This window comes from Gadus morhua, chromosome 4 (assembly GCF_902167405.1).
Source record: "Gadus morhua chromosome 4, gadMor3.0, whole genome shotgun sequence".
Taxonomy (NCBI): domain Eukaryota; kingdom Metazoa; phylum Chordata; class Actinopteri; order Gadiformes; family Gadidae; genus Gadus; species Gadus morhua.
In genome coordinates, this window is record NC_044051.1 from 17,774,579 (window position 1) to 17,846,667 (window position 72,089).

Consider the following 72,089-nt stretch of genomic DNA (forward strand, 5'->3'; position numbering starts at 1 on the left):
TCTCTTTTAAGGTCTGAAGGTGTTCGGCATATATAGCGCGCTCACTGGCTGCCTGTGGCGCAGCTGATGCCAGCGGGAACATGTTCATGGAGCCCTGTTCCAAAGCCTCGCGCCACAGGGTCAGTTTGCCCATAAAGCCCCGAATCTTGTCTGTGGATGATAAAATGTTTTCATTCCTGCCCTGAAGCTTGGCGTTTAACTTGTTGAGATGCCCAAATATGTCTGCAAGGTAAGCCAGCCTGGCGCACCAGCTCTCATCCGCGAGCCTGTCCTTATGTGGGACAGCGTGTTCACGTGAAAATTCCAAAAGCTCTTCCCGAAGCTCGTAAAAATGGGATAAGACTTTCCCCCGAGACAACTATCGTACCTCTGTGTGGAGGATCAGGCTTTGGTGGTCGGCTCCCATCTCATCGCACAGCTGGGAGAAAAGGCGAGATTTCAGGGGCCTTGATTTGATGTAATTCACCATCTGCACAGCCTGATTCAGCACCTCAGTCAACTCCGGGCGCATGGTTTTGGCAACTAATGCCTCTCGGTGCAAAATGCAGTGGTTGGTCACTATCTGTGGATTTTGTGCTTTTACCTTTGCAATAAAGCCTCTCACTCTTCCCGTCATGCATGCCGCACCATCCGTGCACAGACTGACGCACATACTCCAGCACAGATTGTTTTCTTTTAAGTAGTTATCAGTTACCTTGAATATTTCTTCTCCCTTTGTATGGCTTGCCATTTCTTTACAGAAGAAAAAAGTCTCTTTAATAGAGTCACCGTCAACATACCTGACGTTTGCCAGGAGCTGGGCAGCCCCACTTATGTCGGTCGATTCATCTATTTGAAGAGGAAATCTGCCGCTCGCCTGCAGTTTCTCTGTTAAATGTTGTTCAATGTCTTCTGACATGTCATCTATACTTCTTTTGATTGTGTTATCAGATGCCGGCACCTTGGATAGCTCATTTGTGGCATCTGGACCCAGCATGACACCTGCAATTATTTTGCAAGCAGGGAGGATGAGTGTCTCCGCTATTGTGTGAGGCTTCTTTTGCTTTGCAATAAGCTCCGCTAGCATGTAACTAGCCTCCATTGCCTTTTCAGACACTTTCACACAATCCAACAAACGGTCTTGCTCCCGCGCTCTTTTGAAATAGGCCAGGTTTCTCTCAGCGTGGAAGGGATGTTTGGTTTCGAAGTGCCTCTTCAGCTTGCTTGGAACCATATTAGCATTAGCTAACTTCTCCCGACAGAGGACACACTCCGGCTGAGGAATGTTGACATCCCCGGTCCAACTGAAGCCATAAGACAGGTAACTTTCATGATACTGTCGGATGACAGCTTTTCTCCTCTTTTCTTTCGGTGGGTTGTCGGACTCGGCAGTCTCTGCACTGGTGGTGGTTGGTGGTTTGCTCCGCACGAGAAAGCGCTCCATTTTCCCTCTTGTTTATGTTTTAATGTTGTGTTGACCTACTGCCTTTGATGTGTCACAGTCTAAATTAAATTCCCACCTGCGCAACTGCGCGAACAGCGAAATGTGGGATCTTCTTTGAGGATTTTTTAAATAGTTTTTAGATAAAGAGTTTGCCTCTGTATTATGGAATGAGTGCATTCAAAGTAGTATATAGTAAATTAAAATAATTATTTTTGTATAGTTGTGTACTATATTGCAGTAGGCTATGGTTGTCACAAAATCCCACGGCACACTTGGACTTGCCTCACGGCACACCAGTGTGCCGCGGCACACAGTTTGGGAACCACTGACCTAGACCCTGTGGCTCATAGCCAGTTCCCTCCAAGTTGATCCCACCCAGTAAGAGGGGAACTCAAACCCATAATGTAGTCACTACACCTGCTCCCCCAGTGTTCACCTCAATATTCAAAATCCCCGCGGCGAGGAGTGCGTATGGCCCGGCCTCTACGACTGAAGGCAAAGTCTGGAGGTGCGGGAGGAATTGTGACATCGTCCATCACATCCTCTTGTTGGGCGGGGCGGGGGGCAGCGACGACCGGAGGGCCGCAAGCTGTGGGGGCTTGTAGGGGTTGGAGGAGGGGACGGCCACAGCGTGGCAGGGGGGGTAGGACGGGGGGGCGGCCCCTGCGCGGTGGCAGAGCCAAGTCTGGGGGCAGTTCAAGGTCCAAGTGAGCCGGTTTGAGGAGTTAACCGACACACACTCAGGCTTACCCCCCCCGTCAACCATGAAGCTCTTGGCTCCTGCCTCGATGACACAGAAGGGTCTGTCATAGGGAGGTTGTAGCGAAGCCCTGTGGCTGTCGTGGCAGATGAAAACGTAACACGCTGACTGCAGCTCCGGGCACCATGCCACGTGGTCGGGACCGGGGCGAAGGTCTTGGCGCCGTCCAGCAAGGAGGCGCGCTGAGCGGAGGCGGACCAGGGCTCTGTCGACTTGCAGCGGCTGTCCGAACACCAGCACGGCCGACGATGACCGGAGATCCTCCTTGGGCGCTGTCCTGAGCCCCAGCATGACCCACGGCAGTTTGTCGAGCCAGTTGCTGTCCGCGGGGCTGGCTCGAAGAGCGGCCTTCATGGAGCGATGAAAGCGCTCAACAAGTCCATTAGCCTGCGTATGGTAGGCGGTAGTGCGGTGGAGCTTGACCCCCAGATTCTCCGCCACCGCCGCCCACAGCTCCGAAGTAAACTGCAGTCCACGGTCAGAGGAGAGGTCAGCAGGAGTGCCGTAGCGGGAGACCCACACCGCGATAAACGCCCGGGCCAAGTCAGGGGCTGTCGTTGAGGGGGCTGCCGTCGTCCTGTCCACCATGATAAAGAGGTAGGTGAAGCCGTGCCAGGGGGGCAGGGGTCCCACCAGGTCCACGTTGACATGGTCGAACCTCCGCTCGGGCACCGAGAACTGTTCCAGGGGGGCCTAGATATGGCGATGCACCTTGGCACGTTGACAGGCAGTGCAAGTGTCGACCAAGGCCCTCACATCCCTCTTGAGCCCGTGCCAGACGAACTTCTCTGACACCAGCCATGAGGACGGTTTCCTACCTGGGTGAGACAAGCTGTACCGCCTCGAAGACGGGGCGTCTCGAGTTGGCGGGGACTACAGGCCTTGGCTGACGCGTGGAAACGTTGAACACAGGAGCTTAGCGCCTGTATCACTGAAGAGCACTTCCTCCAGGCGCAGCCCCGTGTTTGATTAATGTGTTGCTAATTAATACGATTTCAAAGACGCAGCAGTATGCAACCGCTATATTATCACGGGGGATTTTATAGGACTGCAGCCGCCTCATTTCCGGGCCCGATATTAAAGTCACTTTATGTCCAAATACCTCAGGGGGAGCTTCACTACATTTTCCATATGAAAAAGCATTTTAGGCAACACTTGTCAAAAAAGCAGTCGCTGGCTCTCAGGAGCGAGACAGCATTTTTTTTTTGTGTTCCAGCACATAGAGCTTGAGGTTCACTGTATGGTTTCAGGAGAAACTCGGTGATGCAGATCCTCTGGTGTATGATATTTGGAAACCACTCCTCCTATGCCTGTATGCTGGCTGCTAGCAGGAGGGCACCATTTACATTGACATTTAGCAACTTACAATAAGTACATCTGTCAGAAGAAGGTGAAACAATATATCGCTCTCAGTACAGTTAGGATATTCATAGAACCAAATGCAAAGCACTAACAATCGCTAGGTCAACCCATTCCCCATATACAACAAAGATAATAAGCTAAGATACAATTCTACACAACTAAGTACTGTAGCTATGTACGACATACAATGAGTGAGTACATTAAGTGCCAGGATGTACAACATACAACAAGCGGGGGGGGGGGTGGGAGATGAAGGCTATGCAGAGTCGAACTCTGATCTTTTGCGGAAGCTGGTGAGCGATTTGACATCAGCTAATGTAGTTGGTCTCGTTCAGGGGCTAACGAAGCTGATGCTCTGTGATGTTCACACCTCCTTCTCATTTGCGCCCTACACCTGCTATTCCACTGACTTGACGCGAGAGCACCTCGATGCCTTCTGCTCACAAGTTCATTGCAACCACTGAGGACACCTTGCATGTTGATTTATTCAAGATCGCTTCGATATAGGATAAACGCGTGGACATAGATTCACTGGGGCAAACTCCCCTTTCTGTCAAGCAATAGACCCAGTGTGTTTATACTGGAGTGGGAGGGTCTGTGATGTGCATGTCTGCTAGAAGACATAACAGGGGTCTCTCCACAACAGCCTTTATTGGACTGTAAATTGCTATTTCAAGCACATCTTAAAGTAGAGCTTGCTGTTGAAGGTGGCACACCCAAAAGAAAACATAGGCCTTGGGCCTTGTGTGTACACACTCACCTTGACAAGACAACACTGTTTTTTCTGCTGATGATGGAGCTGGAGCGGAGTTAAGCCACGGGCACCATGCACAAATGTGACATCTCTGACCCTGGTAGGATAGCCATATGAAGGCTGTTCATATATAAACTAATATCATAATAATGACATTAATATAGAAACTAACAGGTTAGCCATATGAATGATATTAATATAGAATCAAGTAACATATGAATGATATTCATGTCGAAACTAGCTCTGTATGTACAATATTTGTATAGAAACCAGTACCATATGAATTATATTAAAAGACTACAACCATATGAAAGATATTCATGCAGAAACTAGTATGATATGAATGATATTCATATAGAAACTAGTACCATATGAATGCTATTCATACAGCAACTAGAACCATATTAAAGATATTCATAGAGACTAAAACCACATGAAATATATTCATGCAGAAACTAACAGGTGAGCTAAATTAATGATATTCATATAGAAACTGGAACATTACCCATATGCAGAGTTTCGACACAAATGATATTATTAAACTAGAAGGTAATACTTGTAAAGCATGTACTGTATAGTGTCTAAGCAGACAAAGGGAGGTTTGGCATAACTGAAGACTAATCGATGAAACCACTGATCCCGGAGAGCAAAGCGATATTGATCGTCAGAGGTTTATTTGCCGACCATTACCCCTCCCACACACACACACACACACACACACCACACACACACACACACACACACACACACACACACACACACACACACAAATGTTAATAGCCAATTAAACACATGAACTCCGTAGTTGAGTGCTATGCTTATACACACACGATACACCTGTTGACCTATTAAAAACGGACTTAGGTCTTAGGCTGGAGATTAATACGTTTAGGGTGGAAGTGACTCGTGTGTAGAGGAGAGGTGGTTAATGTTAATGACGCCCTATGGATCGTGCAATGGCCGTTAGGGGGGAGAATGCAAATGGTGATGTTGCAGAATGGTCTGTTAGAAGAAGACAAAGCGTGTAATTGGTTCAAGAACAAAGACAAGGTATTCATTCTCTGAGCAAATGACTCTCCAATTAAATGACTTTCAATTTGTGCCAGTGTGTAACACATTGCACGTAACCACACACAAACACACACACATACATACACACACACAGGAGGGAGATAACAGTAAAAATATGAATAATATAGAACACACACACACGCACACACACACGCACACACACACGCACCCCCCTCCCCTTTTAGCCCAGGCCCCCATCGGGGCTCAGCGTGTCAGCTGGACGGTGAAGGCTCTGGGTTTAACTCTGCATCTTTCTCCACCTCCAGCTCCCCCTTGGAGGCCCCTCTAGGCATGGCCCCTGGGGGTCCACACCCCGCTAGTTTAGATCTTCGGGTCCCGCTGCAACAGGCGAAGGGGGATTAAGCGCTTGTCACAATTTGTGCCTTGAGGTAAGAATCCCAAATCAGGGAAGGTGCGGGCCTCCTTTTGGGCACCACTAGCGCGCAGATCCAACGTGTTTATTGGTTGACAATACAGAGAACCCTCTAGAAGCAGAGTGTGGCCTGGGTTTGCCATTCACGCACAGACGAGGGGGGACAAAAATGGTTTTAATAGTTTAATATTGTTTAAGTTTAATATTGCAGAGAAGTGGAGAGGAATGGCATGCCAGTGTTGTCAACTGCTGCGTTTTTTCAAAGGTGAAGCAGACATAATATACAAGACATATTTATGTAACAAAAATGTGCAATAATAATCATCCCTGCAGCAACCTTCCTATTCAATTCCTGAGTTGACCTCACAGACTGTAAACTGAAGTACTGTGACTAATTACAATCAGGAAATGCTCAAAGATCTCTCGGGCAATCATTTTGTCTAATTTTTTAACTCTGGCAAATTCGTCTCCAATGTTGGCGCAACATTGCACAGCTATTTTAAAGTTTGCCTCTGGATGAAATGAATAATTGCAAAACTGGCCACTATGAGGAATGCTACAAACGTGTAACTCCATCCAGCAGATTTAACCCTGTGAAGATGATATTCCTGACACTCTGTCCCAGCCTTTCTGTAACTGGTTGCTCCCCTCTCGCCCCACCATAAGTGAATTGAACTACTCTGTGTAAAGTCCTATGAGCTTCGGTAAGGAGAAGACTACAGCGGGGCTACGGAATGAAACCATTGGCAGCTTGATGCAACAACCTGTTAAGGGATGGGTTGAGTGATCCATCATCTCACCCTGAACCACTCCACAGAGATTGTTCTGCATGCGCCCTTGGTAGTGAAATGTCTCCTATGAGTCAATTGTATAGCCGTGGGTCATTAAAATACTGACTATATGATCAAAACAAGGAGAATTATTGTGAGTTTTCAAAACCTGACAAATGAAAACAAACTTTGCAACCAGTGCTGTGTGCCAATGTGTCGATCTGCTGGTGGGATTCTTCAAATAGATGTAGCCTCCCAAAAACATCTGTCAACATGAATGAATTATTGTATTTCATTATCGTTAGAGCTTTCGATCAAGGTACTCCAAGTAAATATAGAAAAAACATAAACTCCCAACACTGGATCCGATCTCCACAGCCTGTACCTAAAGGCCTGATGCCCACTACCTGCTACTTTATGACATGTTTCACATTCACTTTGGATTCAATACTTAAATATCAAAATTGTACTGACCACTTTTTGAATCTCACCAAAGTATATTTTTATAAAAATGTATTCAAAACCTGTCAAAGTATTCAAACAAACCGCTAATTGTAAACAAACAAGATAATAGTCAACAGAAACTATAACACCATTATTCAAAGCATTGGCAAGGACACATGTGTTTCATTAACACATCGGCAGGTTAATAATTGAAATGATATTCATTAGTAATTGTTTACTCAGAATCATAGAAGCTGTAATGTTTATTGGGGGCGTCAGGTGACAGCGTTAACGTGTGCCAGATGCTATGTCAGACCCTTTCGGATGGCAGAACCGCAACAAGGAAAAAAATAAAGGGAGAGAATAAAACAGATAACTTCATTGAGTGCTTTGGAAGCTCATATTTACCTCAGGGGGCATTTGTGAGCTGAACCCACAAAGTGAAACTTTAAACAAAACATTTCTATAGGATAGGTCAAATGCATTTATAGGTCAAAAGCATCTTCTGATTCCTAACAGTTGAACAATGCATGTGCAAACGGACTAAACAGTTCAAAAGGTCAGATAAATACAGCTAAAGTTGTACCAAATCACGCTTTAACTCCTCTGTTGTTTTAGCTTACCATAACCAGTTTAACTTTGATAATAAAGCAACACTGGCCAAAACAAAGATTGCCTGCAATGGGTTTGAAACCTAAACCAACTACTCTCTTAAACATATAATAAAGCAACACTGGCAACACTGGCATGACTAGCGTCTCCCCCAAAGCATCTGGCATCTGCCCCAAAGCAGCGATGCAGCCCTTGTGATCTCCCTGCTCGCCACAGGAGTCCACACACGTCTCTAGTCGCTTCCATTGTGATCACCTTCAACATCTCCCTCACAGGAGTTTAAAACAGGGGGCCGTTGGTGTGTGTGTGTGTGTGTGTGTGTGTGTACGTGTGCGTGTTTGTTTGTTTCTCTCTCTCTATAGTAACACATCTATGCCTGAACTCTACCTCTCAGAATGAGACGCCTGTTCTTAGATTCCCCACAGCCGTCCCAGCTTAATCTTACACATTTTCTTTATTAATTACCAATTTAGTGGGAAGTAATAAAACTGCCAGCTGAATTATCCGCATGAAGTCCAGTATGCGTTCTAAAGCATTACAGCCTTGGCTTAAATGCCTGTAAGCGTTTTACATACTTATATTTTACACACATATTTTATTTATCTCTTCCATCCTGTTGTGGAAATCCATGCGTCCTTCAAAAGATATATCCTTGATGCTTCTGATGCATTATTTAGTTCTTATTTTCTTGTTATAGCTGTATCACCGGTAGTCAAAAATGTTGCACCGGCCTCAGCGTCCCCCTGCTGTTCGGTCAGGGTCAGGCTGGACATCAAACCCAGCGTGTGGTAAACGCACAACATATACATGTCACAGCCACGACACACACCGTCGGATTAGAACAACCTTGTGTTAACTTTACACGTATTAAAACATTAGCGGGCGGTGCACATTGCACAAGAGAACTCTAATGGCTTCTGCTGTCGCGGTGGCGCCACTAAAAGCATGTCAACACACGTGTCAACCAATCAACATCAGCGCCCTGATTGCACTTCACCTCCCGGGTAAGAATTGAGCACCCGCTGTCAGCTGTTTACAGCCTCTTCCGCACGCTAACACGTCGAGCAGATCATTACCGTTATGTTATGGCAGACCGCTCCGTCTGTTCCAACCTCAAGGGAGGGTTCAGGAAGGCCGCGCGACCTCTTCGGACCCCACTGAGGCCGGCGGCTAAACAGAAACATTAGATGAAAGATACAGGGGCAATCCTTGATGCTAACTGAGCTCGGTGTACCTCTTCCAGACCGACAATGAGGCATCCCGTCTCTCTCGTGATTAGACACAGCGCCTTTGTCGGCCCCACACTGGGGCCCCGAACAGCAGGAGCAGCTGAGAGCACAGACGACTTGGCTCTCCTGGCTTAAAGCTCTCAAACCCTCAACCACTTAGCAAACACACTGAGCGGGGAAATGTGCAATTAATTTGAAAGAGGCGGCCTGCAGGGAACTACAAATACCAGTTTCTTATGCACGCGTTCTCCTCCCCCCGCCTCGCCTGAGCGCTGCAGACTGCGCTGGGACAACACTCGTTATCACGGCTATTTCCTTAGACCAATTACAGGGAGAACAGTGATGACATCAGGGTGCCACGACCACCAGTTATGTGTGTCGCTGGGAGCCCATTATGGTGGCTTACTTTGAACAAGCAGTTGGGGTTGGTGTCGTTAGGGGTATGCTATATTATAATTGGTATGAGGCTTATTGTAAATCATTGGGTTTTCCCCACTTACCGGATTCATGTGGGCCTGGCCTTAGAGAGACGCTGCGGGAGATTTGCTTTGTGATTTGCTCCATGACTGTCAAGCTCATTTTGATTCATGCTTTTCACGTAGTTAAACTAAGAAACGTGGATTGTCGTGCTGTGTCCTGCCCCGTTTCTTTGTTAGGTTTGAGCCGTGTAACAGTGTATTCATACTTCTTGGGCTAAGGTGTGTTTCCTTCCTAAGGTGAACACAGGCGGAGTCTATAGAATATATGGTCAACATTAGAAGGTTAAATTTCTTGCTGGGTTATATTTTGGTGTGAAAAAGTTGATTTTCAAAGTGAATAAAATAATAAAATAAGATCTTTGGGCTGCCATTCAATTCTGTTTCAATTCTATCTCAAACTATTTTAGGATTTACAGCATGTAAAATAGAAAGATGTTGGGGCCCACAAGCTGACTCATGGTTTATTACCACCCATACAGAACATTTGGGATCTGTGTTTGCATGTTTGGAATCCTTATCACTTGTTATCTGTAATTCAAAAGCACCAATCTGCATCCTTCATCACTCATGTGAACATGAGTGTGACCAGGGACCTCCACGGGCTTGTAAGGATATGAATCACCACACAAGCACACGCAAACACGTAAGGATCAAGCCAAAGTAAGAAGGGTCACACAAGAGTGTAAAGTTAAATCCACATCACTTTGTATATTGGCAGCCACAAGTCCCACTGTGAGTTCAAGTACAATAACCACTTCATTCAATAAAGACAGAACCCTTAAATACACCCACACACACCCACTGTGGCGACCCGGCCCCGGGAATGTCTCTCTGAATTACCACACGTCAGGGACCGCTTTTGGCCAAAAGAGGCATTTATTCAATGGTAAACTGAAATGCGTGTGCTCCAGGTGAGTGCTGGGCGAGCGTCCTTTAAGTCCTTCTGTCATCGCAGATGATGCGGGTTCTGGAGTTTCCCTGGTCATGCCGTGCTTCCAGCTCCCTTCTTGGCTGAGAAAGCATAACACAGCCTTTTATTGGTACCTGGCACTTATCTTCCTCCACCGAAGGTGTCCTCCATTGTGCTGATTAGGGTTGCGTAATGGACGCTCTCTAGTGCCAGCTGGTGGATATCGGTTGTAAACGCCAGAACAAACACGTTTCCAAAACTACAACAACATTCCCATCATCTCAGCTCCCTCCCTCCCAACGTTTCTCCACCATTGAGAAGTGCTGCATGTCATGCACCTGTGATAGACAGGTAAGATGGATGCCACAAACAAATCACAATGTTTGAAGTTAAACTTTGACCAAATCAATGACAGACATGGACGTTTCATGGGTTAGTGCTGTCAAGCGATTAAAATATTTAATTGCGATTAATCACATTAATGTCATAGTTAACTCACGATTAATCGCGAGCAATCGCGATTAATCGAAAAGGTTTTTCTATGCAAAATATCCCTTGATTCCTTTGTCCCATTAATTTTTCTCATTTTAATGCTCTTATCAACATGGAGAAGTGCATCGGCTTGCCTTGTGCAAATGGTTTTGTTATTGATAACAACATTGGCATATACTGATCAAAACAGGACGATACAAAAAAAAAGCCTATAGTGCAATTAAACGATGAACATACAAACATACTGCCTTGAACATAGCAGTCAGGCTACTGCTTCTTTGTTTTGAGCCCAAAAAGATATATATATGTATACATATATTTGTAAAAAAAATATGCATATAATTGCGTTAATAGCGCGCTACAAAAATTAATGCCGTTAAAATCGGTTTGCGTTAACGCCGTTAATGACGCATTAAACTGATAGCACTAGTTTTAATGTTTGCTTCACCCCAGATAAAACAACTACCCTGACTGGGCGGCATAAGGACAAACATGTGGATATTTAACGTATCTTCAGAAGCTATATTAAAAAAGATGCTTACCTTTGACAGAAAGGTTTGCATTGGCTGGACTGTTTGACCCACTGTTTGGAGCACAATGGGGCTAACCTGCTCCTAAACAGCACATTGGATTTCCAAGTCAATGTTGAGAACATTGCTGTTTTCTTTCTACAGAGTGGGTGGTCAAAGTGGTCTACACTTTCAACTGAATGGACATGACTTGCCTGTAGGAGCACAAATGAGCTGCAGAAAGGGCAGGATATCAACCATAACAACGTATTATTCAGTAGATTTAGATCAAGCAGGGGCAGAGAATGAGTTCTGAAGGATGCCATTGTGGTTCTTTGATTTCAACTGGACCTGACGCACTGCTTCAGCCAATCAGCTTATAATTTAAAGAAACACATATTGAGAGTGAACGTCTATCATAAATAATGATTTGCTGCTGACGCTCAAACATTGGCCATTAATACATATTCACATTTCTATCTTTGAAAGAAAGAATTGTATGCATGATTTAGGAATGTATATCAAGCAGTTTCAATCATTTTGACAGAGCTGGGGGAGAATCGGAACCCTTTTGCCACACATGACCACCTCTGTGACTGACAGCCATTTCCTTCCAATTAACTGTTTTTGGCACTCAGTCATGGTGTCATGTCGAGAGGCCTACAGCCCTCGTCTCTGAGTCTATGTGCGGCTTCTCGATGTATTTGAATTATATTTAATATTTCCAGTACCTCTAATGGTAATACTAAACAGTAAGGGTACATTATTTAACATTAGTTAATGCAGTTATCAGCATTAAAGGACCAGTGTGTCAAATGTAGTTGATCCAATGATTCAATTAGAATTAAGTGTAGCTAACCAATATCATGGTTTTACCATTTCATCACCTCCATCCATGTGTCTGACCACCGTGCTCTACATGGGGGGTGTATGTGTGTCTCATGGGAGGTTTCAACGCTCTGCCCTCACCCTGATGGCGCTATGTCAGGGTTCATACTGCTAATAAGATCCCGGGGGCCTGCCTCTCTCTCTCTCTCGCGCTCTCACTCTCTCGTCAGGTCTGAAGGACTTACTTTGTTGAACCCCTTTTTTTGCTTCACCGCAACGTGCAGTTGTATTTCGTATTTAACAAACTCATCACGCTTCTAGCAAATGGTCCGATTCTGGACCGTTTAAAACCACAAAAAACTATGGCTGACATAGGTTTGGATTCTTGTTTTTATATTTTCTATTTTTTACGGCATTAGAATAATTAATTTACGTGCTCATTATAAATGTATGTTATGTAATGAAAAAAATTAAGAAAATGCCAAGCAAATAGCACTATAATCTGTAACACGCGAGCTCAATAAAATGTATGGGGATTTCTCCTGGTGCTTTATATCCATAGCTGAGAAATTTAGCAGTGCCAACAAAATTCTAAAGATAAACAGACAAACCAACACATACACACACACACACAAGCGATCATTTACCCTTTGAGGTCCTTTGTTAGGAATATGCCTCATGGATGCGTCGCTATATGCTGTACGGATATTCAGAATGAGGTTTCTACGCAACAGCAGCTCTTCAGACGATTGCTGTGGATGTTATTATTCTGCATTGTGGACTGCAGTGCAAGGATTCAAAACGCTGGTGTAAACAGGACCAATTCTGCAGATGGATGACACTCATTACACACCCAACCCTTGGACTTTTATATCTTTCAGAAGCACGACTTCCACACTGTACAATTCCAATTACAGCAATGTAGCTCTGTTTGGCATTGCAAGAATAAAATTCAAGTGAAAAGATTTCAATTGATAAACATTCCTTTTTTCCACAGAACCGTGTAGTAGAGTCGTGCCAATGCTATGAGGTTTGAAATGTATGACGTGTGCTTTAAAGAAAGCAAAAGGACAAAACAGAACTATGGCAGTAATTAGGAGGATTTGTACAGAATTAATAATAGCAATGTCCTTTTTCAAGTGTGTGTTTTCAACTTTCAATAATTATTGGTGATTCAGATTATTATGTCCTTGAATCCTTACATTATATAAATCCAATCCAATGCTAGATTGTTCGGACCGGGCCATGGCCGCAGTACAACGGATTGGAGGATACCACCCAGATCCAGACGTCTGTCGGCAGTTTCCTGGGCAGACCAACAGAACCGGGCCTGTTAACGCTTTTTCTTCACATTCTATCACCCGGGCACCAGAACCCCTCTTGTGTCTGGTGATGATGACGATGATGACTCATTGAGGATGGGGGGAGGCTGAAGGGGGAGGCTGGAAGGGGAGGGGGTTGGTGGAGGACAGGAGGGGTAGGAGAGTGAGAAGGGGAGGAGGGGGGTTTTGGGGAGAGAGGTGAAGGGGCAGAGGGGGGTGGTGGAGGGGGGAGGAGGAGGAGGGGGCCACGGCTGAACCACGGCCTGCTGCAGACAGTGTGGTGTGGCAGATGTTCTGGAACCGCTGGCTGGGCGGGGGGCCACAGAGCTGATGGTGTCAGGTGGGGCCAGGGGGTCTGGGTGGGTTTCATGGTTTTGCGCCAGAGCGATGGTTTGGGTTTGGTTGCGTGCCTGGGCTGCTCTAGGCTGACCCGGTGTCTTTGTCCCATAGTTGCCCAGGAGGGCTGGTTCTGGAGCACAGTTCTGGGGCCTGGCAGCCCGTGGACGGTGGTTATCTATTTTTGTTGTTTGTTTGATCAAATCACTTATTTTAGAATAACCTTTTTGGCAAACTTAGTTTTTTTTTAATATGCTTCTTTCCGTTCTGCTGTTATTAATCTTTAATGTCTGAGACAAAAGGACTGCTTTTCAGCAAGTGTGCGTCTTTGAGGTGGTAATGAAGGACTGGGATGTGCAGTGAATGCCTTCTTCTCGCTTTTGCTTCTACAAACAAATAAGGAAAACTTCCATAAAACAAGAACTCTGTTTCGTAATCAGTAAACATGATTCTGTTATCATTTCGTGATTAGAGCACATTAGTTTAAATTAGATGAGGTTAGATTAAAATGGATTCATTTATATACAATTACATTTCTAATTTGATTGGCCTCAAAACCAAATTAATTAAATCAAACCGCACCATGCAAGACGGCATCCAGAAATCACAGACTATCAACCCGGCGACGCTAAAGTAAGCTCATGAACATTTAGACATGGTAAGACGAAGGACCAGCCCCTGGGGGCTATAACCACCACAAAAGTACGTTACTTACTGATAACGGGATCCCCTGGAGAGATTTACAACGCTATCTAACCCTAATCCAGCCACTGCCCACCATATTAGTTACTTTCCTTTGTAGCGTCTTTGGTTGCATCAACCTAATCAGATGAAATAGTATTCCACGACACTTTGAGCATATCGTTTATATCGTGTCGTTGTTCAGCATTGCATTTGTAGCACATTTCCTGCTTATTGGAAGAGTTTGTCCTGTTATTGGAAAACTGACATTAAAATGCACACCATTGGAATGTTATGGGCCTATCAGGATAAAGTATTTCAGAATTCTGTGGTGTATATAAATATATATTATCATTCTGTTATTATCGTTATCACCTGCCACTCCTTGGCTCTCCTTCGCCCGCTGCAAGGCCGCCGCCCTCAACTCTCAGAGAGGGCTGCATATTTATTCAGCCCATTCCACTCGTCAACATACCTGAGAGAAAAGCAACGCATAAACATTCGTACAATCTGCGCGTATTTTTACAGTATCACCTGATACATTTACATATTTATTTATTTCTGCATTTCCGCCGTGTTTATGTTCCCTGAGCCCCGTTTAACTCCTCATTGATCGCCCGGCGCCTTATCCTATTGACGGACACTAATGCCCCCTATTGCTTTTGAGTTATTCGTGTGATGGTATATTCCACAACACTGCAATCACTGCGACGAGTAGGCCTAATACTCTGCAATTAGCCGAAGATTTTCATCATGTGCCGCATTAGGGTAATATAACGTAAAGTTGACGCTCAGACGCACCAGAAGCCATATAAAGAGATGTATCTGCTGCTGGTGTGTGGTGGTGGTGTGCGTGTGTGCATCTGTTTGATGTGAGTATTGTGTGAGGAGATTGTAAAAGGCGACGCTTAACAGGACAAAGCAAGCGCAACTCTTTATTTGGTTGATTTTTATTACTGCGCGTACTGAACAAAACATCATTCAGCGATCGTGTCCTGTCTGTCCTGCTGTCTGTCCTGCTCTAGGCCCGCCCCGGCATGACCCTCCCAGGCGTCTGCAAATAGACGCTAATCTTTGGGCATGATGCACTTCTGAATGTTTTCCCGGTAAACGGTGCCACCGCAGACTTCAATCGCTGTCAGGGGAGAGAAGACAGATAGAAGACGTGTTGTGTGTGTGTGTGTGTGTGTGTGTGTGTGTGTGTGTGTGTGTGTGTGTGTGTGTGTGTGTGTGTGTGTGTGTGTGTGTATTTATGTGTATTTGTTGGATTGTGTGTGGAGTAGAGATGCGCGGATGGGCTATTATTTCATCCGCAACCGCATCACAAAACGCTTGATCCGCCCGCCATCCATCCGCAACAATTTTTTTGACCAATTTTCAAAACCGCACCCGCCCGCCATCCGCCTGTTGTTTTTAGGTATATGCGCTGCTGACGCGAGGCTAGAAAGTTCTTGCCTGTTCTTGAAAGGAGACTGATCCAATGCCGCAAAGATATTTAAAGGATAAAGTCCCTAGTATGAAAGCCTATTGGCTATGTTGTAGCCTATCCCCAGAATATTATCAGTGAAGTGACGTCTGTCTCCGATTGATGCACAGGGAGAAACTTTAAAATAGCCAAGCACATCGGCAAACCTGACCTTACCATAGGCTAGTAGGGGCCTACACTTTTTTATCATTGTAATAAAACGCAATTTGGTACACCATTTTAATATGGTAATATAGCCTACTGTGTTGTTTTTTTTGCAAAATGAAAGATAGCCTTTTAAGGAAACGCCGACCCGAGCCTATTAATTCCGAAATTTCACCGCATTGAAAGCTATATAGGCTACTGTAACAAGCCCAACACTTGCCTGCTTGCCTTGCAAATCAAAGTTTTCCGACTATTTTTCTTACCTTCTTTCTTAGGTGTTGATGTTACTGAGCTAGAAGTTTAACTTGTTCTGCACATCTCGCGCTGCCAATGCCTGATGTCACTTCTGAGTCAAATCACTCCATCATCTCTTTGAAATTCCATATTCCACGAGTGGTAGGCTACAATGACTGGCTGTTTTAAAATATAACTTATACGAAACAAAATAACCCAGGCAGTTTCATCTACGAGACGTTAAAGCTTCTTCCAATACTGACAGCTGTCTCATAACTTGCAGGTTTGTGGAGACGCGACATGGGACGGATCGTCACTTAATTTAAACTTTTTTGCTTCCGTTAGTGTGTGTGTGTGTGTGTGTGTGTGTGTGTGTGTGTGTGTGTGTGTGTGTGATAGAGAAAGAGAGGCCAATTTACTGCCTGATGAGAATTGGATTATTTCAAAATGTGCTTGGAAGTAGGTAACGACATTTAACAATGTGTATATATTTTTGAATTTCGTTGGTTAAACCGCCAACCGCCCGAATTTAATTAAAATATTATTTTTTGTCACGTCACCCGCCCGATCCGCGGTTTAACCGCGGAGTCCGCGGTTGCAACCGCCAACCGCGCATCTCTAGTGTGGAGGGGTGTGTGTGTATGGAGGCGTGTGTGTGTGTATGGTTCTGATTTTGACATTTCACATCCAATCCAATGTTGTTGGGAGGCAGATTTGAGAACAGGGGTGGTTGATTGAAACAGGAACAAAACTCATATCTCTCGTTAATGAGCGGTGCTTATGGAAGCACAACGCTCAACACATGTAACTGATCAACCACATTTCAATAGCCGGGGGCCGCTGCTGATCCTACCAGTCTGTAGATGATAGAAATGTATGCACGTTTTTATTGAGAGCCATTTATTTTCCATTGGTATTAGCATGTTAAAACGCAAAAAAAAAAATGTAAGTTATTGTACAGATAATATATTTGAACCATTTCACTGTATCAAGTGAAAGGATTCAGTGGGCTGCGGAGTAAAAGGCAGAGGAGTCTACTTCTTGGATGTATTAAAAACACAGATATGAAGATCAAGGGGAATTGCGGTGTTTGAGGCCGCTCTTCTTAAATAGAAGGAATAAGTACTTGTACAAGTTCCACCACGCACCTACCCCATGACAGCCTTTAACTAAACGTGGAGTTTTCTTCAACACCCCCCCCCCCCCAAACACACACACACTTCACAACCACACGCACACACAAGCATGCGCACAGGCACCCTAACACACACAACTTGGCTTTGATTTTCTTTACGGAGGAAACAAGCCCACTATTCATAGCAGAGCAGGGGAGTTCTTTTCTCCTTCCACAGACTGGGATGGAGGCTTTAGAGTGCTTTGGAAACAAATATATGTTGCCCCTTTTTACTAGTCATGCCTACAAGTCATTGCATAAATACCCAAGCAAATCCTGTATTTTTACAATCCCAAAATAGCTAACAACTTTATTTTTTTCCACTTTTAATAAATCTTGTTTCTGGATAGCTGGATAGCTGGGGACAAGGGCCTTTGCAAGTGGAAGAGATCTCCATAGATTGTAATTTAAATCAGTTGAGTCAACCATCACAAGATCAGGTAACCCAATGCTAATTAAGCTGATGGGCTATTGACTAGAGTGGAAAGCCCTTGCATTTGCAATATTGTGATCACAGAGAGCTCTTCAACGGAGCGCTGAAAAGTCACAAAAACCTCCAGGGCACATCCATGTTCGATCAAAAAGATCATCATCATGCTGTCATCAGAATGTTTAGGGAAACGTCCATTCAAATTGCCAATCATACAGGAATTACTAGAATAAGATACACAATGAGCAATCATTTGAAAGTTGAGTAATAGTAAATGGAGTTCTCATGATAACGTTTGAGCTTTTCTTAGAATAGAGAATCCCTCGTAGGAGAAGAGAAACAAGCAGCAGTCTTTGTGCAAGAAGAACAGAAGACGTTTAGAGACATTGAGGATCCCCTGCTGGTACTATCACACAACATAACCCCCAGGCAAACACACGGGGTGTCATCCCAGACGCAGATTTAAACTAGAGGAATAGGGATCTGCCAGTTGTGGAATACATTCTTGTAGTTAAGGAGCTGATCAACTGAAAACTCACTTTCAGTTTAGCTTTTATTCAGCCATGGTATTCCATCGTCGTTATGGTGCTTATTTATGTCAAATTTTATCATTATTATTTTATAATCTGTTATATAATTCATTTCTCTCTTCCTCTGTATTCTATCAGTCTTTCATTACGTTATTTCACTTCTGTTTGAAAAATGTTAGCTTAGAAGGGCGAGTCAAAACATGGTAGCCTTGTTGTGACTCTCCCTTCTAAGATATAATTTTTCAGTGACAGCTAAACGTCTTATGAATGTTGAACATCGCTCTACCGTGGCAAAATTAAGGAAAGATTAATGATAATATAAACTTCATCTATTGTAACTCCCTAACAAAGCAGTAGAATTAATGTCCCTTTATATTGCCTTAGAAATAATTGTACAATTTGGTTTGTCAAGTATTTTTTACACAATGTTTGGTTTGTAATTCTAAAGGTGAAGCCAAATCGGAGGCATGCTTTCCAGCAGTAAGATTAGGAAGAAACTAACATTAACATAATCAAACATTAAGGAAATCGAAAAAAACGGAACGATTTCCCAAAAAATTCATGCGCTGAAATGCCTTGAGATTATGCGACTTCTACAATTAACAATAAACATCTCAGAACGTTCCACCAAAATGAATATGGTAATATGGTTGTTAATATGGATGTCATTATCCAATGATTAAAAACTGTGTTTACCCTGAATATAAACCAAAACACAGCAATTATCGAAACCAAAGCATGGGTTGGTCGGTTTGGACCTTCCTCTGATGGCTTCTGACAGAGCTGCTCTCCATTGATCAGCTCACCGTAGTTATAGAACAAAAAGCAGGATCCATAGAGGGAGACCATGGTGCTGGCTCCACAGAGCACTCTCTCTCTAGGTCGTTCTCAGACGAGCCCTCCATCGTTGCTTCCAGTCATCCCGATTCTCCATACATCTGGCCAGTTCATTGGTACTTTGCACTCCTGCACTGCCAACATGTTTCTTGTTGTACCGTGAATCAATACATGCGTGTGGCAAACCCAAACGGACTGGAGGGTTGAGTGGGAATGACTATTCATCATGGACACTTTTTTAGGGAGAAACTTTTTCATTTTTTTTAGGATCGCACACGTAAGGAAACCAGAGCAGGCATCCATTACGAGAGTCATGGTAAAACAATGTTTTCACAGATTGTGACAAGGGTACAACCATTTTTAGGTGTGTCTGACTACTTAATGAATGTCAACGGTGTCCTCTACCGACAGCGCCCTATTTCCCTTTTTCAAAAAAAATAAAGATGTACACAGAATCTCTTTCTTACAAGAGTGTGTGTCCCTGTGCGTTGCCTGTGTGTGCCTGATATATATAGAGGGAGAAGGCTCAAATACAGACTGGTTTGGCCATTATAATTGTATTATTATTATAATTGTAATAATTTATTTTTATTCCTCCTTTTGTCATTTCATTTGTTAGCGAAGGAATTGTTTCTCATGGTTCCGGTACTGAGGGGGAATCTATGGTTTAAAAAGGACATGTTTCAGGGAGACGTGTGAGTTGTGGGTGTGTGTATGTACCAATGATGGCTCAGCAAGGACCGTTTGAACCTGTCCAGAAATATCTGAGATACAGTCTGGGAATACCAGACAAGCATCGATGCACACACATACACACGGACCACCTAGTCCCCACACACACACATACACACAACCCACTTCCTACACACAAACACACAACCCACTCCCCATACATACACACACACAAACTGAAACACACATTCATACCATTCCCCAACTGCCCACACGCAAAACCCCCGAACACATAAACACACACACAAACAGAGGGACAACCTACTCCCCAACTGCACACAAACACACACAGGTACAACCCACTTCCCAACTGCCCACGAGCATAACCCCCCCCCCGTGACAGAGAGACACACACACACACACACACACACTTAGCTGTCCATCGTGTCCGATGATGACGCTTGCCCCAGGGATGGGGGATGGGGAGGGGGGGGGGGGGGGGGGGGGGGGGGTCAACGACGTTGCCGCTGGTGCCACTTCTCATGGGCGTAGAGTCCGATCCTTGAGCCACACATTCGTCCGCAGATGGAGCAAGGGAAACCAGATGCCAGAAAGGTACCAGCCGCCCGCTGGTGTCTCTGGATGCGCCTCTCGGAATGTCGGTCTTGGTTAGTTTGGTGAATTTGACAAACTGCAGTAGCACAAGTTACCTGCCATGCTGGTCTGTTGAGTGCCAGAGTTTCAAGCTGTGTGAGGGGGATGTTCGCTTGCTTTTGGAGGTCCCTGGTGTAGTCCTTAAAGCGCCGCTTTTGCCCTCCAGCGGAGCCTTTTGCGCCCATTAGTTGGCTGTAGAGGACTTGGCGGGGTAGGCAGTGTTCAGTCATGCGTATGGTGTGCCCTATCCAGCGCAGATGTTTTTTGGCCACTGCTGCTTCCATACAGATTGAGCCGGTGTTGCTGAGGATGTCTGTACGGGGGATACGATCTTCCCAGGACAGACCGAGGATCTTCTGTAGGCAGCGGATATGGAAGGCCTCTAGGTTGCTGATGTGCTGGCGATATGGGGTCCATGACTCTGCCCAATAAAGCAGAGTGGAGAGACATAGCTCGTTGTAAACAGCGTCCGTGGTACTGACCTTCAGGTTACGGTTTTCAAAAATCCTGCTGCGCAGGCGTCCAAATGATGATGAGGCTTTATTGATCCGGGTGTGTATTTCTGTGTCAAGGGAGCAGCATGAGGACAAAGTGGAGCCAAGGTAAGTGAAGTGATCCACTGTTTAAGTGGAACACCGTGTATGTGGAAACTGGGGGGGGGTGGGGGCGGGGGTGTTGAGATGGGACATGACCTCGGTTTTTTGAATGTTAACCTGTAGGCCAAAGGATTGGTACAGACTGGATATTGTGTTGAGGGCGTGCTGCATGGAGCCCGGGCTGTGAGCTAAGATGGCACAGTCATCAGCATACTGAAGCTCACAGATTTGGCGGGTCTTTGTCTTTGTGTAGGCCTGGAGCCGACGGATGTTGAAAAGGCTTCCATCAAGGCGGTATTCCACATGGACACCGTCTTCATGTCCAATGACACTGTGAAAGAGGCAGGTGATGGCAGGGAGGAGGATGTTAAAGAGCACCGGAGCCAAGATACAGCCTTGCTTCACCCCAACGTTTACCGTGAAAAACTCTGACTGGAGTTCTCCTGTGAGCACTCTGGCTTGCATCCCATCATGCAGCTGCTGTAGGATGCTAAGAAACTTGGGTGGTACCCCAAGTTTGCAGAGGTATTTCCAGAGCAACTCACGGTTGACAGTGTCAAAAGCTGTGCTGAGGTTGATGAAGGCTATGTAAAGGTCTTTGTGATTCTCTCGGCTCTTCTCCAGCAGCTGCCTCAAGACAAAAACCATGTCTGTCGTGGATCTGGTCTTCCGGAAACCACACTGTGTTTCCGGAAGCACACCTTCGGAGATGTGCCCAACCAATCTGCTGAGCATGATGTTGGCCAGGACTTTCCTTGAGATGGAGAGGAGAGATATTCCGCGGCTGTTGCCGCATACTGCTCTGTCTCCTTTCTGTTTATAAATGACCACGATGTTAGCATCCTTCTAGTCCTGTGGGAGGGTCCCATGTTCCCAGATGTTTTGGATCAGGAGGTGCAGGCGACGCGTGAAAACCTCTGCAGGGATTGTTCTTCAGCCCTGCAATGGCTCGCTGGACTTCTGAGTAAAGTGGTGGGGTGCGTGGTTGGCGGCAGGTCTGGGAGATTATCCAGAATATGTGGATCAACAGGGTTGGTGTGGTTGAGGAGACTCTCAAAATGATTTGCCCAACGGGCAAGAATCTCGTGGCGTTCCTTGAAGAGTGTGGACCCATCAGCTGTTCGGACTTGGGCAATCACCCGCTTCCTGGGGCCGTACAATGTTTTTATGCCATCGTAAAAGCCTTGAATGTTGTTGCAATCTGCCAAGTTATGGTCTCTTGCGCCTTTTGCACCCACCCGGTGTCCTCCATATTCCAGAGGGCTCGCTGGGTTGCTGTTCTTGCAGCAGTAAAGGTGGTTTTAAGGGTGGAAGATCCAGGGCAGGACAGGAGAGCTTTGTGGGCCTCATGCTTGGTTATTAGAAGTGACTGTATCTCAGCTGAGTTAGAGTCAAACCAGTCCTGGTGACGTTTCCTTGACTGACCGAGCACCTCTACGGCTGCGCTATGAATAGCCTGGCGCAGGGCTGGCCAGTTGGCTGATTCCCCCGGGAACTTATAGGTTTTCAGCAAGGAGCCGCCAAAGGTTGTCTTTGGTGGTGAGGCTGTTCAGCGCTGTACGATTGAGTATCTTGTTTGGAGCTTTCCTCGGGCCACGGGGCTGAATGCTAATAAGTAGTTTGGATCTGATCATGAGGTGGTCAGTCCAGCACTCAGCTCTGCGCATGACACGGGTGGTGAGGACATCCCTTCTGTCCTTTTGACGGACAATCACATAGTCGAGGAGATGCCAATGTTTTGAGCGGGGGTGCTGCCAGGTGGTCTTAAGCCTGTTCTTCATCTGGAAGATGGTGTTGGCAATGACCAGCTGGTGCTCTGCACAGAGGGAGAAGAGTCTGAGCACGTTGTGGTTCATCTTCCCCACTCCATGCTGGCCAATCACTTTACTCTACTGCCTTCGGGAACCCCCTTCTAGAAGAAGGTGTACCCAGCACCAACCTCTGACAGGGAGTTCTCTCCATGTAGTCTTGTCTCGCTGAGAGCTGCTATGTCTATGTTGTATCTTGCAAGCTCCAGGGCCACCAGCGCTGTCCTGCGGTGGGGCCTGTCAGGAGTTCCAGCCATGACACGTCCCAGCCCCCCCCGTGAAACACACACACACACACGCACGCACGCACGCACGCACGCACGCACGCACGCAAACAAACAAACAAACAAACAAACAAACAAACAAACAAACAAACAAACAAACAAACAAACAAACGCTCAGCCCAGCCAAATGGGTTTTTAACATTGGTTCTGCAGCAGCACATGTTGCCACGCATCTTAGAACCACCTCCATTTTGGCTGTGCGTTCCCTTCTCCTGAATTGGTTTAATTCAATCTACGGGCCCTCAACCTAAGGAATTCAAAGAGTATGGAGTGGGTTGGGGTGCGGGGGCTTCTACCTTCACCAGCTCGGTCTCGAGACATCCACCCTTCCTGCCAACCCGCCGTGAGTTTGATCTCCATTAGTTGGTATTCACTCAGTGGGATTTCGACAGGCCACTACCTGAAAGTGGATTCCTCACTCTCTAATTCTGCTGCGTTCACTGGCAGACCCATTCAAACTGCTGGACCCCATTGTTTATTTGATGGACCCCACAATGCCCGCTCTTCTTTCATGGCTTTCCCTTCCAGTCTCCTCCAGTACACTGAGGTGTCTGAGATGACGCGGTGCGAGTACCTAAACAAATTCACCAAGAATAAAATAAGCGAGAAGCCTCGGTGGGTCAGCGTGAAAGGCGTTAATTTAAGCTTCTTTCCTAATCGCCAAGCATTTGGCTGATAATTAGATACCTTTAATAATGAACAGTTCATAAGTGATAAGAGAGCGATAATGAATGTCCGCAGGGCGATGACTCATTCTTTAAGACCGCTCTACAAAGTACAGGGGAGGGGGGGTATTTATGCACCACTGTAGCCAGAGACCCAGAGATAGTTTAATGCCAGGGAACAGGGAGCCTGTATATTTACCGGTTTAACCTTTGGATTCATATCCCGGATCCGCAGGAAATTACACAGCGCCATTTATTACAAATACGGAAGGGATTGGCGGAAGGATGAGGGGAGAGAAAAGGAGTGAATTACCGCTCAGCTTATGCTTAGTGAGGCACTGTGCTGGTTATGAAATACAACGCCAATGTGTTTGTTTGTTCCCGATATGAATTTATTTTAAAATTTAAAACATAATAATAGAGAAATAGTGAAATGGGGAAAGGGCTGAAAATAATTGAGACTGATGGATTGGTGTTTAATTGAGGGAGCTATGGGTAAACTTCATAGAATTAGATTACAAAGGTGCATATCAATGTGGAAAAAGCAAAAAAAATTGCTTAAGTGGATGAGGTTAGCATTGGAGAGCTAACGTGTGTCAGTATTCCACAAGTGTATTATATTAGCACTGTGTGTCTGTTCGCTCCCCCACCGGGAGATGCAGATCACCTGTGACGCAATAGAACAACAGCCCTTTTCCCTCACATCCAATGAGATCTAGATTAAGCCTGGACCGAGCAATATTGACTGGTGTAATGGGGGGGAGTTAGGGTTAGGCGGGGGGGGGGGGGGGGGCAGACCACTAAAGCAGAAGGGTTTTTATGGTGTACCTCCATGTTAAATCAACCTCAAGAACAACCACATCTTTCCTTTCCTTACATTGCTTGTAGTAGTATAGCTGTTTTCACAAATCCTCATTAAGGATGAGGAGGAGAAGGATAATAATGAAGATGATGATGCTGCTACTACTGATTTAATAATGATATCATCCTCACAATCATCATCAGAATAATGGTAATAATAATCATTCTGTAGAGTTTTGGGAAGAAAAGAGCAGGAAGACTGAGATGGAGCGGACTGGGGTGGAGTAGACTGGGGTGGAGCAGACTGGTGGAGCAGACTGTGATGGAGCAGACCTGGCAGACGCTGGTCTGTCCAATGACCAGCCTCCTCTCTCAGTGTTGAGCGTGAATGCATTGGCGGGTGATGGAGCGGGCGGAGGGAGGGCTTTACAGGCCACTCTGAGGGACAGAGACAGCCAATGCAGTACAGGGAGAATTAAACAGGGCTGTGAACCACACTGCGCTCTCTTTTCTGCCAAGAGGGGGCCCTAGAGAGCCGTTGTGGCCCCCCAACACACCCACACACACACGCCAAGTTGAACACATCCTCTGACTGCAGTTCATTCAGAAGTCACTGGTGAATTTGGCTTTTGGAAATTGAACAATGAGCATTTGCAAAATAAGTTGGTGTTTGCATTATGAAATGTGTTTGTGTTATTTGTATTTGGTGCAAAAAAGGATGGGTGTTGAGAGGTAATCAGAGCCTAATTGTGTTTTCATCCTTGTAAATGTTGGAGTCAGTGTACGCTCAGAGCTTTGCATGCTGTGTGTGTCTGTGTTTGTGCATGTGTGTGTATGTATGGGTGTGTGCGCACTTTCCTGCGTGTGCATGACGTGCATGCGTGTGCGTTTCAGCCCACGTGTACTACAAAAACACACAAACAAAAGCCTGTGTTTGTGTGCGTCTCCAAGTGAACGCCCAAAGCTCCTCCTCCTCAACGTGGGGTTGAACTCGGTATAAACCGGGCGCCCATGAGCCAAAAGGACTTGATGTCGTTGTGTTAGTGTTAGAGATGTCCGATATTATCGGCCCACCGATATTATCGGCCCGATATTAGCATAAAAATGTAATATCGGTCAATATCGGTATCGGATTTAAAAAAAAAAAAAATAAATAAAAAAAAAAAAAAGGCACTTTTCCCTTAAATTAAGTTGAAGTATTTTTCTTATTTTGCACAGACAATATTAACATTTGGAAAGCCTTGTTGCATTCAAGAATGCATCCAGTGGGGCATCAGAATAACATTAAGCATGTTGTGTTAATTCCACAACAGGAGATATGTAATGTTACCTAAATTAGGTTTGAGGAAAAATAACCCAAATATCGACATCGGTATCGGCTGATATCGGAATCGAAAATTTAGAGTTGGACAATATCGCATATCGGATATCGGCAAAAAAGCCAATATCGGACATCCCTAGTTAGTGTGTTTTGTCAGAGATCCCTACATAATGCTCATGCCACGCATAATGCTGATGTTGTCTCTGTTGCTCATCCATGAGGCATGACCCCATCTGCTCCCGCTGTGCCCCCCCACCAGGGGAACAGGGCGGGGGGGCATCAACCAGACGTCCACCAAGCTTAGACTCTGAACATCGGCAGGTAGTCAATAAAACAGGGAGGGAGAGAGAGAGAGAGGTAGCACACTGCCATGGTGCGTCTGTCATGCGGCGAGTGGTTATATATATATATATATATATATATATATATATATATATATATATATATATATAGCTGAGCCGCACGCAATCAATACAAGCTTAAGGTTTCAGGGGAGTCACCATTGGGTGGAAGACCGCAATAAATAGTGTGTGTGTGTGTGTGTGTGTGTGTGTGTGTGTGTGTGTGTGTGTGTGTGTTTGTGTGTGTGTTGGTACGGGTGGTTTAGCAGGACAGTTTTCCAGACTATCTAAAGTGCTATAAGGACAATTAGTTTATGAGGACAGTTTTGCTGTCCTCATATAATCCACCCTCTAAAACCTATTTTCTGACATGTTTAATACTGAAACAATGGATTTTCTTGATAGGCTTGAGGGCGACTTTTCTGTCCGGATAAACTACCTATTTTAAAAACTTGTTTTGGCATGTTTTAAACTGTGAAAATTGAATTTCTTAACAGTCTTGATAAACCAAAAACCAGACATCTGGTGTATTTCTGTGTCTCGAAGTGCGCCCCTAACGGCTGTCAGTGGTAACTGCATTCACGACACACCGCGCGGGAAATTGTGTATAATTTGGCGCGATCGACACATGGAATGTTGTACTGCGCATGCCCGAGGACAGAGACGGCAGAGCCGTCATGTACTTTTTAAATAACCATAACTTGCTCAATTTTCAACCGATTTTCAAACGGTTTTGTTTGTTATAAATGTCGGAGATGTCTATATCATATAATATATAATATATATTATCACGGCCAAAAGCTGTGTGAGCCTCCAGACGATAGGTTATTATGAATCTCAAACGACCGCGTCTACTTCAGATTGATGTGGAAGTGGAAGAACCAGAGAAGTCGGAGAACCCGACGAAGTCCTTTGTGATTCATTATATCGTCTGGACGCGCACACAGCTTTTGGCCGTGATAATATGTATTATTTGATATAGATATGAAGATATCTATGTATTATATGATATTATTTAGATATAGAGCTCCAGGACTGTAACGCAAGTGTTGTACACTTCCTTGTTATTTGGATAACCGTTCTGCTGTTGGTGTGATGGCGCATAACACGTCGGACTCTCGTCTCTGGTATTTCTACAACGAGACTCGTATTGGGGGTTATCTCAGCCATGGTTGAGAATGAATTGGGGGAAAGGAACTTTGGCGTTGACTCCCTGAAGTAGGCTACATGAACCACGACATGGAGGAGAAAGGGATTACTGGCCGTGAATGTATCCCGCTTGAGCCCTGCTTCCCGCCGCCTCGGCAGCGGTCAGCGCTAATCACCGCCTGCTGAAGCCGAGGCGGTGGTCCATCGGCAGCGAGGCTCCGGCGGGAGACGACCGCGGTCAACAATCCCTTTCTCCTCCATGTCGTGGTTCATGACTTCAGGGAGTCAAAGCCAAAGTTCCTTTCCCCCAATTCATTCTCAACCATGGCTGAGATAACCCCCACTACGAGTCTAGTTGTAGAAATACCAGAGACGAGAGTCCGACGTGTTATGCGCCATCACACCAACAGCAGAACGGTTATCCAAATAACAAGGAAGTGTACAAGACTTGCGTTACAGTCCTGGAGCTCTATATCTAAATAATATCATATAATACATAGAAATCTGTATCATTTAATACATATTATCACGGCCAAAAGCTGTGTGCGACTCCAGACGATATTATGAATCTCAAACAACTGCGTCGGAGAACCAACGTCTCTGGTTCCACTTTCACATCAACCTGAAGTCGACTGAACCGCGCGCTGCCTGCTGCCGGCTGCCCGCTGCCGGGCGATGGTGCCTCGCGGCAACCGGCGGCAAGTCGCAGTTCATGTAGTCAAAGCCAGAGTTCCTTTCCCCCAATTCCTTCTCAACCATGGCTGAGATAACCCCCAATACGAGTCTCGTTGGAGAAATACCAGAGACGAGAGTCCGACGTGTTAGGCGCCATCACACCAACAGCAGAACGGTTAATAACAAGGAAGTGTACAACACTTGCGTTACTTAGTCCTGGAGCTCTATATCTAAATAATATCATATAATACATAGATATCTATATCAAATAATACATATTATCACGGCCAAAAGCTGTGTGCACGTCCAGACGATATCATGAATCACAAAGGACTTCGTCGGGTTCTCCGACGTCTCTGGTTCTTCCACTTCCACATCAATCTGTAGTAGACAGAACCGTGCGCTGCCTGCTGCCTGCTGCCGGCGCGAGGCACCACCGCCCGGCTGCCCGCTGCCGGGCGGTGGTGCTTCGCGGCGGTGGTGCCTCGCGGCAACCGGCGGCAGGCAGCATGTCGCAGTTCATGTAGTTCGATGTCGTTCTGCCATTGCATTCAAAATTCAACCCCAATTCAAGCCCACCGAAACAGCGCGTTTGGGGGAAGCTCAATGTGCGACTGTTTCGGAGTGACTTTAACTCTGCAGCACGGCTGAATTTCGGGGACGTCTTTGAATACTGTGTTTGTGGCCCACTAATACCTATTAAAGCATCCATAAAATAGAATGGCATGGTAAAAAGCCTTGTGTCAACAACAATCTAGCAATACTATTATGTCACACTAGCCCTGCTGTTCCTGTGTAACAGGACCTGTATTGTATATCCACTATAAGTAACTAACGATTATCCTTAAAATAAAAGTCATAATATTGTAATATCCTACAGGTGAAAGGTGATCCCACGGGTTCTGGTTTCGAGAGTTCGCAGATTAACGCATCCGTAGGCTGAACAAAAGTCTGGCATCTTCACTTTTCAGCAATTTCCTGTATAATTCATAATGTAAGAATTCTGAGTGACAGCTTGGCTGTCACTCCGATCGAGACTGGCCAATAGAGACGTGTCTTACATCTTTCGGCGTTGGTCCCGCCCACGAGATTCAGCTCAACAGCAAGCAAAGCTTTTGGATTCGCAAGCAAAGCTTTTGGATTCGCAATCGAAGCTCTCAAACCTATTCTTTTTGATTGCATAATAAAGACACAAATCTACCTCCATAAGCAGGCCATTAACCTCGGGCAGCTGATCGTGCCGCGCAAAAGGCGTGAGCAGCTCCTGCTGCGAGCGTGGTTTCTGCTGCATGAAACGGGTGAAGTCGGACTGGAGATCTCGCCTAGCCAATGACACTCTGAACAGCCTCATGCAAATCTCAATGCATGACCCTCCTCTTGACGAATACAACTCATAAATGCAGTCACTAAATGGTGGTACTGGCAGAAGGTCATGTTCTGGGACTGAGGGTGTTGGTTGACATCTTGAAGCTAAACAAATCTGGTCCGGAAATGAATCTATTATTTTATCAACATAATGTATTGTGTTTTTATTATTTTATCAGTAACTAACAACTGAAAATGTAAAAAAGATTCTTGGGAAAATTCGTGACGTTTCGGGATGGAAAAAAGTGAGTTTTAACCCCTGATACAGGTGCAGGCGCGTCGTTAAACCTGGGCATTCGAGGCTATAGCCCCGGATCTTTTGGGAATAGCCCCGGGTCGCGGTGCCGTCAAAAAAAACATTATGCTGAAAATAGCCCCGTAGAGCTTACTGGTTGAATTACCAGCAGCCACAGAGGCAACATTGTAGCGAGTGAAAACCGCGTACATATATGGGCAGATTTAGAATCATTTGTTGCAAAATGTTGCAAATTCAACGTCGGTAGTGACACACAAACACACACACACACACACACACTTTTAAGGAGTTTTTCACCCGCTCCGTATCCAGCTTGTTCCACGCTTTAAGCACCCAGGCTGCGTGTGCCGTGTTTTCCGTCAATGTGGCGAAGTATGGTTATGCTGTTGAGAGCTTAAATAAATGGACTATAAGTTGACTATGAACAATTATTGAAGTTTAGCATTTTGTTCAGCAAATTTGACAACTGACAGATGCAATATTGTGGCCAGTGAAAATCACAAAATTCTGTACATTTATGGGCAGATTTAGAATAATTTGTTGCAAAATGTTGCAACAAATTATGCTATGCATGTCCATGCATAGCGCATCACGTCGATAGTGCGGTTTAGTGCTGCTCTATTTTGCACAGATTCCGGAGACCCGCAGAGTGAATTTAACCCGGTCCACTTGACATCGGGTAGGCGCATGACAATTTGTCTACAGGCTTTTCTAGTGTCTCATTTTAGCTGCTGGTGTTTGTGGTGCACTTTCCTATCCTTAACGTAAACATGAACCTACTCAAAGTCAGTCAGAGTTTGATCCAAGGGATATTGTCCTCCTAAACCTGTTCTGTGTCTGTGTCACACACTCAGGTGTATTCTACGTATGCACTGGTTTTTAAAGTCTTTCAGAGTTTGATCCAAGGGACATTGTCCTCCTAAACCTGTTCTTTGTCTGTGTCACACACTCAGATGTATTCTACTTATGGAGTGGTTTTCTAAGTCTTTGTGATTTTGATCCAAGGGACATTGTCCTCCTAAACCTGTTCCATGTCTGTGTCACACACACAGATGTGTGCTGTTGTAGTGTACATTTCGATTGCAAGCGGTCCACCATTTTTGATGTGGATTCAATCCTGATCTGATTCTTATACCTTACCTATGTCTTGCACAGCTGAGGTTGTCAATGGTAACTGCATTCACGGCAAACCGCGCGGGAAATTGTGTATAATTTGACGCGATCGACACACGCTTGTACTGCGCATGCCCGAGGACGGAGACGGCAGAGCCCGACTAGCAGTGCCTCTCACTCTGCTCTCACTCAGCGACTGGGAAGATGAAGACCTTATGCAGCATAAATCAGGTAAGATATATTCAATCTCATTAAAATGGCAACAATGATCTACTTTTGGTACAAGCCTACTTTTCATTTTAGTTTTATGTAGGTAAGTCGCCGACTGATGAAGTCAGTGATTTGGCATCGGGAGGATCAATATTATATTAATTAATAATATATTATCAAAGAGTACCATATTAAGCGCTATATAAATTTCATTTATTATTATTATTATTATCATTATTATCATTATTATTATTATTATTATTATTATTATTATTATTATTATTCATATTCTCTCTCGGGTCGACCTCGGGACGAAGAGAATGTGGTGGCAGTGTGTCCGCGCGGTATTAAAAGGTAAAAAATTAAATTAAGGCCCTTGAAAGGTAGTAAAAGGTAACCACCGCAATTTGACTTTGTAGTACATTTTTCATTACTCAATATAAAATGAGTTTCCAATTTTTTGTTTAGATGTTTTAATTTCATCTAGCCTAAAAAAATACAGTATACGGAGCAGGATCTGAACTGAGTAGCCATTAGAGTTGGCGTCGCTGGTTGCTATAGCGACGCCGAGTTTGAAGCATAACACAGGCATGACAAAAACATACATAAAACATAAGATCTCCCCCCAACCAATTACTTTTTTATTAAAGGTGCTTAATAAATACATTTGATTGATTTGATTAGCATTTTACAGACCCATACAATGGATAGGGCGTTTAGTAGGGTCCTTCACCATTGCTCTTTACCCATAAAAAGCTACAGTCATGGTTCAATTCCAGGCTTTCTATTCTATTCTTATCTATTCCATTCCATTCTATTCTATTCTATTCTATTCTATTCTGTAAATTCCGCTGATTTACCTTTGAGCCTTTCCTATTATAAAAAAAGCCACCGGAGATCATATGTTTTAATTTCGTTTTTCGCTCTATGAGAGAATGGGTAAATGCAAGTTTTCGCAAACATGGGTTGACGACCCGACATTTAAAGACTGGCTGAACTCGTCATTGTGTTATCTGCAAGCAAGCAAATAGATAAATAAATGAGTTTCCATTTTTTTGTTTAGATGTTTTAATTTCATCTAGCCTAAAAAAATACAGTAGGCTATACGGTGCAGGATCTGAACTGAGTAGCCGTTAGAGTTGGCGTCGCTGGTTGCTATAGCGACGCCGAGTTTGAAGCATAACACAGGCATGACAAAAACATACATAAAACATAAGATCTCCCCCCAACCAATTACTTTTTTATTAAAGGTGCTTAATAAATACATTTGATTGATTTGATTAGCATTTTACAGACCCATACAATGGATAGGGCGTTTAGTAGGGTCCTTCACCATTGCTCTTTACCCATAAAAAGCTACAGACATGGTTCAATTCCAGGCTTTCTATTCTATTCTATTCTATTCTATTATGTAAATTCCGCAGATTTACCTTTGAGCCTTTCCAATTATAAAAAAAGCCACCGGAGATCATGTTTTAATTTCGTTTGTCGCTCTATGAGAGAATGGGTAAATGCAAGTTTTCGCAAACATGGGTTGACGACCCGACATTTAAAGACTGGCTGAACTCGTCAATGTCTACCATCCATGTAGAGTTAAGACCATGAATTGGTCGAGTTTCCAAAAGTAAGACGTCTTCACATCCAGTTAAAGGCGTCAATGTGACGCAATGTGACTTGCGTCACATTGATTTCCGAAGTCGCTGCTTTGCTTACAGACACGATCCAGGAAAAAGGGGACAACAACACCACCTCACATCAGGCGACCGAAATGATAGAATGAGCGCAAAACATTGGCTATTTTTAAAGCAGTGGAGGGAAACACAATATTTGGTTTTGAATAACTGGATGTAAAGGCGTCTTATTTTTGGAAACTCGACCAATGCATGGTCTTAACTAGGCTACATGGATGATGGATAGTAGGGTTCACCCAATAAACCGCCAATGTGTGTAGGGTCCGGGAGGGTACATTGGGGTGCTATAGCTCAAGCAGGCCATTCAACTCGGGCAGCGTAAACGCGCTGACCGTGCCGCGCAAAAGGTCAGCGCGTGGTTTCACCTGCATGAAACGGGTGAAGTCGGACTGGAGATCTCGCCTAGCCAAGCGTTACAGTGTGTGTATTCACACACACACACACACACACCCACACACACATGTGGCGCTTGCAAGGTCGTGTCTCATTGGCGGGCCAACGTCTCTGGGCGGGCCAGGCAGAGTAAGGGGAGGAGCTTAGCCTCCGTTTTTTCAAAGGCGAGAAGAACAGCTAGTGCTCGTTTTAGACCAAACGCAAGTTTTAGCCACTGGGGGACCATAGGCAGGCTAGGGGAACTCATATGTATGTTAGAAAACCTCATAAAGTGAGATTTTCATGTCATGGGACCTTTACGTTTTGATGATTATGTTTTACAGCTCATGGAATAAAAAATCCAGTGTGTTACAATATTACATAAAACCAAAAAAAGGATATATAATACAGAAATCTCGACCATGTCAAAAATATGTTTATAATATATTAATTTAACCTTAAGTGTAATGACTTTAGAACATATGAAAGGTTTACTTTTTGAATTAAAGTTGAGAAATGGACTTTTACATAATATTCTGATTTTTGAGATGCACCTTTAGACCGCTCTTAATCTTTAATTATTTTGTCATTAAACAATACAGGGGCATCAAGATCAATTGGAGGAGAATACCACTACTTTAATGAAATGAAAAGCCCCTCATTTATGGTCTAAACTAGCAAGGCATTGTGGGAAAATGGGCCGTCTTTTCCATTTCTGCATCAGTAAATCTTGGGTCGATCTCTGGGTTTACTTATGAAAGCTGTGTGCTGGCACTTACACCTGGCATGACAAAGCAGCCCCTTTTCATACTGGAGTGGCGTTTGTGCAACTGACTAATCCAAAGTGCCCAGGCTAGACTTTGTCAAGACTGGCTTTATCAATCATCCTGGATATCTGAATTCCACTTTTGTGCAATAGGCCTCAGGCTGTAAAAAGATCTGTCATTTTTCATTGTAATTCTTTTTCTAGCACTGAAATGCCAAAGAGAATCGCTCCCATCAGGGAGGCAGCAAATTATCTTAATAAAGAGAAAACGTCAATGCTTGAAACTAAACATGTGAATCCAATTAAAGGTAGGTAACCCTAAGCACTAACCTAAATCTAATGTTAAGCAAATGAGATTTCATGCATGTACTGTAATGTCTCTCAGTAAAGTTTCCAAACCAGTGTTTACTCTGCCCCACATACACAAACACATCCACCTACTGGTTTTTGTTGTCAGTGTGCAAGAATCTTTCTTTTTCAGGTCGTGGGGTTTTTGCAGTGGAGCCCATAAGGCAAGGTGATTTTATTGCTCATTATCGAGGGGAATTGATAGATCAAGAGGAAGCGGACGCCAGGAGGAAAAATCTATATCAACATGAATCCCAATGGGGCTTCATGTTTGATTTCTATTGGCATGGTCAAACTTGGTGGTAGGTTCAACATTTCTGTCAAGTTTATGAAATATAACTTTTTGGCTGTGGAAATGACCCCAGTGAGGGGTCAACATTATGCTTCGCCATAATGTTGTTCTAATGATCTTGTATTTTCAGTATTGATGCAGCGAAGGAGGATGGCTCCATTGGCCGCCTGGTCAACGATGACCACAGGGCCCCAAACAGCCAAATTAAATTGATTGAAACAATTGGGACACCGAACTTATGCCTTTTTGCAACAAAAGACATACAGCCAGGGACGGAAATAACTTATAACTACGGTGGCAAGGATTTGCCATGGCGCAAAGAGGTAGGTGATCAATAGTTCTCTATAGTAGATGTTTAGGCTACGTAAATGTCTTTGTAAAATGAACCTTAATGGGCGGATCCGGTGTGAATTGATCCATAGAACATTGTTGGTCACCTTGTGCTTGTCCGGGAAAAATTAAGAATATTTGGCACATAATCCAAGATAGGGAAGTAAAGCTGACCTAATGGGGAATAGAAATGAAGGCTCAATGCCTCATTGGGTCAGCTTTACTTCCCCATCTATGCTTTGCCAACCTTTCTCGTTCTTTTTCCTATAAACAACTGGTGGGGTTATGGCAGGATTTGTCCTTTAATACGTGCAGCTATCCCTGAACTGATCATAGTAAAAACATGTAGATGCACCCAGTCTGAATATTCTAGATGCATAGCTCACTCAGATGTATGGTGTTGTAATTTACATTTGTATTGTACGTTGTCCAGCATTTTTGATGTGGATTCAGCGCTTGGTCTGATTGTGCTATACCCTCGTTTTCAAAGTCAGTCAGAGTTTGATCCTAGGGACATTGTCCTCCTAAACCTGTTCTGTGTCTGTGTCACACACTCAGATGTATTCTACGTATGCACTGGTTTTCTAAGTCATTCTGATTTTGATCCTAGGGACACTGTCCTCCTAAACCTGTTCCATGTCTGTTTCACACACTCAGATGTGTGCTGTTGTAGTGTACATTTCGATTGCAAGCGGTCCACCATCTTTGAGGTGGATTCATTCTGATCTGATTCTTATACCTTACCTATGTCTTGCACAGCTGAGGTTGCTTACTGAAGCATACATTAAATGCTATGTTTTGCACAGCACATCTAAAACATTCACTTGCATACAGCACAGGGCTTTATCTATTGCTTTGAGGCAACTTTGATTCAACTCCAGTCAATTTAGTAGCTACAGCTTCAAAACCAATCAATTGTCTGTAAAGTGATGAGAGAAATAGTCCTTTGTCTTTGGGTTTTAGGTGGGAGAAAGTAGAGTCACAGGGACTCCTGAGCCCACCGAAACTCTGCAAGGAGGACATGTGATAGTCCTAGACTCCATGTCTTCCTCTACATCCTCAACCGACCATGTCCAATGTAGGTTTATTTGAATATGCTTTGTATGTCAGTGAAGTGAATTGCTTGTAGTGTATTTAATCAGTCCAACTGCAAGATCCCCCTGAATGCAGACCCTGTGCCTTGGTGTTTTCTTTTGTCTTCAACAGACAAGAATTTGACAGCGGATTTTCCATCCTCCGGGGTGAAGTCGAGTGCTACAGCAGACCAGGTTGGTGTAAATCTGTCTCATATGAACACAGTATGTCTTAGCCAGTGCTTGGTCTGATTGTGCTATACCCTGGTTTTCAAAGTCAGTCTGAGTTTGATCCAAGGGATATTGTCCTCCTAAATCTGTTCTGTGTCTGTGTCACACACTCAGATGTATTCTACGTATGGACTGGTTTTCAAAGTCCTTCTGATTTTGATCCTAGGGACATTGTCCTCCTAAACCTGTTCTGTGTCTGTGTCACACACTCAGATGTATTCTACGTATGCACTGGTTTTTAAAGTCTTTCCGAGTTTGATCCAAGGGATATTGTCCCCCTAAACCTGTTCTGTGTCTGTGTCACACACTCAGATGTATCCTATGGACTGGTTTTCAAAGTCCTTCCGAGTTTGATCCTAGGGACATTGTCCTCCTAAACCTGTTCCATTTCTGTGTCACACACTCAGATGTGTGCTGTTGTAGTGTACATTTCGATTGCAAGCGGTGTCTGGATGAATCCACCATCTTTGAGGTGGATTCATTCTGATCTGATTCTTATACCTTACCTATGTCTTGCACAGCTGAGGTTGCTTACTGAAGCATACTTTAAATGCTATGTATTGCACAGCACATCTAAAACATTCACTTGCATACAGCACAGGGCTTTATCTATTGCTTTGAGGCAACTTTGATTCAACTCCAGTAAATTTAGTAGCTACAGCTTCAAAACCAATCAATTGTCTGTAAAGTGATGTGAGAAATAGTCCTTTGTCTTTGGGTTTTAGGTGAGAGAAAGTAGAGTCACAGGGACTCCTGAGCCCACCGAAACTCTGCAAGGAGGACATGTGATAGTCCTAGACTCCATGTCTTCATCTACATCCTCAACCGACCATGTCCAATGTAGGTTTATTTGAATATGCTTTGTATGTCAGTGAAGTGAATTGATTGCAGTGTATTTAATCAGTCCAACTGCAAGATCCCCCTGAATGCAAACCCTGTGCCTTGGTGTTTTCTTTTGTCTTCAACAGACAAGAATTTGGCAGCGGATTTTCCATCCTCTGGGGTGAAGTCGAGTGCTACAGCAGACCAGGTTGGTGTAAATCTGCCTCATCTGAACACAGTATATCTTAGTCAGCGCTTGGTTTGATTGTGCTATACCCTGGATTTCAAAGTCAGTCTGAGTTTAATCCAAGGGATATTTTCCTCTTAAACCTGTTCTGTGTCTGTGTCACACACTCAGAAGTATTATACGTATGGACTGGTTTTCAAAGTCTTTCTGATTTTGATCCTAGGGACATTGTCCTCCTAAACCTGTTCTGTGTCTGTGTCGCACACTCAGATGTATTCTACGTATGGAGTGGTTTTCTAAGTCTTTCTGATTTTGATCCTAGGGACATTGTCCTCCTAAACCTGTTCTGTGTCTGTGTCACACACTCAAATGTATCCTATGCACTGGTTTTCAAAGTCTTTCCGAGTTTGATCCTAGGGACATTGTCCTCCTAAACCTGTTCCATGTCTGTGTCACACACTCAGATGTGTGCTGTTGTAGTGTACATTTCGATTGCAAGCGGTCCACCATTTTTGAGGTGGATTCATTCTGATCTGATTCTTATACCTTACCTATGTCTTGCACAGCTGAGGTTGCTTACTGAAGCATACTTTAAATGCTATGCATTGCACAGCACATCTAACACATTCACTTGCATATAGCACAGGGCTTTATCTATTGCTTTGAGGCAACTTTGATTCAACTCCAGTCAATTTATTAGCTACAGCTTCAAAACCAATCAATTGTCTGTAAAGTGATGTGAGAAATAGTCCTTTGTCTTTGGGTTTTAGGTGAGAGAAAGTCGAGTCACAGGGACTCCTGAGCCCACCAAAACTCTGCAAGGAGGACATGTGATAGTCCTAGACTCCATGTCTTCCTCTACATCCTCAACCGACCATGTCCAATGTAGGTTTATTTGAATATGCTTTGTATGTCAGTGAAGTGAATTGATTGTAGTGTATTTAATCAGTCCAACTGCAAGATCCCCCTGAATGCAAACCCTGTGCCTTGGTGTTTTCTTTTGTTTTCAACAGACAAGAATTTGACTGCGGATTTTCCATCCTCCGGGGTGAAGTCGAGTGCTACAGCAGACCAGGTTGGTGTAAATCTGTCATCTGAACACAGTATATCTTAGTCAGCGCTTGGTCTGATTGTGCTATACCCTGGTTTTCAAAGTCAGTCTGAGTTTGATCCAAGGGATATTGTCCTCCTAAACCTGTTCTGTGTCTGTGTCACACACTCAGATGTATTATACGTATGGACCGGTTTTCAAAGTCTTTCTGATTTTGATCCTAGGGACATTGTCCTCCTAAACCTGCTCTGTGTCTGTGTCACACACTCAGATGTATTCCACGCATGCACTGGTTTTTAAAGTATTTCCGAGTTTGATCCTAGGGACATTGTCCTCCTAAACCTGTTCTGTGTCTGTGTCGCACACTCAGATGTATTCTACATATGGAGTGGTTTTCTAAGTCTTTCTGATTTTGATCCTAGGGACATTGTCCTCCTAAACCTGTTCTGTGTCTATGTCACACACTCAGATGTATCCTATGCACTGGTTTTCAAAGTCTTTCCGAGTTTGATCCTAGGGACATTGTCCTCCTAAACCTGTTCCATGTCTGTGTCACACACTCAGATGTGTGCTGTTGTAGTGTACATTTCGATTGCAAGCGGTCCACCATTTTTCAGGTGGATTCATTTTGATCTGATTCTTATACCTTACCTATGTCTTGCACAGCTGAGGTTGCTTACTGAAGCATACTTTAAATGCTATGTATTGCACAGCACATCTAACACATTCACTTGCATACAGCACAGGGCTTTATCTATTGCTTTGAGGCAACTTTGATTCAACTCCAGTCAATTTATTAGCTACAGCTTCAAAACCAATCAATTGTCTGTAAAGTGATGTGAGAAATAGTCCTTTGTCTTTGGGTTTTAGGTGAGAGAAAGTCGAGTCAAAGGGACTCCTGAGCCCACCGAAACTCTGCAAGGAGGACATGTGATAGTCCTAGACGCCATGTCTTCCTCTACATCCTCAACTGACCATGTCCAATGTAGGTTTATTTGAATATGCTTTGTATGTCAGTGAAGTGAATTGATTGGAGTGTATTTAATCGGTCCAACTGCAAGATCCCCCTGAATGCAAACCCTGTGCCTTGGTGTTTTCTTTTGTTTTCAACAGACAAGAATTTGACAGCGGATTTTCCATCCTCCGGGGTGAAGTCGAGTGCTACAGCAGACCAGGTTGGTGTAAATCTGTCATCTGAACACAGTATATCTTAGTCAGCGCTTGGTCTGATTGTGCTATACCCTGGTTTTAAAAGTCAGTCTGAGTTTGATCCAAGGGATATTGTCCTCCTAAACCTGTTTTGTGTCTGTGTCACACACTCAGATGTATTATACGTATGGACTGGTTTTCAAAGTCTTTCTGATTTTGATCCTAGGGACATTGTCCTCCTAAACCTGCTCTGTGTCTGTGTCACACACTCAGATGTATTCCACGCATGCACTGGTTTTTAAAGTCTTTCCGAGTTTGATCCTAGGGACATTGTCCTCCTAAACCTGTTCTGTGTCTGTGTCGCACACTCAGATGTATTCTACGTATGGAGTGGTTTTCTAAGTCTTTCTGATTTTGATCCTAGGGACATTGTCCTCCTAAACCTGTTCTGTGTCTATGTCACACACTCAGATGTATCCTATGCACTGGTTTTCAAAGTCTTTCCGAGTTTGATCCTAGGGACATTGTCCTCCTAAACCTGTTCCATGTCTGTGTCACACACTCAGATGTGTGCTGTTGTAGTGTACATTTCAATTGCAAGCGGTCCACCATTTTTGAGGTGGATTCATTCTGATCTGATTCTTATACCTTACCTATGTCTTGCACAGCTGAGGTTGCTTACTGAAGCATACTTTAAATGCTATGCATTGCAGAGCACATCTAACACATTCACTTGCATACAGCACAGGGCTTTATCTATTGCTTTGAGGTAACTTTGATTAAACTCCAGTCAATTTAGTAACTACAGCTTCAAAACCAATCAATTGTCTGTAAAGTGATGTGAGAAATAGTCCTTTGTCTTTGGGTTTTAGGTGAGAGAAAGTAGAGTCACAGGGACTCCTGAGCCCACCGAAACTCTGCAAGGAGGACATGTGATAGTCCTAGACTCCATGTCTTCCTCTACATCCTCAACTGACCATGTCCAATGTAGGTTTATTTGAATATGCTTTGTATGTCAGTGAAGTGAATTGATTGTAGTGTATTTAATCATTCCAACTGCAAGATCCCCCTGAATGCAAACCCTGTGCCTTGGTGTGTTCTTTTGTTTTCAACAGACAAGAATTTGACAGCGGATTCTCCATCCTCCGGGGTGAAGTCGAGTGCTACAGCAGACCAGGTTGGTGTAAATCTGTCATCTGAACACAGTACATCTTAGCCAGCGCTTGGTCTGATTGTGCTATACCCTGGTTTTCAAAGTCAGTCTGAGTTTGATCCAAGGGATATTGTCCTCCTAAACCTGTTCTGTGTCTGTGTCACACACTCAGATGTATTCTACGCATGCACTGGTTATTAAAGTCTTTCCGAGTTTGATCCTAGGGACATTGTCCTCCTAAACCTGTTCTGTGTCTGTGTCGCACACTCAGATGTATTCTACGTATGGAGTGGTTTTCTAAGTCTTTCGGATTTTGATCCTAGGGATATTGTCCTCCTAAACCTGTTCTGTGACTATGTCACACACTCAGATGTATCCTATGCACTGGTTTTCAAAGTTTTTCCGAGTTTGATCCTAGGGACATTGTTCTCCTAAACTTGTTGCATGTCTGTATCACACTCAGATATATTCTAATTATATATATTTGTATATACACAGTGCTGGTTGAAACTTTGAACCTCTTTAGCCTTTTGGAGTTCAGTTCAAGCATTATTATTTTATTTTTTTATCAACAGCTGTATTTTTTATATTAAATAACAGGTGTTTTCTTCGGGAAATCTATTGCGTAGTCATAAGGATAAAATGATACAAATTATTTGCCAATTTTTATATGTGCCAAGGTTAGTGAACCATGAGCTCCATTACGGAAATCGATCAGGTAAACACAATCAGGTGGGACAAATTGAGTGATGAAATGGACCAATGTAATGAGAGATCTTTATCGAACAAATTGGGCAGCACTATATAAAACAAAGATATATTATAAACTTGGTGTAGTATTTTAAGTAAAATAAGGGAATATCTCTATATAACTAGTAAAAAATCCCTAGTCACTTGGTTTTCTCTAATTCATTTATTTCTATATGAAGCCTGTTGATGTTATTCTGGGGCTTAAACCAGAATTCTCCTTTAAGTTAACCTTTTATTCTGAGGAATCCTAACCTTTTATTCTTGTGGATTCGATTTCCAGCTGCCATCGATGTGCCCTTGAGCAAGGCATTTAGCCCTAAGTCGCTCAAGGGTACACTGGCCCTGAAATAATTAAAATATTTTGAATAAAAGCGATTGCCAAATGTATAAATAATGTTCAGGCCCGAATGCAGACATTAATGTCCTTTGCAATATCTGTGTTTTAGGTTGCAGCCACGCTCTCTCACATAGACTCTCCTGAGCCAATTAAAATGCCTGAACCTGAACCCTCTTCATCCTCAACTGAACAAGTAACAGGTCAGTCAGTCTTCATTGACTAATCCAACTTCATTCCCTAATCCCATCCGTCATGTTTTCAAAATGAGGCAAAATAAAATCCTAGGAGCTCTACTTAAAGTAAACTGGGGTAGTGGCGTAATTATTGAGACTGAGTAAATAGTGATCACTGCTATAATGGTCCCTGTACTCATTTTTGCTACTACAGAGAAAAGCTTCAGATCCAGTGGTCAGACCTCCAGTATGACACAAAGCAACCCGCCATGTGAGGTTGGTGTGAATACAATTATGTCTATTTTTGTAAGAATCCTTATGGGATTATTATGGACTCTTTCATGATTTAAAGGAATCTTGAGTTTTGGTTTGAAGTCTTGATCTGTAGGCAATATAACTGACTGAAAACATTTCAAAAACCCTTTAGTCACCTCTGTCTCATTGTGTGTGCTTTCACAGCATTTTGCAATTGTATCAGCTTTAAGTGGAGGTATAGAAAGGGCAGGACTAAAATGACGTCAGCGTAGGGCTGGGCAATATGGTTTAAAATCAATATTTTTGGACATAATCTCGATGCACAATGTACACTCACGGCCACTTTATTAGGTACAGCGGTTACATTTCTTGGTGACGGGTATAATTTATCAGCCAATCACATGGCAGCAACTCATTCACTATGATGTTTGTTAGTAAGTTATGTTTGTAGTGTGAAATGGAAGGTCTTGTAGTAGTCTGAAACAGTACATAATGAGAGCCTGTTTCTGTGTGTTATGCATTCATGTATTGCACATTTTGTTACTGTCTTAACAGGTGCATAGACTGTGTCATGAAGTATTTCGCATTGACAGATGTTGTTTATGCTGTGCACCCATGTCCTCTATCAGATGGCAAGGCCTGAGATGCAAAGGTGATTGTGTTTATGTGCGACATCCACACATCCACCCGCACACACATGCAAACACACACACACTTAAGTCAGTGATGGCACACAGTCCATCACATAATGGTGTATAAATAAGCTAAACCAGCTAAAATACTTTTCATTTCTTGTCTAGAATGCCGTCGTGTTTGGCACAAATCCTGTCTCCTGAAGGCCTCTGAAGACTGGGACATGTCTGAAGTAAGAGTACGATTGAGAATAAAACAGATATATTAGTAGTGGAATCATCAACGATTAAGTGCCAAATCATAATGCGGTGGTTTGGTTACTTTGGTTTGGCTCCTTTTACAAGAATTATTGAATGTAATGAATCTAAACGGAGTTTCACTTTTTTAACTTTTACTGAGGAAAAAAATAGCTTTTTAATGATATTCTTTCAAAATGAAATTGTTTGACCACTTGTATTATATTAGACTGATATCAGCTCTAGCCACCTTTTTTAGACAGTCTTGTAATTGTCCTTTTGTGTGCTTTATAGAGTGATGCGTCTTCTGGGGAGCAATACAATCCCAACAATTCCTCTGAGAGTTCAGATGCGGAATCAGAATCCGATGCTATATCTAAAACTCTGCCGGATGTAGGTGAAGATGCTCTTCGGGTTGCTGTGGCTAAAGAACCGAGCACGTACATCTGTGACTCCATGACAGCTCCAATGCAGGATGCAAAGGAAACAAATGCAGACTCGGATGAACATGATGGAAGTCATGGAAAACGGCAATTGAAAAGCCAAATCAATTATTGCTTCATTTGCAAGAAACCCCAAACAAAATTTGCTCGGCACTTAAAAAGGCATGCACACCAGAATGCAGATGTCGCCAAGGCGTTATCACTACCTCCAAGTTCATGTGAGAGAAAGAAAATTTTGGAAAAATTGCGAAATCTTGGTAATTTCTCACATAATACAGAAGTCCAAGCCACTGGATCCGGGGCTCTAAAAGTCAAAAGAGAATCTAAAACAAGCAATGTCTCTGAGGCATATGATTTCTGCACCCACTGCAAAGGGATGTTTTCCCGTAGAGAACTATGGAAACACATGAAGCGATGCCTGCTCAATTCGGCAATGACAGAGGAAACAAGTGCAGGAAGGAAAAAAATTACAAGTTTGTCTAAATATGGAGCATCTGAAAGTGTATCTCAAAAGCTCTTGGCATTGATCGAAAAAATGCATAAAAATGAAGTCTATGACGCAATCATGAATGACTTCTCTGTTCTCCGGTTTGGGTCAACAATGTACAACAAACATGGACTTGACAAGTCTAAACATGACTACATCCGCCAGAAGCTAAGAGAATTGGGCAGATTGCTTGTAGCTTTGAGAAATACGTCAACTATAGACTCTGTGAAAGAAGCAGTCAAACCATCCAATTTCATGACTCTTATCAAGGCCGTGAAGAAGGTCGCTGGCTTTGATGAAGTAACTGGAATCTACAAATCACCCAGTTTGGCCCTTAAAATTGGGCACTCCCTCCGGCGGGTTAGTGAACTGATTATGTGCCAGTTTCTTATGGATGAGGATGACGAGGGGGTCGAGTCAATCAGAAGGTTCCACAAATTGTACGACACCCAGTGGTCAGAATTTGTTTCCCACTCAGCCTTGACAAATTTGAGCGATGCTAATTACAACAAGAGCACAACCATCCCTCTAGCAGAGGATGTTCAGAGACTTCATCTCCATCTTCAGCAGGAGGCAGATTTGGCTACAGAGAACCTGAACAGTACATCATCCACAGGTACTTATGCAGCCCTGGCTAAACTAACACTATGCAAAGTCATTCTATTCAACAGGAGGAGGTCTGGTGAAGTCTCAAAGATGACTTTAAAAAATTTCCTGGATCGGGATAACTCAAAAATCAACGACGACATAACCACAGGACTGAACAAAATCGAGAAGAGACTTTGTCAGCAGCTCAATAGAGTCGAATTGAAGGGGAAAAGGGGACGCAAAGTCGCGGTCCTCCTCACACCCGACATGACTGCTTCATTAACTCTCCTTGTCAGCAAAAGGAAAGAGTGTGGAGTCGATGATGGCAATGGACACCTCTTTGCAATTCCCCACTGTCAAGGTTTCTTCAGAGGACAAGACTGCCTCCGTAAAAATGCTCGAGCTTGTGGAGCTGTTAACCCGTGCAGTTTGACCTCAACTAATCTACGCAAGCATATTGCGACAATTAGTCAGGTCATGAATCTAAAAGACAATGAATTGGACCAGCTTGCAAACTTCTTAGGCCATGACATACGGGTGCATCGGGAATACTACCGCTTGCCCCAGTCGACGATTCAGCTTGCAAAAATATCTAAGCTGCTGATTGCCATGCAGGGCGGGAGTGTGAAAGACATCCAAGGGAAGTCACTCGACCAGATAGGCGGTATGTATTAGTCCTTATTTACTTTTGGTGGTGGGGGGTACGGGATTTCGGGCACAGATGTAAATTGGACAATGGTCAGACTGCTCCCACCAGATTTCACTTACCATGTTTAATTATATATTATTTAGTGTGGTCAGGTTATCAGTGTAGTTAATAGTATATTTATACAATATCAATAAACATGAAACTGCTGTGGTCCCTACACAGCTTTGCTGCTAGACCCCAATAACCAATTGTAAATATCTGTTACGATGTGCAATTCGATTTTCAGATGACGTAGAAGATTTTGCCCCTACTCCCAATCATCCTGGTCCTCTTCCTGGAACTGGCATCCAAGGTATTGTCATAGTGAATTCCCACGCCTACACTTGTGCTGCTAGGCCCCTAAGAAAAAAATCTTTAAGTCTATCGTTGTATTCTACAATATGATTTTCAGGTGGCGTGGAAGATTTCGCCCCTGCTCCCAATCATCCAGGTCCTCCTCCTGAAACTGGCATCCAAGGTATAGTCATAATGAATTCCAACGCCTACAATTGTGCTGCTAGGCCCCTAAGAAGTAAATCTTTAAGTCTATCGTTGTATTCTACAATATGATTTTCAGGTGGCGTGGAAGATTTCGCCCCTGGTCCCAATCATCCAGGTCCTCCTCCTGAAACTGGCATCCAAGGTATAGTCATAGTGAATTCCCACGCCTACAATTGTGCTGCTAGGCCCCTAAGAAAAAAATCTTTAAGTCTATCGTTGTATTCTACAATATGATTTTCAGGTGGCGTGGAAGATTTCGCCCCTACTCCCAATCATCCAGCTCCTCCTCCTGAAACTGGCATCCAAGGTATAGTCAGCGAATTCCCATCCCTGCCACTGCCCTCTGCTGTTTTGCTGCCAGGCCCCAAATAAAAACTTACTTTACACAAACGGACTGATTGTAAACAGTTGACAAAAAAAGTGTGTCGCTGACTTATTTCAAGAGGCAGATTTTGTCAGTCTGAATTATCACAAAACAGCAGAAAAAAGAGCCGAAAAAAAACTGCTTAAGGAGAGTTGAATGCTGTCAGAAAATTAGGCTACTGAATTGATTTATTTATTTTACCGATCATTCCCGCATTGCGTAACATGATGCAATTTTATGGTAAACTCGGATTTAAACACTACACCATTTAGCTTAATTGATTTATAGGCTACTTTGTTATATTTATAGAAATACGCCTGATAGTCCCACACTTAAGAATTTCATATAAGTCTGACACTGTCCCCAAATGAATAGCCTATGTGGAAAATCACTTTAGTTTTGAGCCACATTAAAATTAAGACAATTTTGATTTAGGCTAAAAGTCTTTTATTTGCGTTTGGTTATGATCCTAAGACATCATAGAATGTATTTTTGTGTGACAACTATTTACAGCAGCCAATCTCTGATTTCCCCAACAATGGGTGTTTTGCCCCCTGGGTACTATGGAGATAACCTAAAGATGTAAAACTCAATATTTGAACTTCAACAGACAGGACCTGGAGCTACCATTGTATACAAAGTTAATATTTGTTCCTGTTTTCAATACAGGTAAACACATTCCATCTGAGAGGAGGCGCTGTGTTAAGAGACCGTGGTCAGGCACTGAAGCAAAGGCTGTGATGAGGCACATGGAGCCATACGTTCGCAACGGACTTCTCGTCACGAGCGCTCAATGTGCCATGTGCAAAAAAAAAGAACACCCCGCATTGGAAGGACGCACAATTCAAAACATTCGCGATTTTGTGAGAAATAATGGCCAAAAGAAAAAAAAAAAGTAGTATTCAGTATTCACCCATGGAATTGTCAACACTACTGTCCTTGAAATAAAGGCCTAAAGAATAAAAAAAGATATTCACATCAAGTTAAGTGCTCCTTTTTTGGTCGCTGGTGGTTTTGAGTGGTTTGCTTTTAGCTTTGAGAGTTGTCAACACTGCTTTAGTGTCCTCACAATCCTGTCTGCAGTCTAGTGTCCTTGCAGGCCTGTTCTAAAACTTGGTCTGTGTGTCAACTAGTGTCCTTGCAGGCCTGTTCTAAAACTTGATCTGTGTGTCAACTAGTGTCCTTGCAGGCCTGTTCTAAAACTTGGTCTGTGTGTCGACTAGTGTCCTTGCAGGCCTGTTCTTAAACTTGGTCTGTGTGTCGACTAGTGTCCTTGCAGGCCTGTTCTAAAACTTGATCTGTGTGTCGACTAGTGTCCTTGCAGGCCTGTTCTAAAACTTGGTCTGTGTGTCGACTAGTGTCCTTGCAGGCCTGTTCTAAAACTTGGTCTGTGTGTCGACTAGTGTCCTTGCAGGCCTGTTCTAAAACTTGGTCTGTGTGTCGACTAGTGTCCTTGCAGGCCTGTTCTAAAACTTGGTCTGTGTGTCGACTAGTGTCCTTGCAGGCCTGTTCTAAAACTTGGTCTGTGTGTCGACTAGTGTCCTTGCAGGCCTGTTCTAAAACTTGGTCTGTGTGTCGACTAGTGTCCTTGCAGGCCTGTTCTAAAACTTGGTCTGTGTGTCGACTAGTGTCCTTGCAGGCCTGTTCTAAAACTTGGTCTGTGTGTCGACTAGTGTCCTTGCAGGCCTGTTCTAAAACCTATGTCCTCACAAGCCTGTATGGGGAATGAGTGCCTGTAAACCACCAAAATGTCTGTGTAAATCTGTGTGTCGCTATCTTTTGAAATATGGGGAAATGTTTCTATTTAAAGTCAGATATATTTTTGTAAAAAATAAACAACATTTTTGATATATTTTTTATAGCTCTAGCACCTCTGGAAAGGGGTGTCCCCGTAAGCCTGTACTGAGCATCATTTGCAGACATTTTTCAAAAGTGTCCTCGTAAACCTCCGTACCTGTATGTGTGTGTGTGTGTGTGTGGGGGGGGGGGGGGGGGGTCTCAATTCAGCGCCAAAACAACAGCTAATTGAGCTATGAGTGTTGGTGATGATAAGGCTGATAAGGATGAGGATGCTGTTGTTTTGTTAATTTTGTTGTGAGTCAACAGCTATTGACTCGGTGGAAAATGCTCTGTTTTTCTCAGAACCAGATTCAAAGTTTGATCTTGTTTGTAGGCCTACCACATCTAGAATTCCGGAGGAATCGCTCGATTCAATAAATTCTAACAAGACTGAAGCCTGGCTCTGAAGTGGGCCGTGGCAGATAAACTGACAGATTTTGTTGTTTGGGCGGTCCGTTTAGACTTTCAATGAATGGTATACAACAGATGTTTGAGAGATTTCTTGTCTGAAATGTGATGGGAGCAAAGCAATATTGATTTGTTCAAATGTTAACATGGTTACGGTCTCAATAATGAATATAGCCTAGTCACTCATCATTTATTAAGAATGGGAGTCTTGGATTAGAATTGTCAAAGAATAGGGAGAAATAAAGATTTAAATGAAGCAGCCCAACACAACCAAAAAATACATTCATATTTAACTCAAATCGTAAAAAAATAAAATGATTTTGGCAAACAAAACAGCCTCCCTGAATATGAAAACGAAAAGTTTCCAGGTCGTCGTACGATATTTCCTAGTTTTCCCCATTGTTCTCTGCTGTTTGGTTAATGTTAAGTGAGTGCCTGGAGTGTGCTGGGTGATCACACAACCTGTTTATTATTGTTTCCAGTCCAAATACCTATTCCAATGAATCAATCCTTGTGGTTAAACAGTGGTGATGATTGTGTTCCATCACCATCCGTGAGTGGGAAGCTCAACTCGTCCACCCACAGGATAGTGGTAGTGTGTGCGGAGGGGTTACTACCAGTATATGATAAATAGGGATGCCTCATGACCGTGGAGGGGAGATGGATTATTTGGAGGACACATCAACCCCATCCCTTCCTCATGTTTCTGGTCCTAGTGAGGTGGAGGATATGGAGGTTAGGTTGAGAGTAAAGGAGAGGTCTGGAGTAGGGAGAAGGGTAGGGTGGGGTGTGCAGAGAAGATGATGCTGTAGATAAGGATTGGCCTACCTGGGGGGGGTCAAGGGCATGGAGAGATAAAGCGAGAAGCAATGATGGAAAATCTGCCACAATACAAGGAAAACATAATTGTGAAACGGCGATTGGATTTTTGACCTGATTTGATATAACACCTCCCTCGAGAATTATGACCAACGACGTCCGATACTGAAACATCTGACTTCTTGGTTAAACCTATAACTATAACCTATAACCTAAACTCGCCGACCGCAAACACAAGGTGGTGGACTGGACGCTTCTCAACAGAACATATTATGAAAATTTAAAATGAATAAAAAGGGAGTCGTATTAAGGCTTGACATGGGAAAGTGTAATCCCATTTGACTCGGATATCAAACCCGCTTTCCGATAAGTTTCTGAATACTTCCTTTAGCAGCTAATGTGAATGGGGTAAAAATGGAAATAACCTATTATCCATCTTCCACTCTCTCCCGCTCTCTTAATGTGTTGCCTATTATTGTGGTGTTGTTTATTTTTTCCCCTTTGTTTTGAGTGTCTGTATGTATTCCTTTCTTATATGTAAAACGTCTTTGAGTATTTAGAAAAGCACTATAAAAAAACTGATCAATTATTATTATTATTATTACTAAGACACAGTCAGCTATTTATACAGTGGCACCCGTAACACAGTGTTGGCCTGTAACATCCAAACATGGACTCTGCGGGGCAGTTGGAGACTGTCCTCTTTTACATTCACACAACCCCCTGTGCCTTCATGGCACGAAGCAAAGACGGCAGTTCCACCCATATAAAACACAAACAGACAAAACAATATCCCTACATGCACTGAGTGTATACATCCAAATGTAGTCCATGCCCGTGTGGAGACAAACAAATGTGGAAAGAATTGTGTATTCTCTTTCCCTTCCTTCTTTCCTTCCTCTCAAACTTGTTGAAACCTGTTGTCACTGCAGCGGGCAAATCAACAAGGTTTTCTCCAGCTATACAAAAAAAGAGGAAATGTTGGTTGTTACTTAAGAGTCAAGCCTTAAATCTATCCATCACCTTGGACCCAGTGACTTCATCAGCATGCTACTGTTTGAAGAACATTGCAACAGAGAATAATGTCCAGGAAAGACCTAGAAAAGCTGAGCCTCATCTTCATTGCCACATGCCTAGATTACTCTCTAAATCCCTTGCACCGTCCACCAATGGCTCAGAGAACTGTTTACAAAGCGCTCCGTGGTTCTGGCCCTGGTACATCTCCGACATGCTCCTCCATATAAACCTCCAGGCCCGGCCTGCTCGCTGTCCCAAGAGGGAGAGCAGAACACAGTGGAGCAGGGGTTGGTGAACACCCAGCAGTCCTGGTATAACCTCCCAGAAGAGAGTGAGGACAAGGGTCTGGTTATGAGGCAGCCGTCCTGATTTAACCTCTGAGGGTGCACTCGGCCATCTGGCCGTTTTCACACCTAAACGTGCTCAAATCTGCCAGTGTGAGTGTGGCCAGTCTGGCCAACTTGGCCACTTGAGAGAGGTGTGCTGCTACGGTACGGGCCGCCACGGTAGATGCTAATGAGCCGACAAGCGCACACGCATGGCTACGCAACCTGAGCTGGATGACGTATAGTCCATGCGACGCCCATTTCGGACAAATCAGGAGCTCTCTACCCAGTCTTTGCGTCTGTGCACGTGTCACTGCGTGTGCCTGAGTACGTCTATGTGTATGAGTGTTTGTGTAGGGGCGTGCAGCATGCACACGTGTGTCTGTGAGGATGTAGGAGGAGCCGGGCGGAGGTTATGGTGAGGTTGTGTTGGCAAGAGCGTTTCTCTTACTCTGGTCAGACAGCCGAAAATAAATTAGACTTTAGATTGCAGCTCCTCTTACAAGTGTCAGTTTGAACATAATTCTATTCAAAGTAATAATTATAATAGTTGATTGCTTTTATATAATGCAAGTGTGTGTGTGTGTGTGTGTGTGTGTGTGTGTGTGTGTGTGTGTGTGTGTGTGTGTGTGTGTGTGTGTGTGTGTGTGTGTGTGTGCGTGTGTGTGTCAATTACATCATCGATCATCCAAAGAGATCCGACGTGGATCCTGAGGGTCATTTGAGTCAAACTTGACCAAGACGCCAGCCGCACCAAAGGCCAAGTGGGGCTGCAGAAGGGGATGGTGGCACACGGCAGGGGCTCCTCCACTTCCTCTTTATGTTATAAGCTACAGATAAAGCCCTCTCTCCCCCGTCTCTCATCAGCTGTCAAAACTTATCTCTGTCAGCCTCCTACCCACATCCACCGCGTCTGTCATCCAAGGGGTGTCCCGCACACCGAGACATGTGTAAAAGCCCTGGAACACACTAGGCTGTTCCAAGCCATCCCTGCTGGATCGTTGCTTTCCCCGGCAAAGCAAGATAAATGTGTCACAAGGACGTGTGTGTGTTGAGGGCAGACCTGAGGGGTATTCCAACAAAGTCGTCAACGAAAGCCGCGCTTAGTTGATTAAGCCGGGTTACAACTAATGCCTACTTCCACTTGAGGCTAAAGCCATTCCATCAACGTAGTTCAGTCGCGCCTTGCTCAGGCTAGTTCAAGCCAGGCTTACATAACCAGGGGGTGCCGTGGCCCCCACGTGGCTAGGCCCCTGTTCTGATGGTACACTTGTTTCCGACAGATGGACTTATCTGAAACACCGCTCAATTAAGCCTGACAGTTAGCCTGGTACCGACCAGGTTGATGGTAGGCAACTCTAGCTGAAAGTAGCGAGGCTTGGCGAAATAAGCCCGGCATTGCATTTAGCTTGGTGGATGGAATACACCTCAGGTATGTACAATTTAAGGTGTAGACTATCCCTGACCATTTGTCCTTGGCCTTTCTCTCTTGGTTATTATGCTAATACATGATAAGAGCTTCTCAAAATATTAGCTCTCAGATTCTACTGTTTCCCGGACTACAATTCAATCAGGGCAGTTCTGCTATTGCAGGGATGGCCGGACAGACGGAAGGACAGACAGACAAAGTAATTCATTTTAGAGGGGTCAAACACTGCAGCGGGTGATGGGCATGACATATTCTCCCTCACAAACAACAATGTTGAAAGCGGGACAACGTGAAGAACACGTCTGGTCCGTCACACAACCTATGGCAAACTTTGTCGGGCGGGACAGACTTATTGTGTGGCACAATTAAGTGTTGTGGCTCTCAATGGTTGCTTTTGTTTCTGTAAGGGCACCAAACCCAGGGTAGGTGTGGGTCGCGGGCCTGAACAGAGGTACCCTTTGGGCAGCCGTGTTTAGGTTTGGCGGGATAAGGAGGGACCCAAGGTGGGTTGGCGGCTGCAGCACTTCACAGAGACGACCAAACGCCAAGGACTCTCACCCATCAGAACCTGGTTGGAGTTGCGGAGGGGAGGTCAGAGGGTTAATTGGCCGTATATGCGGTGCATCGGCCCACAGCTCTCTGCGCTCATGCTAATGAGCGCATACGAGCCCTGCTAACTCCCTTCAGAGGTAGGGAACGAATGAAGAGCCCAACAACAGGCAGAAATGTCGTTATGCTTCTTATCTTCATATCTTTTATAGTGATACCGCCTCATAACTTGGTAGCAAATAAAACCCCCTACATTAAATATAAATATTTTAACAGACTTTGATATTTCTTTGCCACGCTGTAAAGACCCTATGCATTTCACACTGGGGTCTCTTCAAGTGACCAACGCATTGCCAGCCAAACAGAAGTAGTTCACCACCCCCTTACTGTATATGATGATAGTCTTTAAGTTGCCATGGGGACGTTGGATGCAAAACAAACAAACATTTTGCGATATACATCTCTGGCGCGTCTGAATAGCTCCCCACCGACGCCCGGTGCGGAGGAGGCGAGATGATTGCATAATTACATCGAAGTCGATGCTGTTTAACACACTGCCGCCGTAATCAATGGTGCTTTGCGTGGCTGTGTGGGCTGAGGTTGTTGATCTCAGCGCTGCCTTTGTTTTTATGCCGTCTTCAAGTGCACAAAAAAAACTATGCATTGTCCTGGATTGATTTTTGATAGATTTTTTTCTTCTTTTTTTTGGGTTCAAATAACGTCTTTCCCAAGACATATTTTATTTAGCTTGTGCACTCATCGGATACATGGTGCTCCGGCAAGGGGGATTACTGGGCCAATCACTGTGCGGGGCAAACCTTCTGTCGAATATACAGAGTAAAAACCTTCAGGAGAACGCATGGCCTAATCTGAAGGGAAAAAAACAACCGGTACCCTTAACAGATCGAGATTAGTCTGATGGCTGGGAAAGTAGTGGAGTGAGGAAACTGATTGTTTCTGCGTTCTGACAGCGGGCAACATTTCACAATCGCAGTTCACAGAATCTCACACATGATGCTGATGGTGATGGTTAGATATAGAAACTTGGCCAATATATTTCCAGAAAGTGTTCCCTACCAGGTTCTTTAAATCATGTCTTTGCTACCAAACAAGGTGTTGACCAGTGCTGCATCCAGGGCTTTATTTGAGCCGGAACATCATCCGCCACCTCTGACGTTGGTTCCGGAACCTTTTTTATTGGATCCGCCACCTCCCGTGTCACTATGAAGAAATAATCGCCAAAATGAAAATAAATATATATATATGTATGATTTGTGCAGTGTTCAATGTTGCTATGTGTGATCCGCACAAAATAACGGTAGACGACTAATCTCCATGATCACTTGCGTTTGCGCCACACAGAAGTTAATAGAAATTATGCACGGAACAGCAACTCTTTTTAATTAGGATATTGATCCTGCAGGCCTCCTCTCTGCAACTGAATTTTTTTAAGATATAAAACCATTTAATTGAACATACACACTAAACCATATTTTTGTTTTTAAATAAATATTTGGAAACTAAAATTCATGTTTTCCGCAGTGCGCCTCTCTGGTATTAAGCGCAGGATCGTACTCTGCACAACCTAGTTAGTAAATAAGTCACGGTCATGTACGAAACCGTAATCAACACTGTCCAAGCATAAGTAGTGCTGAGAACTTTCTCCACTAAGTACAGGATCTCACAGAGGGAGGCTGCTGCATCGCTGTACATTTTCTCCAGCCGCACATTCATAGTTTGGCGACATGGCACTGTGTAATCCCGCTCGAGAAATGCGATCAGATCGCGGAAGACTAACACGTCACGTCTCTGGCAAAGGCTACTGTATTTAAAATAGCATGCATATGCATTAGTTATATTATCAATATAATTTACAGAGCAATCCCTGCAAAGTATTTGGTATATACTGTAGCTATAGAAGAGAATAGGGGCTTTTTGAAGACAAGTGTTTTCCAGTTGAACCACGTGTGCTAAATGATGAGATTTGTGCTTATTGTTTTACAAAATGAGATTTAGGCTGAAGGTAATCAATGTCCTCACTTCCTGAGGAGTCCCTGGAACGATAAATGGATATCACGCTATCAGTAAACATGCAATCAAATGGGCGAAATGGGACAGGATTTGAAAATAGGGCAAGTGTTGACGTGGAACTATCCATGTTGCGGAGATCGCGAGCTAATTCGCTAACTAGCGATTAGTGCATGACAATTCAACCCGCGGTGGTTATGTATCTTGTTATAACGAATGTCTATAATGCATTGAAACTACATTAGGATAATGCAATGGTTATCAGAATTGTATTATCTTTATTAACGAAGGAATTACTTACATTTGTGGCTCGGTGCCTTCCCGCTTGCTGCCATCTCGCCGAGAATGTTTCTCAAATGGTTTATACCGGTTAACACCGGTTTATAAAACACACATTCTCACATTGAACACCATTCTCTAAGCATTTTTAAAACTAATTATTGCATTACTTGGCAGGGGATTAAATATAATATTACTTATATAATATTACTAATATAATATAATATATTAGTATATATAATATTACTTATAGAATATTACTAATATAATATAATATATTAGTATCAAGCTTATTTTTAACCTGGAGTCACTAGAACATGGAAGATCTGGATATCATTCGACATGAGCCCGGCAGCTCCCCGACCGGCTGGGCTGCAGAGCCCGATCACGGTCTCCACAGCCCGGCCGTGGACCGGGGTCGGGCGGCCCACAGTCGGGGAGCTGCCGGGCTCATGTCGTATGATATCCAGATCTTCCGAGAGTCCGCGGCCGGTGTTGTGCCAAATTTCGACCCCCCTGCATATTACAACCCCCCTTCGCGTGAACGCGCATTCGCATATTGTCAACGCCTCATACTTTCATTTAGTTCGAGGCGCTCTTCCTTCTGACAATATTAGTCAAAATTAGTGTTTATATTATATTACAACATCACAAGTTGAGGAATTTATCACAGAAAGCGATGGCATATTTTAGGTTGTACGTTTTAAGACAAACACATCGCAATGAAACCTCAGACGACCCATGTAGCCTACGCTACATTCACGACAATGAACTACGAGAGCACTTAAATACGTTATAGTTAGAAGTAATTATTGCATTATGCATTATGTTATTTGCTCAATTTTGACAACCTCTTGGTAGCCTACCCTAGAAAGCACATTTAACTGTGACTGATCCAAAACTAAGGAAATCCTTTACTATGTAGACTCAGTTCAGTGCACCCTTTCCTTTGTGAGGTATTGTTTGTTTTCACAGGTTTTTTCTGTAGGAAAGAGTTGTAGGGTTCATTAATGTAATGTGTGTTCAACGTTGATATCTGTTGATATTATATAGGATTTCTGAAAGGAAGTCTATTCTAGAATATTCCTCAAAGTCAGAAGTTGTTAATTGCAATTACTTCATGCACATATGTACATCCATACACATATTCATAATATGTACTGTTCATTATATTGACATGGTAGGCATCAACACTGGGAGCATTTTGAATGAGTGAGCATAATTCTGCCAGCATGAATTGGCTGTCAGAATACAACGCCCCCCCCCAGGGCCGGCCCTGAGCAATTTGGCACCCTAGGCAAGATTTTTGCTGGTGCCCCCTACCCCTTTGGATCGCACAGTAAATTCGACTACCAATGTTCATAAACTCAGAGAAGCTACAAAGCTTTATCTTTGAGACTCCTTGATTTAAGATAGAAAATGAAACACACAAAGCAAGCACTCAACTGAAAAAAATACAATAAATATATTTTTGGTTACTACAATGCATTGGATAATTTAAGGATAATACCCCCATTTTACTGTGGGTTACAAACTGTTATGGACCTATGTACATAGCAGACATGTTTTGATTTTCATTGAAGCGTGTGGGTTTGGATTGAGCAGTGGACTAGCTAGGTAAAGATCTGCCTTCCTTTTCTTTTTTAAAAACAAACACTGCATGACTAGTTAACTCCGGTTAAGTTGTTTACATGTTGCTTGGCAACGCGTTACGCCCTGACAACTGTTGGCGGATTATTTGTATTTACTAAATAATAAAACCACATATTGCTTTGATAAGTGAATAAATTAAAACAAGAGCCACGTATTAAGAGTTATGTATAGGGAACAGTTAGCTCAAGAGAAATAAAGATATAAAGGTGAACAAGAGCCAGACAAAGTGACCAGTTGGCTATAGCCAGCCAGGCCTACATTAAAGATAAACAAATTAAAGTTACTGTATTTCTGTCTTTTTCCCGTTTTTCCTCCTCTTCTTTTGTGCTCTTCCTCCCCTGGGCGCCAGAGTGTTTAGGTTTCTTTGACATTGTGATGTGCAAATAGATAGCTCTCTCCTCTCCGGTCAGAATGATGTATCAAGTGGGTAACTAAGGTAACTCGTCCCTCCCAACCTCCTGATTCAGGTAGAGTCTATGGGGGGGGGGCTCTTTTATTTTACATGTCATGTTATGTTGTCTAATATTTATTTATTGACTAATTAATACAAACATTGAAGTTAAAGTTAGATGAATACAGTATGCAAAATAAATAAATAAAAAATACTTATTTTTGGCGCCCCCTACCGATGGATGGGCCCTTAGCATTCGCCTATACTGCCTATGCTCAGGGCCGGCCCTGCCCCCACCCCCACTTGGCAAATGTCCCCTGTTATGACTACACGTATGAAATTTCTACAGTCACATCCAGTGGCCTAATGATGTAACCCCAAAAAATGTGAAGTGTCTCAGACTTTGCAAAAAAGAAAAAGGAGGGGGGGTTGTAATACGGCAGGCTAAATTGCCTGCCAGAATACAACCCCCCCCCCCCCCGCCAAATGTCCCCTGTTGTGACTACACGTCTGAAATTTCTACAGTCACATCCAGTGACCTAACGATGTAAGCCCAATACATTTTAAGTGTGTCAGCCTTTGCATAGCCTTTTGAATATGGCAGGCTAAATTGGCGGGATATTGAATATATCCAGTATATATATATATATATTCAATATGTATTCAATATAGTCAAAATATATATTGGATATATTGAATATATCCAATATCCTTCACAGGCCACCACAGGCCTGTGAGCTGCCTGTCACTCACCTAAATTCTCGTGATAATTGGAGAAAGGTCACCTGAAGTTCAAAGCCGAAGACTTCATAATGAAGAAAATGTTGTCTTTTCAGTAACACTCAGCACTCAACAGTCAATACGTTTCTCAGACTTTGCAAACAAGAAATAGGAGAGGGGTGATGAACATGGCAGGCTAAATTGGCTGGATATTGAATATATCCAGTATATATCTAATCAATATATCGAAAATATATATTGGATATACTCAATATATATCGAATATATATCGAATATATCCAATATCCTTCACTCTCTCGAAGGCGAGGCTGTGCTCACTGAGTCTGTATGTAGTAAAGGATTTCCTTAGTTTTGAATCAGTCACAGTTAAATGTGCTTTCTAGGGTAGGCTACCAAGAGGTTGTCAAAATTGAGCAAATAACATAATGCATAAATGTATTACTTTTAACTATTACGTATTTAAGTGCTCTCGTAGTTCATTGTCGTGGATGTTGTAGCGTACATGGGTCGTCGGAGGTTCCATTGCGATGTGTTCGTCTTAAAACTTGCAAAATAAAATATGCCATCGCTTTCTGTGATAAGTTGCTCAACTTCTGATGTTGTGATATAATATAAACACTAATTTTGACTAATATTGTCAGAAGGAAGAGCGCCTCGAACTATATGAAAGTATGGGGCGTTGACAATAAGCAAATGCGCGTTCACGCGAAGGGGGGGTTGTTATATGCAGGGGGGTCGAAATTCGGCACAACACCAGGTTTCAAAGCCCGCGGCCGGGCTGCAGAGTATAATTAATAAAATAATTCATATCTAATTACAGAGCAAACACTTATATTTGTATTTTTCCAATCCTGTCGCATCTTTTCCCCTCCATCTTGTCTAGGATATTTCTTGATTTTCCGTTTTCTCGCAAGGTATTAATAGAGCAAGTCAGAACTGAAGCGCTTTAAGTGTGCTCATTGAAAATCTCGATTTGGAGGGGATGTTAGCCCTCCCCCTTACCCCTTATGCTACCTTTAAACTGATTTTGGGACATGGCTCCACGGTGCGTGAACGCGCAACAGCGAGGAGTAGGGCTGAGATTTTAAAACGAGCAAAGTATTGGGATCGAGCCTGATTGTGCCCATCGAAAATCTCAACTTTGAGGGGATGTTGGCCCTCCCCCTTACCAGAGAATGTCTAATATGAGGAGAATGGGCACTCGTTGGTTAGTTCCAGTTTTCTGGACTGGTTGCAGTAATAATCTCTGTCCACGCGGGGCGCTCGCAGGCAAGTCCAGAATGAATGGGAGCCTATGGGGTTTTATCCTCAGAATCCACTTTTCTCACGATATAATTTTTTGTCAAGTAATTTGAAAGTTGCGTTCAAAAGGAGGGGCTAAGATAATAAACTCAGCTGAATATTGCATTTTTTAAGAGAATGTATCTGTTCTAAAAAGGCGTTAAAAAAATGCGATGACGTCACACATTGTCATACTGTCAGAGGTACTGCTTTCCGGCAGTTTCTGAAGCACTTCCGCATTTCCCTTTTCCCGCAACGATAATACCAGCTGTTGGAGGTAAGGCTTTTTCTTGCTTACTAGTTAAAGAGTTTTAGTGAGCTAACGTAAAAAAAAGAAATGCGCGAATGTTTTACACATGTATGTAACTTAGAGTGTTTTTTTTTAATCCTCACTGGGGCCGATGATAAAGCTTTTTTTTTAGTAACGATTATGAGCCATTTCTTTCTCCTGAAATAGAAACCTGGATTAGAATCATAATTTTAAGACTGCATCAACTTAGTTTACATCAGTAAACAATTTCCTAGAGAGCAGTGTTCTGTTGTACTCCTCCTCATGCCTCTTCCTTTCTTGATCTCTACAGTTGGACATTGATGCTGTGACAATGGACAAGTCTTCTTCCTCTGTCCTTTTTCCCTGCCTCTGTTCTGTATGTTCAGTGTTGTTAAATCATTTATCTTTTTTTTTATTATTTACTATTAGATACGGTCTTTATTGTGTTCTTGTTATTGTGATGTTTGAATAAACTTGCCTGTTGCAATGTTGGTATAATGTTTGTATAATTACTGTTATACAACTGCTAGTTTCAATGTGACCCAGACCATATTTCTCATTCAACAAACATGCGCAGCTTATAATGTGTTTCAGGGCAGAGCAATTATATTCAATGTCTTAAAACAAACCCATCTGTAAAGATCAGTGAATGCATAGCAATCAATGACAAGTGGTGTAGATGGTTTTCGCTCTGTGCAAGGTCATTAGCCCAAGTAAGTCCTACAAAAAAAGAACTACAGTAATAGCAGATGTTGAAGTTGTTAAATCGTTAACAAACAATTTGTATTGAACAATCAGTTAAGGTAAGTTAAGTGCTTGAGTCTCGACACTCGACACTCGCGATTTTACCCGGGCTCCAGCACAACTTTCCCTACCAGGTGCAGCCTCAGGTAGCCTAGGACCATTCATACAGGAGCAAGCAAGAACGTTACCCTTTTCTGTCCTTGGGAAACGAAAAGACGGACAATCCGTTTCCACTGTTAGAGCAGTTTATCATTGCACATTTACGAGGCATTTCTTTTTTAAACTATCTTTATTTTCGAAAAATAGACAATACCAGATTAAATGATATTGAGCGGGACATTGACTGTATTATTTAAGGCGGTCCTACCGTACCTACCATGTATATAACACATCGAACATTGAACACAAGAAATGGAAGAAATTCCATTATGCCCATGTACTTTCACCATACATAACTATATAAAAAATAAAAGGGCCTGCAGGAAAATATAAATACAGTACGCAAAAAATTTACTTTGACGGAATGTTTCTGATCGTGCTTCAGCTTCAGATGCCGTCAAGAGGGGTCTCTGGTCGTAATCAGTCGCAAGTCCGTCCCTGACCAATCAGCATTCATTAGCAGAATGCTAGCGTGTACGGCCAACAACGGCCCAAACTGTAAGAAATCGAAAGGACATAAGTACTCATTCATTCGACTTTTGAACTATAATCTATATTGAACTTGCGTAATCTACAATAAAATTTGCGATATTTCAACAACAAGCAGGTGAAAGAGACATATTTAGCCGTCTAGCCCCATAGACTCCCATTCAATCTGGACACGTCCGCGATCACCCCCAGTGGATGATTAATGGAACTACAACCAAGATCGGTACAATGGGGCGTATAGGAAGTGCCCAGGCTCTTCGTAGATGGGCTCTGCCCTAACGCTACCTTTAAATGGCTTTCGGACATGGCTCCACGTCGCGTGAACGCGCAACAGCGAGGGTTGGGGCTGAGATTTTCCTATGAACAATGAAGTCCGGCTCAATCTTAGAATTTCTATAGGCCTGTGTGAAAACAGTGGAATTGTGCTTAGAGTTTAGTAGTTTGGAGTCCTATAGTTGATCAAGTTTCCAGAATTGTGTGCATAGTTCCATTTTTTGTGTGTATACAATCGAGAAAAACTGTAATGAATACAATTATGTTGATAAGGCACCACAACACGTTGCTCGATGGTACCTTACGAATCACAGAAGAACAATAGGCTATATCGTTTTTTTATAATTCTTTAATGCATACTATTGTGGTTTTATCACATTTTAGTCTTAATTTAGAAAGGACATGTTAAGTGTAAATGATCACTAAAATTTGATTGCATTACTAATACAATGATTGGAGGACATATAAATGTGTGGTGTGGATGTAACTATCTGCAATGAGGATTTTTATTCATTAACTAGAAGATCATGAGTATTAATTAATCTTGTCCAAAAATTGCAATGTCCTTTCCAAAGCCCTGTCTGGTTGCCAAAACACAGCTTCTGACCTTTGATGGTTTAGAATTTCCACAGGTCCTCTTCTGGTCTGCATTTCCTATTAACATTCATGACTTATCATTATTATCTGATATTTATGGACCGGCTTATTTACAAAACTGGTTTTCAATCCCCCGAAATAGATAATCAATGTCAGGTCTGTCCGGATCAATTTGAAACAGTTAGATTTTCAAGATGAGTCGACGAGTGACTTTCAACATTTCCCTTCCTCTTGATGCAGCACATCAATGCGTATCATACAATGTAAACAAGCTGTACAGGCTTTACAACATGTATAAAGGGAATGTGGGCCATGATGTATATAGTTCAAATACTCCACATTATTGAAATCAAAGAGATCAATGAATCCACACCAAGGGATGAGTAAATAGTCTGTAAGCAGGCGTTTTGAGTTCCCCCAGACACCACATCCAGAGAGGACACTAGCTGGGTGGGTCTCTGGGATGTCTGCGGCAGGCGGCTGCTGTGAAACACACAGAAAAACAGAGAGGGAAACCCCTCCTTGACATCAGGAAGACCCACGCATCCGCTTCCATGTTTAAAGTCGTATTTCTCAGGTTAAAAGTCCCCCCCCCTCCTCAAAAAAAACGAAATAACAATCACCCCCTAAACACCCACAAAAATAGCTGCATGAGCTTCAGGGTTAAGCCAAAGAGACACAACCTGGCTGAGGGGGCACCCGGGCGCAGTGTGACCCCCCGGGGGTGAGCGGTTTCATCGGTCTCTCCCTCTTCCTGCAGATGTTTGGCTGCGGCTCGGTGGCCCAGATTCTTCTCTGCGGCGTTTCCCATGGCGTGTTTGTCACCGTCAACCTGGCCTTTTGGGTTGCGCCACGCTGGGATGCTCATCAGTGGACAGGTGAGGGTGAGGGTGCGTACGGTGGTCAATAGGGAACTTATTAAATCACAAATAATTCAATTGTTAGGTTGCTTCCGTCTGTACGATTTAGTAGGATTCATATATCAGCTCCTCATGGACGTAGGCGGTGGTGAGTGCAGTATTTAGTGTCTACCCTACAGCAGTAGATCACCACACTGTTTGCCAGTCAGAGCGACAGCTGCCAATCATTAGGACCACAAACACTCTACGTGTCACAAGAATACAAAGAAGATGGAGGAAGGGGAGCGTTCCTCCTGGATCATACAACAACATGGTGCATGACGGCGTCAGACGTGAAGACACAAATAAAAACACTTGAATAATTAAAAAGTGCGAGCGCTCCTGGTCGAAACAGAGCCACCTCCCTCGTCTTCACCTTCCATCTTCAGTAGGCGGGACACACACACGCACGCACACACACACACACACACACACACACAGGAAAGGGAAGCGTAATTATAAAATCCCACCCAGACGGGCTGAGGGTGTGAATGCCACCAGCGGGAGACAAGCACACGCGTGAACGAGCCATCGTAGCAGTTCACTGCCCCTCCAAGGTTTCTTTTTTGAGGAAAAGGTACTTTTCCTTTCCCTCCGCCTTTTCATCCTTCCAATTTAGTGTGTGTCACAGAGACCTCCCCCCCTTTTCACAAGGATCTTACACGCAGCCCATAATTACATGGAGATGGGCTCGGTGCTGCGTTCGCTCTTTGAGCATCAGGGGCAAGATTATTCTCTAAGAAGATAAGGAGGCCTCCATCTCTCTTTCTGTAGTTACTCTTTGAATCAATGATAATAGCCAAAGGACATCTCCTTTAGGGGTCCTTTTTAGAAAGTCTCATGCTTCTGTCCTTCTGGCCGTCCTCAGGTGGTCATCTAAACCAGGCCGTGACCTTTGCCTCATGGGGAGGGAGCCATGGAGGAAGTCCCCGGTCTACTTCCTCTTCCAGACGTTGGGGGCCTTCCTCGGGGCCGGGATCATATTTGGCGTGTATTCTGGTAGGCGTCCTTGAGTTGTAAAATGGCTACGCTGCATGCTGGGTTCCATCCATGATGTCCACGGAGAACTTTCATGCTTCCTGCAGCCAATGAGGGGCCAATCGCACATAGACGCGTCGCAACAGACTTCAAGAAAGCCGTTATAAACTATTCAACAGCAAAAATGTTAAAGAACACCTACAATTTGAGGTGCATTGGGGGAAGCTCTGCACAAACCACCGTCCCAGAGACAACGGTGTGGCCGGTGCCTATCGCTGTTCTGTGTGATCGAACCCATTTGTTCCTCTTAATGTAATCTGATAATACCAGCACCGCCGCGGCACCATCAAACACACAGGATCAATGCTTACTCAATATTTACACACAGGGCCTGCTGTCAGGCAGGGACGACAGTCTCTTAGGAAGGAGCTTACAGTTAATGAAGCTGCAGGTCTCAACACTCAACGCGTTAATGGGCATGGCCCCACCAGATGCGCTGTGGGACTACGGCCAGGGGACGCCGTCTGTGGACCGGACCAACGCCACGGCGGGCATCTTCGCTACTTAGCCCTCCACACATCTCAGCCTCCTCAACAGATTCTTCGACCAGGTAACAAAAGTGTCATGGTATCGTTACATCCCTTAGTGCAACAAGGGTACGATTAAATCGGTTTCACAGCAATTGCTCTCGATCACATCACAAGACAACATACACATCTAAGAATTTCAAACTGTGACAGATGGAGCTCTAAACAACTATAGTCCCCAAGCCCTCTCCCCCCCCACTCCAGCCCCATTTAAATGATCATTGTTTTGTGAATCCTCCCAGTGGAATCGCTATCCGGCTATTAGTGGGCCCCTAAAGTCAACACTTTGGGTGAAATTGATATTTAATGGAGAGCATGTGAAACGGAACCACAGTTGTACTCACACACGCTGACAGACAGGCAATGAGCACTGCTTTCATCCAATCAGTTTTTTATTGAGTTGGTCCTCTGAAGTGCGGTGGATGCAATTTTATTTTGGGAAATATAGATAGGGGTTGGTTCACTGAGGGGTGGTTTAGCTGTCAAGTTGCTGCACAAGATCGTTTTTGGAATGTACTCCCGTTGCCCTGTGGTTCTTGGCAACCCGGTATCACGCGATTTCGTGCTCATGCGCACAAACGTTAATCTGTGCGCATCGTGTCCCAGATCAAGATTGTCCGACTTTTTTAGTGCTGCACAGAACGAAATGTGAATCAATGCATTCTGAATGGGAGCATTCTCCGACAATTAACGTCGTTTTTGAGGTCTGCTTACAAATCAGAAATGTTGACATATATATAACTCGATAATAATATATACAGATATATAACTAGAGGGTGCACTGTACTATCTGCGCTCACCCCTTCTGAGGCTTCTCTCGCTCTCTCTCTCTCTGTCCCTCCCTTTCTCTCTTTCTCTCTCTCGTTTCGTTTTGTGGAGCACGTCAATTGTCGGAGAACGCTCCCATTCAGAATGCATAGGTTTACATTTCGTTCTGTGTAGCACTAAAAAAGTTGGACAATCGTAATCTGGGACACAATTCAATAGATTAATAACGTTTGTGCGCATGAGCACGAAATTGCGTGATACCGGGTTGTGCTTGGAATGGATTTATGCAGCTTTAACTTTAGATGTTGAAAAAATGAAGGAAATTAAACTTGACATAATTGCATGGCTTAATGCTGAGCAGAAATGGTGGGGATGCCAGACATATATTGAAATATAAATGAATATGGAGAAGTATCTGTGAATTACGGTTTGTCAGTCTGTAGCATTCAGGAATTAGGAGGTAAACACAAGTTCACTGCAGTGACCGTGTAATGTCTTAAGCACCGCTGGCCTCTTCTGATACCCTGCGCTTTTAGAAGGGAAAGAGGTTTACTTATTTTATGCAAGGTTATACCTTTTGTTCAGGAATAATACCTGTTGTTTTTTTCACCAAATAAATAGGGTTATCTTCCAAAGAAATAGGCCATTTTGCAGATGTTCATTTAGATTGGAAGGCGTGTTGTCTGGCAATTTAATTACGATTTTAGTCCTTACAATAATTGCATAACATCCTAGACTGGATAAAAAACATCAATAGCAAAACACCTTTTTAAAGACCTTATATAGGAATAGGAAGGCCTTGATCAGTTTTAGTTTGTTTCTAGTTAGGGTTTATCCTTTTTGGCTCTACTTGCATTTTCGGTTGCAGCATTTTGAGATTGCCTCAATGAAAAGCAAAAAAATCATCATCCCCTGACATCAAAACCCCACAATACACTCTGTCCACTGTGCATCAAGTGCACGGAACGGCCGCATTAATCGTGCGTATCCTGGCCAACGGGGACCCCCACAACAGCCTGATTGGCTCAGTTGATTTCTGACACATTGTCTTACAAAGCACACCAAAGGGCAGAAATCCATGTCAATTGTTTAGTTTTGTTTATTATTGGCTTAATTTCCTTTAAAATAAAAATTGCAGTTCAATATCACGCAAACGTCGTTCAACCTCAACTTTTGTATTGCAGCCTTTTACATTTCTCGAGAAACTACTACTACTACTCAAGAAACAGGAGCTCAGAAGACTTGCATGTAAATATATTATATATATATATATATATATATATCTATATATATATATATATATATATATATATATATATATATATATATATTACCCCTGCTGGTGGGGTTTTATTTGGTCAGTTCAGAGCAACACTTTCACTCCTCACATTTCCCAGTCATACGCAACATTGTTAGCTAGCGCCGGCACGAGGGTGTGCTAGTGTTACCGTTGGGAATGAGAACGGAGGAAAAACCAACTTGCAGAGCTGGTTGCGATGCAGACTAGCGGGTCACATGGTTCACAAGTCTGCCAGACCACAACACATTACACTTTGGCCTCAGGGTTTATAATAAGCAAGCGCTATGCCCTGGCAAACCGGTCAGATCCAGAACAAGGGAGTAAGCCATATAGGCCTACCCAAGCCAGTATGTAAGTCTGTATTTCAATTGGGGGACAATTTGTGAAATAGGGACTTTTTGCGATAGTGATTTAGTGGCATAGGGATTTATGATTTGCGATAAGTCTTCGTCACATAAACAAGTAACCATACACGCAACAACATTTCTCAATCAAATTCTGGTCCGAACTAAAAAAAATTGGTTAGTTGGCATGACAACGGCCCTTATATCGCCTGAGGGTTGACTAAACAGATTAGCATACCACGTGGCTGTTCAACTTGAGCTCCGCTCCATGCAGCTATGATAAATAAGATACATCTGTTACTTGCGACTTAACCATCAACCCCGCATCCCGAGCAGTCCTACCTAGTTCACCTGTCTACGTGGTGTTCACGAGTCTAAGGTGTTTACCTGTCTACGTAGTACCTACCTGTCTACGTGGTGTTCAGGATCTTGCAGGAGAGCTGCGGGGGCGTGGGCGGGGGGCCGAGGCTCTCCAGGGAGAAGGCACACTGCAGCGGGTGGTGGTCCCAGCCCCACACCCGGGGCGAACGAGAACTCCTGCCAGAGGATATCATTACAGAGAGAGAGATTTAGGCCCCGTTCACACGAAGCCGATTTCATGGCGAAACCGCAAAGGTCTTGTACGGTTCGGCCTTCCGTACACACGAAGCCGGCGAATCCGCTGAGCGAAACCGCAAACTTCTGAAACCACCCTCGGAGGTGGTTTCAAATCTACCCGGTTTCGTTTTGGATTCGTGTGTACGCCTGAAACCGACTGAAACCGCAAACCATGACGTCATCGGCCCACCCCTCGACCTTCTAGCCAATGGCTCTTAAGCCCGCGGAGTCTCAGAAATCACATGCGAGCATGCGCATAAGGGCAGCCTTTATGCGCATGCTCGCCTCTTCTTCTTATTTCATTTCTTCTGGATTTCTGTACCAGAAGAGGCGCCCCTTATGGGCCTGGAATGTGTACTACAGCGTTTCTACAGATCTACCCGGTTTCGCTTGGCTTCGTCTTTACGGAGATACTTTGAAACCGGATAGATCGAAACCGTAACGGTTTCGCCCGTTTCGGCTTCGTGTGAACGGGGCCATAGAGAGAGGGAGAGGGAGACGGGTTCGACTCAATTAGCACTGAGCGGCTGATTGTTTTTTTGTGTTCGTTTAAATCACCTGTTGAGGAAAAAAAACATTCATTAGCACCCGCTTCAGTTGATTCCAAGGGATTCAATTAAAACAGGTTTTGATTGGACCACTCAGGATCGAATATTTAGTGCTTACGGAGAACGTGGCAACACGAGGTCAGGCCGGACCCCTCTGAGCGGTGAATTGGTTTCAAAGGGGGACAGATTCTAACTCTCATTTTTAAAATGACGGCGACTCTGGCCCATCTCCCGGCGTGGTGGTGTCGGTGGCGTCGCCAGAGACGGGCTGACAGCATTGTTAGCGCTGCTGGAGCCTCAGAAGCAGAGCGCCTCTGAACCGTTGCCTCCAGTCATGGCGGCCGTAGGGCCCTCGAGGAGCCCGCGCTTCCCAAGAAGGGAGCCCCGTCCGGGGGTTTGGGAGCGTTGGAAGAGGATTAATCCACTAATAAGATGTCACTGGCGGGATCAACATCACGGAACAGGGAGAGGAACACACACGCACACACACACACACGCACACACACACGACAAACACATTCCTCGAAACATTACTAGGATGAGTCGGGGGTGTTCGTGTCACCCTCACCTATTCTTGCACACTCGCTAACAGTTTTTTATTGAGTTGGTCCTCTGAAGTGCGGTGGATGCAATTTTATTTTGGGAAATATAGATAGGGGGTTGGTTCACACTCGCTCACACACAAACACACACACAGACATGCACACACACACACAACAATACACACACGTTCTCTTACTCACTCACAGCACACACACACACACCCACACCAATACACACACATTGTCTTACTCACTCACAGACAAACCCCCCCCCCCCCCCCCCCCCCCCCCCCCCCCTTATCTCCGGGGCGTACCTGGCAGGTGGTGAAGGGCTTGATGCTCCAGAGGAGCTGTGGGAGGTCTTGGATGGAGACCTGTAGGCTGAAGCCGTCCCCACTGAACTGCAGCGTCCTGGGCTCCTCCAGCAGACGGCCTCCCCTCACACACTCCAGCACCGCCACGGCCTGGGGGACCGGGGTCCAGGGGAGAGGGCCAGATGAGTTATCTCTGTACAATGCACACATGGGCTGCGGACCACAACTATTCTCTGTGGTCCTCCTTCCTATCAGTCATTTACTATCACCTTGAAGAGATGAGCCCTTAGTGGTCGAGCAGGAGAAAGGTTAGCCTCGTGTTTAGTTTGCTCTGGACATATGCGTCCGCCCCCCCTCATCACCACACCTTCAACTCTGGACTGAAAGCGCCCGCCGTAATGGCGGGGTTAAGTGCAGACGTTCTGCGGTGGCAGTAGTAAAAACGTATGCTTTCATCTGGGCTTCAACAGAAAGGCAGGGTAACACGGCCCCCGCTCTACAGCCTCCAGAGCCTTCTGTGTGATCAGCCCCTAAAGACCGCTGCTCTCACTGCGTATTCAAAGACAGATTAGAACAATGGCGATCTGAGGATGCGAGAGCTGAGCGGGATCCGCGACAGAGAGACTATTGGAATGCTGCCCTCGTAGTCCCTTTGTGAAGATATCCTCTGCACAGACAAAGCAACTCGCAGCAGTCTTCTTCAGATCACTTAAGCCTCCTCATTCATTGATTAACACAAATAATGCATTTGTACATCAACTCAGAAGACCTCACTGTAAAACGACTGTCTGGGCTGGCCAGGGACTCACAAGGGAAATCCATTATCGCAAAACGGGGACAGACGAAACGCTAGCTGAGCCTCACCCCCTCAAAAAGCAACGCAAACATACAAATACCAGTTATTGACCGAGTGACTGAGTAACTTAGTGGTAGGAATACAAATGCAAGTTTTTGCTTCTTTCACATTCAATTTTATCTTCTAAGTGAAACCAGCCGTTTGTGAGGAGCTTTATGGCTGCGCCATCGTCAGCACTCCGGCCAACTCATGGGAGGGGTGGTTGTGTTTTCTGCTGTTTATCAGCCCCTGGATGAGTAAGTTTGTGTGACTTTTTCTGTGACTGTATGCTGGTAACCATTTATTGCAAAGGTAGTTGACGGTAGATCTAAAGTTAGACGTATGCACGGAAAAATACAGTTTGAAACACGTGGATATTGAATTGACATTTATTGATTGTTTGTTCACGATGGCAACATACTGTTCATACACAGTATGTTACCTCAGTGAAGAGAAGAGAAGACGATATGAGGGAACATGTTGCAACACCAAAATACTATAATTACAATAAATAATACTATAACCACTTATTTTACCGAAACCAACTACTGCTACTGCTACCCCGTCAACAATCGCTCCCCCCCCCCCCCCCCCCCCGTCAACAACCTGGCGCAGGGGGGCCCATCAGCACCTATAGTATAGGGGCCCAGGATTTGGTGCTACGGCCCTGGCCTACTTTATCCTGTTTGTGGATTTTACTGGGAGGCATTTCTTTGTGTGGACAGGGACATTGTTCTTCCATATGGTTTTATATGCTATTTTGTATAGATTTATACAATAATCACTGAGTGATGATAGGGCTGTTTATCCATGTATCTACAGTAAATTAAGAAACAGAAAAGTAAAGTAATGAGTAGTGGAGTTACTTTTCGAATGCAGTAACTAGTAAAGTAATCTCATTACAATTTACAGAAGTAACTAGTAATAAGTAACTAATTACTTTTTTGAGTAACTACCCCAAAACTGGTTATTTGTATATTTTATTTCATCTTCATTTGTTAAACATTTATTTTTTACTTTCTTATATTTGAAAAAAAAATGTGGTTGTGAATCGCACCGTCTGGATGACATCAAAATTTTGCTGTACTATGTGCAATGACAATAAAGAGAATTATATTATATTCTATCAATACACACCAGGCACATCCAAACAGTGAGCTAACGAGAGTGCCACCATGCAGTGCCTTGGCTGTTTATTCTCAGGCTGCGGAATTCATCCACCGCAGCTAGTGGGCGGAGCCTCTCTCAGGCTGGGTTGCACCAACATGGATTAAATTAATCCTGGTTTAGGGTTAATCTAGGGTTAGTAAATCTAGGTTTAAACTGGTTTATAATTAATCCGAGATGCGTTGCACATCTTAGTTTTAACTCTGGATTAGTTAACCTACCTAACCAACAAATTGCGCAATATAATCCACAATTTTATATCCTGGTTTTTCTTTTTTCTAGCCTACATCGTGAAAAAAAACAACGGTTCACTTTTTGAATAAAGTTAACCGTTAATTTACCTTAACTGTTACAGTTGACACTTGACACACTTGACACTGACAGTGAACACTTGTTACATTTATTAAGAGATGGCACGTCAAAGAGGATCGAACTTTTCAACATTTGAATAGATGTTGCTGTCGGAATTGATGGAGGACTTTGGGATTATAATTGAGGATAAAAGGACTGAAAACGTTACGCTGGAAAAAAAAAAAAGGAGGAGACCTGGATCATGTTAGCGGAAGGCTTCAATGGCTCAACTGGCATTAAGGAGGTGAGGGACAAGTCACAACTGAAAGCCTGCTGGAAGAACTTAAAGGCAAAGGCAAAAAAGGATGCAGCAGAAGAGAGGAGTGGGATGTTTAAAACTGGCGGAGAACCACCACCAATGATTACGGACCCTCTATCGGAAAAAATCATTAATATGATCCCGCAGCAGATTTCACCCCCTCCCTAACCCACGACGATGACGGCGCAGCAGAGAGGAATACGGCGACAGAAACTGAAAGTCCTCTGACTTTGATGCTTGATAGCTGGTCCAACCTTCCCATTGAGGCATATGACAGATTATTTGGTGAATCTATACCGCTGTGAAAACTCGCTATTTTCGTAAAATTCCATTGGATTTAACCTATCTCTAATTTTCCTGCGAGGAACTCTTTCCTCTAACGCCATCCAGCGAAGATATGCAGCCATGTTGTCAAGAAAACAGCGATAAACCTAACATAAACCTCCTCCAGAGGTGGTTTAAATATAACTGTTAAACCAGGATTAAACTAGGTTTGAAATTGCTGGTGCAACGGATTTAAATTTAATCTCAGTTTAAATGGAGTTTAAACTGAGATTACCAAAGGGTTAAATATAACCAGGATTAATATTAAAGTATGTTTAAACCAGGTTTAAAGTTTGGTGCAACACGGTTAACAGTTAAACCTTGAATTAATCCAGTTTAAGAGTTAATCCATGTTGGTGCAACCCAGCCACAGTGTGTTTTAGTTTTGTTCACTGTGAATAAAAACAGCTCTCAGTCTAAACACTCCTCCTTCCCCCGGCGATGGCATAGCAGCGTGATGCAAATTGGTCACCGGTGGCAACTATTATAAAATACATAGAAAGAATTTACTCTGATTATCTTGGGAAGTGGCACAAAATGAGGTAAAACCCGTTCCCGCCGCCCCGACGACCGCCACTGTGTGTTCGACCACGGGGCAGACTGCCGTTGAGCATCACCCCGGCATGCCGCACCAGCAACCCCACTGAGAGCGGCACCTGATTGTTGTAAAGTGTTGGTACACAGATGCGCGCCGCAGAGTGGAATAATAACCCGCCTCATGTTTAATTACCTGCACCTTCAATTAGGCTGAGCTGGGGTGACAACCTCGCCAAGTAGTGTTTCTCTTCTAAGCACCTCCCCCCCATGGCTTCAGCGGACTGGATGGGCGCATTTTAAACAGAGGAGTAGAAACATCCAGATTAATTAATTTGTCGTAAACTTTCAGGAAGGAAGAGTTTGGTAGGGAGTCCCAACGCGCAACTCATGCCTAATCACCAGCAGAACAAAGGCAATTAAATAGAG

At 43.8% G+C, this 72,089-nt stretch overlaps 1 protein-coding gene, 2 long non-coding RNA genes and 1 pseudogene across 3 annotated transcripts; all 4 read left to right on the forward strand.

The window, feature by feature from the left end:
• The first annotated feature begins 35,869 nt into the window (after positions 1-35,869).
• LOC115541854 (uncharacterized) lies at positions 35,870-37,009 on the forward strand. The gene is made up of 3 exons (XR_003976427.1): positions 35,870-35,977; positions 36,106-36,167; positions 36,929-37,009. It is a non-coding gene; the product is annotated as an uncharacterized LOC115541854 (long non-coding RNA).
• Positions 37,010-39,144: 2,135 nt separating this feature from the next.
• On the forward strand, positions 39,145-40,393 carry LOC115541855 (uncharacterized). The gene is made up of 3 exons (XR_003976428.1): positions 39,145-39,248; positions 39,377-39,438; positions 40,285-40,393. It is a non-coding gene; the product is annotated as an uncharacterized LOC115541855 (long non-coding RNA).
• A 2,888-nt stretch (positions 40,394-43,281) lies between these two features.
• LOC115541850 (uncharacterized) lies at positions 43,282-46,991 on the forward strand. Its single transcript, XM_030353737.1, has 6 exons — positions 43,282-45,131; positions 45,403-45,468; positions 45,568-45,633; positions 45,733-45,798; positions 45,898-45,963; positions 46,690-46,991. The coding sequence occupies exons 1-6, from the start codon at positions 43,406-43,408 to the stop codon at positions 46,917-46,919; spliced, it is 2,220 nt and encodes a 739-aa protein (XP_030209597.1). The 5' UTR covers positions 43,282-43,405; the 3' UTR covers positions 46,920-46,991.
• Positions 46,992-55,031: 8,040 nt separating this feature from the next.
• On the forward strand, positions 55,032-66,762 carry LOC115541353 (aquaporin-3-like; annotated as a pseudogene).
• The last annotated feature ends 5,327 nt before the right edge of the window (positions 66,763-72,089 follow it).

Excerpts from the sequence above, each read along its gene's own strand:
- LOC115541850 (XM_030353737.1), top strand. The coding sequence starts at position 43,406 with ATGACAGCTCCAATGCAGGATGCAAAGGAAACAAATGCAGACTCGGAT. Across the intron at positions 45,634-45,732 it reads TCCTGAAACTGGCATCCAAG|GTGGCGTGGAAGATTTCGCC; the intron begins GTATAGTCATAA and ends TATGATTTTCAG. Across the intron at positions 45,799-45,897 it reads TCCTGAAACTGGCATCCAAG|GTGGCGTGGAAGATTTCGCC; the intron begins GTATAGTCATAG and ends TATGATTTTCAG.